The following is a 72,089-nucleotide window of genomic DNA, read 5'->3' as shown; positions in this document are numbered from 1 at the left end:
AGTGCAGATGAAATAACCTTTCATAACTAATTTTATTATGTAGTCTATTTATAACCCCTATATAATCTATACAAGGGCAAATGGTTAATAAAATAACATATTCACCGGATTTTAAGCCGTATTTACCGGTGAACGGCCATTGTGATGTCATAAACGACACGTTGTAAAGGTTATAAGCTAGCTGAATTGGGGCTGATTTTGTAACGTCAATATAGCGTCATTCAACTAAAGTTGACGTCCAAGGAATATACATTATATCTTTCATATCCTATTCAGCAAAGTTGACCTTTTTTACGAAACAGATTATTTTTCATTATCTTGTCTTCTTTTACTTTCTATTTTTTTTTCTTGTGACAGTGTGCAAGAAATCCATTTTTGACGTTATTTCATACGTTTTCTAAGAATCAAAACGTAAAAAAATGAATACGTGACAAATCGGACTAGACATACAATTTTTGCTCTATTTTCCTTTTTTAAAAAAAGGTTAAACTTTTTTATCTATTATTTTAGTTATAAAATTTTATTTATTTGCACATTTCAAAAATAAGAATTTTATCTGTAACGAGTCTTCCACTACAAAAAAAAAAAAAAAGAAAAAAAAAAAGAAAAGAAAAAGATCTCACAACTATGATATACGTCCCATTAAGTATATGTGTCATTGTAACAAAACAGGCAAGACATTAAAATCACTACCAATGTCTCTAAATACTTGCTTATAACTTCTTAAAGAAACTTTTGTCTATTTCTTGATTTTGACATTTCATGGAAAGCTTCAATTTTTTTTTTCAAAGAGTCGGAATCGGCCAGTATTGGAAATTTATAAATGAATTTTGTTCAACACCAGGGTTCTCCATCATTTGAAATTTTACTGTGTTGCAGACTTTACGTGAACCACTAATATTCGCGGTATTTTACGTGAACCACTAATATTCGCGGTATTTTCGCGATTAAATTTGTAACTGAACCACTATTCATTACAATTATATATATATATATATATATATATATATATATATATATATATATATATATATATATATATATATTAGGGATGGCAATCGATTACAGAATTGCTAATCGGTTAACCGCAAGACGTTCCGACCGATTAACCGGTTAATCGTATCAAAATGCATGTTTTCTTGACAATTGTTTTTCAAGTAGCTCTGTTCATATACACAAATAGACCCCCCCCCCCCCGAAAAAAAAAAACAATAGAAGTTAAAACATTCCATTAGTCTTGATTCTGGATTAGAAAACTACGGGTACATGCATATCTTTTATTTAAATTTTAGTAGACAAGAAAAACATGAAAACCATGAAAAAACGCCTAAGAAATCTGAGATAATTTTCCAGAGCAGATGGCGCAAAAGTTATTTCTGCATTTTCACTATGGTAATCAAAACTACATGTGAACTCTAGCCCTTAATTTACAATGTTTGTTTAATAATTAAATTGGATTGAAAACTGAAAACGACAAACACGCCAATTCACAGTGCTCAATGATTCAATTATTATCATTAAAGAATTACAGGACAGTCGGAGTAACGACATGAGTTTTCACAGTAATTAACACTACATAAACTGACCAATTACGCTACGGTCTCAATCTGGAGATTCATAATTACATGTACGTCCAAATTAGATCCGTTAAATCGTAAATGATCATTCTTTATGCAGAGATTTCTTTTTTTTTTTTTAAATATAATTTCTTTTTAAAAATGTGTTCAATTTAACAAATATTTTATTTTTTTCCGATTAACCGATTACAGATTTTCTAATCGATTGTCATCGTTGTCACCGAGTAATCGGTTAACCGGCTACAAATTGCCATCCCTAATATATATATATATATATATATATATATATATATATATATATATATATATATATATATATATATATATATATATATATATATATATATATATATATATATACACACAACTTTTTTGAATCACCAATTCGTTATACAAATGGTATGGTTGTACATATTTTAATAAAAATAAATAATGGAATGGAAATTGAAATTTTTCCATTTAATAATGTACATACAACGACTATAAGACAAACCAACTGTAACCCGGCCCCCTCTCCCAACACATAACTTAAAAAAATAAGTACGATATAAAAAAAAATCTTAAATAATATTCTTGTATCACTGTCTACAAGTTGTACGTGTATATCAACCCTTGATATTTTTGTATATACAATGTATATTTAACTTCATATTTTACACATGCTCTGAAGAGCAGAGGAAATTCTGGTCGATAAAATCGATCTACTTTCCCCACTTTAAAAGCAAATTTGCCGTGGTTTTTGTCAGTTGATCGAATTTACGAATTTCAAAAAAGAAACTTTAGAAAAGTAAAATGCTTTTAGGGGGTGCCTTTAAATTCTTCAACAATACATTTACATCACTGAAATATCGCCAAACCCCCTAACTCCGTCACTACCCTAACTGCGTCACTTTCGGGAAACTCCGCGCTGTTTGTAAACGAATGCGATTGTGACGTCATTTTTTACATGCCAAAAATCTACAATCAAATGCCGATAAATTTTTACAGTCAAGTTCAAGAATATGTCAAAAATAAATAACAATTACACGTGATCTATTGTAGCTATCATATTTTATGTGAAATCAGTAAGCACTTTTTCCTTTATGCGCTATTCCATCGATACCTCCGACAGGTGCGTCAATATGCTCATTTTTACATGTCAGTCATATTTATGAAGGTCTTTGCCAAAGGATTAATATGACATATCATACTGAATACGGCTAAAAATATTTTATTTTTCGTCTCAATTTGCCCTAATTTGCTACACGTTGGAGATAATGTAGCGTTACGTTATTACATATAAAATACGTTATATTAACGTTATTTTTTCTGTCATTGATACTTTTCCTAAAATACAATTGAATACCATTTTAAATCTTTAAAACTAATTTTCTATGTTTACAAGTTTAAGATGAAGGGAGAAAAAACTAAACTGGAAATAAAATTCTAATTAATACGTTGACATGTTGTAGAGGGCCCTGGTGACGGAGTTAGGGTTCGTTGGACGTAATGTACACGGATGTGATACGCGTTCTATTTATAGCAGTTTTGTATAAGTTCAATAACTGAACTTTTTAAAATAGTTCTGAAAACAATGTTTAAGTTCATTACTAAGTGTAGCAAACAAGAAAAAAAATCAAAAAATAATTCAGAGAGTAAACTGACGTGCTTTCCGCTTATGGTGACGGAGTTTGGGTAGTAGGGGATAAATGATTACGGAACGATGTTTGACTCACAGTGCCAGCTTAATTCTAGATTCGTGGTTCTGAAGTACTGAAAGGAAAAAGAAACGCAGGGTAACATAATATGCGAAAATGTTTTGACTGTATAATCGTAAATTATGAAAATTGGTCAGAGGGATATACTGTGCATTAAAATCAGTGTTCAGAACTAGTCAACCTTGAAATGTATGACGTCACATAAGGAAAGTGGTAAAAAGCCGAAAAAACGTGCATATCGATGACAACATGTTTTTCAACACATCTCGTAGTACCATTTGCTGCATTTAAGTTATACACATTGTTATTCGATATTTACAGTCGATTTGCATTTCTTGAAATCAAGGTACGGTTAACGGAAGTACCATGGAGTCTGGTTATTGCATTGCCTAAGTAAAGATAAAGGCAACGACAAGTTTCTGTGCAGTTTGTTGTGAATTTTTCCACAATAGAACGTCTTACCCGTCCTCAGAGAGGGCGTAGAAAGGTTTCCAACCAACCGTGACGATGACGTTGACGCGTAACAGCGCCACGTCAAGATCGGGCAATTCATCCTGCCACCTGTATAATCACCATCACATTACCCTAAAACTGCTAATAATACAGCAGGCTGTCATAATCGTTGCATTCACCCCAAAACTTAAGAAAATCGATAGCGCGATTTTGGTTTGTGAGCTCGTCAACTTTACATTAGTGTTCCTCTAACTCGCGCATGCGCGCGTCGTTTGCCTATCTTTTGGGCATGTTAACCCCCCTCCCAATGCTGGCAGTGCTTGTCAAGATTTCTCACAAATAATCACATTTATCCACTTGACTGGTCTCCGTCAAGTCCATCTTTTCGCATCAAACGTCTGTGGGACTACGTGGACGATAGGGTTTAAAATGTCCAAGCTGGTCTCAATCAATTAAGGGCTGCCTTCTCGGAATGGTTGAATAATATCCCTATTAGAAGGATAAACACACTGAAGAACTCCATGCCTAGGCGAATCAAGGCTGTGACAGATGCACGAGGAAGACATGTGAGATAATGAGAATTTTCATTTTTCATTTTTGGGGGTGTACCGTCATATGAGTTTCAATAACTCATGAATTATTCGGGAAAATCAAATGAGATTTTGGTTACATTTTAATTAAAGATGATTTTAAATGTTAGATAGGAAAACTGGAAAATACGTCTGAAATATATAATCTTATTTCACCTAAAAAGTTTACCCTGCGTTTCTTTTTCCTTTCAGTATATAAAGACATATATTTATAATAAATTTTTAATCTTTAAATAATATATAAAAATGCAACTAACAATTAAACAGTTATATGTAAGTGTAAAAACAAATTTTTTTTATCTTTGTTCCTTCATGCGTGAAGTCCAGCGAGGGTCTAGGAGATAATTGATTATGCAAGGGGAAGCAAGACAAAGTGTCCGAATTAAGACATAATTAAGTGATTTGCCTTAAACTTTGAAAGACGGTAGATTTGTTTGATTAAAGTTTCAGTTACAGAGAATTCGTGTTCTGATTTTCTGATTTTCACAGAACTTACTGTGTCGCAAAATTTTTACTGTGTCGCACGCATAAAATTTGAATTTTTACTGTGTCGGGAAAAATTTTACTGTGTCGGGACCGACACATTAAAACAGCTCATGGAGAACACTGCAACACCATCACAAGAGTTTTGGAAACTATATGCAAATTGGCGGGAAAATCCATGCAGCCGAAAAAGGATTAAAAACTACCAGCTCCCGTCGTTTAATGTTACAAGTCAGCAATTAAGAAACTTCCAATATTGTGTGCGACATCAGTTGCGTATCTGAGCAGGAAAACCTTTTTGCAAAACTGTTGCTGAATTATTTTCTAAAGATTTTGACGGGTAATGATGTCTTACACTATGAAAGGAAAATACGTACGTTATAACGTGTAATGTGGACATTTTTCATGCTCTACGTATGAACAATTTCTAAAACGAGACAAGCTATTGACAAACAAGTTGATGAAACAAGGATATCAACAGGCTCGTTTGAAGTCATCATTTCGCAAGTTTATGATCTATACAATGACCTTGTCAGCAAATACAACCTATTATAAAGTCAAATGCTGACTGACGTTTTTCATACTGATTGTTAGGACATTATTTACACATGCACTGAATTGTCTACGGATTTTCCCGTTTTTTCCGATCATGACAAGGAGCACACGGCGGGTGTGATCTGTCGGCAGGGGATGCTCACTCCTCCATGGCACCTGATCCCACCTCTGATGTTTTTGGAGGCCTGTGTTTGCTCTGCTCCCGATTTGTATTGTCTAAGTGGACTTTGAGCCTGAATACTGTTCGTTATCTCCATATTTCATCCCTACCTGGGTATATAATTAAAACAAATATGAACTCCTTAGGTGGTTTATATGGTTTTATATTCACCAGAAAAATACTCGTATCAATATTGACCTTGGCGTCCCCTTGGTCATTATTGATCTTTTTCTGGTGAATATCAAATTATATTAACCGTCTAAGGAGTCATCAATCTGGAAGTTCTCGGTCTATTTTTAGATCAATGTAGAAAAAAACCCACTCATGATCTCAATCTATTTTTAGACCGATGTAGAAAAAATAAGTACTTATATTTACCTGAAAGTCGCGCGCAGGTGAACATAAATTAGTGTGAGTTCTACAATTGTTAAAGAGAGCTTGCTATTATTCAAACATATAACAACAGTTATTTCACCAAGGCAGTGGTGCATACAAGCGGAATGCTGGCAGCTACCACTTGATATGAGAGAGAGAGAGAGAGAGAGAGAGAGAGAGAGAGATTGCCTTCGACATCCCGTTTAGCAATAGGATCTGAACGTCCCTTGAGAATTTCCTCTTTCCTCTATGCCCACGAAATATTCACTTTCTAATTGTAATTGAATTTTCTCTACCACATGCATTTGTTTCTCAGTTTGTTTGATCCCTTTTGAAAAAAAATACTAGATAAGACTTATTTTTGTTCACTAAAAGTATTTTAAAATTTCTTCAATTTATTTTACAGGGTGCAGTGGTTCCTGTTCGTACAGCTGTGGAACAATTTTATCCCCAAATTATCCCAATCACTATCCCCCAAATGTCACTGTAATGTGGAGTATTTCGACAACTCACAATAAAGTGATTTATCTTAGGTAAATTTGTCATTTTGCATTCTTAATCTTTCACATGAATTTTTGAATTTGAATTTTTATTTTATTTTCTTTTAAAAAAAATATGCTGTATTTGTAGAATCCCTTAAAGTTGCATAATGAGTCAAAACCATGTGTTTCTTTTAAGAAAATTGTATCACAAAACAAAAGATTTCTGTGAAATATGAATATAGCGACGTTTTGACAACTCAACTGCACTGTAAAGCAAGAAAAAAACTGCAAAATGTAAGTGCCGGAAAAACAAATGTTGTATCTATCGCTTTGTTTTTACCGTCAATGTCAAGGTCACGCGTCCTTTATTTTTAGCGTTAAACTTGTAAACAACATTGAATTGGGGCAAGCAGAAGTAAGGAATAAGTTTTGATCATCTTTTTTGAAGATTGTATCAAAATTCTCAGTCATCCGACATTTATATCTATGGAATTGAAACCATGGTAAATTCTTCAACTTTTCAGCGCATGCATACAATAAAGAGGAAGAAGTGAAGCAATATTTTTGTGATGGGTTATACAAAGATTTTTTTTAACTTTTATTTTTCTCCATTAAATTAGATTTTTTATGTTCTGAAACCTGTAATTTTCTGAAACCTAATATCTTCAAGAACTGAACAAAATTTGCATGTGTCATGCAAAAATTCTACTGTTGTCAATTTTCCCGTTTGTCCGTCACAGTGTCACTTTAACAAAACTTAAATTTTTGCTCTATTTAGATTTTTAGATTTAGAATTGGAGAGAAAATTTGACTACACCGAGGTATTTGATGGACATGCGATCTCCAGCAATAGAATTGTCCATACAGACACCAAACCAAGACATACAGTGAAGAGCAGTAGGAACCTCATGACGATACGGTTTCATTCAGATAACAGTGTTTCCAGTAGAGGGTTTAAAGCATTATACTGGAATTTGTGAAGCCGACATATAATAAAATACATAAAGAAAAGCTCGAGCGATATAAAGGAGGTAATTACGTATATGTAAGAGAGCTAAAACCATCTATCGAGACCAATAACCTATTATAGGATAATGAAAAAGCATCCATGCATTGTTTTTTTTTAAATTTATTTTTTGCAACATTGAGATTTCAAAAGAAATGTGAAGATAACGAAAAGTGATCATTTTCAAAAGTCCATTTAAACGATAAAAACATAGGCAGAGCCAACAGGGACCTCTGAAAACAGAGGTGGGGTCAGGGGCCTTGGAGGAGTTAGCATCCCCTGCCGATCGGACCTGCTATGTGCTCTTTGTTATGATCGGATAAACAGAAAATCTGTGCGACAATTCAGTATGAAAATGATGGCTAATAATTTACAATCACTTTATTAGTCCCCTACCGGTGAAACCGGAGGGGACTATAGTTTTCCTCTGAATCTCTCTGTCCCTCTGTCTGTCTTTCAGTCTGTCCCACTTGGTTTTCCGCACTTTTTTTTTTCTAAATGCTTGCAGATATTGAGCTGATTTTTGGTATGTGAGTGTATCTTGATGAGTAACAGATCAAGTTTGCATTTCTTTCCGCTTCAATGATTTTTTACGGAATTTAGTCCTTTTCATTTTTTCATGGTTTTCCGCAATTTTTTTCTAAACGCTTGCAGATATTGAGCTGATTTTTGTTATGTGACTTTTCCTTGATGAGGTAAAGATAAAGTTTGCATTTTGTTCCGCTTCATTGATTTTTGACGGAATCGTGGCATTTTCAATTTTTAACGGGAACCAGATTGCACTTGCCGGTAGGGGACTAGTATTGCTAATGCAATACTCTCAGAATGGTTGTTGAAGTCGCGAATTGTATGAGAAAGGTCAGTCAACGACAGATTGTATTTGCAAAGAAGGTCATTGTATCGACCGTAGAATTTGAGAAAAGTTGACTCTAAACAAGTTTGTTGATATTCTTGTATCAACAACTTATTTGTAAATAGCCTGTTGCGTTTTAGATGGTTCGCACGTTGAACTGCTCTTGCATATCGAATCAAGTGGGACACAAACTTCATATACATGTGCTAATGGTACATTGCTACATAAGTAAGGATAGTTGACGAAGAAAGGTTGAAGTCGTCAAGTTTCTTATGAAGTTTAGTTGTCAGTTTACCAATATCTTTCTCTCGTAATACATCCAAATAAGTACAGGAAAGAATTTAAAGTTACGCCAGAATTATTCCTGGCCATCACAATATGGTTTTGACAACATATTCTTGGATGAATTGATTTACAAGGAACAAGATATAACTGACGGTCCTTTAATTGTTTATTTACAAAACAAGATATGCATAATTATTTAAACTCGTAAATGTCACCGGGATCACAGGTGCGTGAAACTCAGTCAATATATCGGGTCTTAATAGCTCAGTGGTTAGAACGCTGGCACGGTACGCCAGAGGCCCTGGGTTCGAGTCCCGGTTGAGACTTGATTTTTCACCACCTGTGACATTTGTCTCATCTGCTTAGTCATCTACAAAATCACCTTTTTAAAGAATTTATTTAATTCCACACACAAGTACATTGAAGTTGATATTAAAGGGATGTCGGAGTTCTTCAATGACAAAATCTATGTAGTCTTTGGAGACCAGGTCTTCAAGCAATGGAAATCCCAATGGTTGTAACTGTGCCCCTTGTTAAAACTATTCAGAAACTTCTACATAAAAAATAGATATATCAGCGACTCATTAACAATTCACAATATTAATTTTAGTTTGTGCGTTGAATCAATATATCCTACTGATCTCAAATTAAGACACCAAAGCGAATCTGACACATGTTTCATATTTGGATGTTTTAGGGAGATGCATGATGGCAAACTAACAACTAAACTTCCAGGTAGAAATATACCAATATTAATAGCATAGGGCGTTTATTTCTCCCAGTTGATTCGGTAAACGCACATTCTACGTAAGACCAATTTCTAAACCAAGACAGGCTACCAAAAAGTAGGCATATGTTACAAGGATCAACAATTTTGTACCAAGGCAACACTTCGCAAATTCTATGATAGATGCAATGACTTGTTTGCAAAATCACTTCAAAGTGCCGAGCGGATGGCGAAGGAACAGTTGCTACCCATTTTTTTTATTGACTTAGGTCAGCCGATTCGAACTCACGACCTCCCGATCACGGAGCGAGCGCTCTACCGACTGAGCTACCATGAACGGTATCCGTGATCGGAAGATCGTGTGTTTTCGAATCACAGCCACGACTGACCTAAGTAGATAAAAAAAAATGGGTAGCAACTGTTCCTTCGCCAGGCGCTCGGCACTTTGAAGTGAAAGTTGCGGGTTTTTCGGATGAGACCTTAAAAACCGAGGCCAGTGTCACGGTAGGCGTTGGCACAATAAAGAACCCCCGCTGCTCAATGGCCCTGAGTGCCGAGTAAAGGTCAAAATTTTAAGCCCTTCACCGGTATATGATGACGTTTCTATATGAGTGAAAAATTCTTGAACGGGATGTTAAACAATATACAATCAATCAATCCATGTAAACAGGGCATTAGATTCAGCGAAAATAGGCTGTTCTACTGTATGCTTTAGGCTATAGGTATATTTATGACTCCCAAAAGATCTGGACATTTGAATTTGGAGACAAAAAAATCGTTCCATGTTTGAAGAATCTGTCCTGATTGAAGTATTTAATCTCGTATTCAACATCAGTAATGATCGATATACAATAAAATGATATTAAGTATACTTTGCTCCCCAGTTACAGCGTTACATCATCTTCTAATCAAATATGCATTGTTTTCCAAATGAATAAAACATACTTTATAGGATTTTATCTTTAAATATGCTCTTTGTATTAACGATGTGATGAGTATTTCACTTTCTTTCAGTATTGAAATATGGCATGTAAAACGTTGTATAATACATCGTTTTCATCGATGTTTTTTCCCATCTTTTTCAGTTTTTATTTTTTTTTTAAATTTTTTTTTTTTAATTTTCCATTTGTATATTATATTTTACAATTTGTTTTGTATATTGTTTATTTGTATTGTATCTGTATAATTTAGAAATAATGTATCTACAGTATTGTGCCATATATTTATGAACAAACGTAAAAATTGCGTCATGATTTTGAAAGAATCATAAAAAATACGGTTTCTCGCAATTACACAATCTTACCATGCAAGTGTCTTACCTCTGTAAATAGCTAAGAATTTCCACTATCGATCTATGACGTCATTTGTTAAATATGACGTCAGCTTAAACGAAAAGGTCTCGTGAATGTAAACATGGGGAAAGGCAAAGAATTTTCTACACCCGTGAAACAAATGATTGTTGAAAATATCTGTCAGGACAAAAATATGCAACTATTGGCCGTGAATTGAACATTCCTCGGAACAGTGTGTATTCAATTGTACAGCGCTATTTAGCTAGAGGTTCGGTGGAAAAGGCACCAAGAAGTGGCAGAAGTGGCAGAAATCGAAAAATGGACGACCGTGAAACTAGGAAACTTTTAAGAGTCGTAAAAACCAAACGTACTGTTCCGTTAGCTGGTATTACGGATGTTATCAATCAGTGTAGGCATTCTCCTGTTTCACAGAGAACAGTCAAGAGACGATTGTATGAAAATAATTTTCATAGGAGGATTGTAAGAAAGAAGATCGCGACGAGAACCGCAAAAAACGTGTGGCATGGGTAAGAGGAAAGAGATTGTGGAGAGTTGAAGGAGAATGGGATAGAGTGATATTTACAGATGAATGTAAGGTAGTAATAGGAGAAAGCAACCGTGTGTATGTCTGGAGACGACCGGGTGAAGATTGGATGCCTGAGTGTTTATGCCCTGGTCCGCCGGTCAGAGAAAGTTTGATGATCTGGGCATGCATAACATGGAATGGTGTGGGGACAATATGTGTCGTAGATGGTAATATCAATGCACAAAAATACATCTAGACATACTTGATTCAGAACTTTGGCCTGTTGTAGCTCGGCATTTTCCAACAAACAATGCGCCCGTTCATCGGGTCCGGATTGTTACTGAATTTAAGCAGAGAAATGCCATCAACTCGATGACATGGCCAGTACAATCCCCTGATTGTAATATTATAGAAAACTGTTGGTTATTATTAAAAAATAAATTGAAGCAACGAATTTTAAATATAAACAATCTTGCCGACCTCGAACGTGAAATCCGCCATATTTGGACAGCCACCCCAACAATATACATACAAAACTTGTATCGTTCAATTCCTAGACGCCTGCTTAAAGTAGTCAGTGCCAAGGGCAATATTACAAAATATTAAGGTAAGTTTTATTATTTATTGTCAAAATTTAGTGTATTATACATGGCTATAACATTCCCATATAACTCATCTTTTTACGTCCGTTTACGTGACGTCGCTTACGTTTGTTCATAAATATATGGCACAATACTGTATATAATTTATAAATTAGTGTATCTATAATTTTCATTGTATACTATAAGCAAGTCAGTTAAGGCTAAATATAGACGTTTCTATGCAAATGAACTAATTTAAACGCATGAAAGCTATACCTATAGAAAAAGTTAAAGCTTCTTTTGGTACCCACGACACGTGATAACCAGTGCACATTATGACGTCATATTATGGCGTCATCGTTCTTTGCTACACAAGTTTATAGGGAACATCAACAAAATAGCTTCGGCGCAAGGGCCTTATTTTGGTTTACAGAAACAAGGTCTCAGGATATTCCAAGGATTTATGAAATTGCTTCACAAATGTCGAGAGTGCAATTGTTTAGGTACTATTCGTAAAGTTTTGAGTTGAAACAGGGTAAAAATTCACAGTCCGGTAGGCCTATAAGTTTCCTCAAATTTTTATCAAATCAGAAAATGCATAGGATTTGTGCAGCAATTTTATCAATTTTAATTTTGCCCTTGCACCGACGCTGTTTTGTTGATGTGTTATATTACCTTGAATGGTAAAGAACAATGACGTCATGATATGACGTCATAATGTGTTCTAGCTTTAACATGTTTTGGGTACTTAGTATGTATAAGAAAATAAATTCATACTTTCTCTGTATAAAAGATACACATTTTATGCATTTTTATTAGCTCATTTGCATAGAAACGCATATACGTAGCCTTAACTCACTTGCGTTATTTCTATAATTTTAAACTCACCTGAGCTTAAAGCTAAAGTAAGCTTTTTGTGATGGAAGGATGTCCGACATCTGCTTGTCCTAACAACATTGTCTTTGCTTGTGAGGCTCATTATATTAAATGTATTTTAGAGAAACTTGGATTTAATTCTACAAGTGGTAATCCAACTTATACTCATAGTTCTCTTTCTAAGGAAGAAATTATTCAAAATCATATGTCAGTTTTGAATATTTTTAATATTCCAAACAACCAAAATGAATTCGAATTACCATATCTATATTGGATTCCGAAACTTCATAAAAAAAACCTTACAAACAAAGATACATAGCGGGTTCCAGTAAATGTTCAACCAAGCCTCTTTCCTTACTCCTCACTAAGATATTAACAGTAGTGAAGGAGAAACTTTTCAATTTTATACACAACCATTCCCCACGATAAATTAAAGTCAAGGCCTTTTGATATCATTGACAGCTGCTTTTTCAATAAAAATGGAACTTGTAAATTTACTTACCTTGTCATTGGTCATTTGCAAAATTATTTTGTTAAAAAACATTCAGATTGTACACACAGGTACTCAGAAGTTGACATTAAAAAGCTGCTTGAGTTTCTGGTTGACAAAATATATGTGGTTTTTGGAGACCAGGTCTTCCAACAATCTATTGGAATTCCCATGGGTATCAATTCCGCCCCGTTATTAGCAGACCTTTTTTTGTATTCATATGAAGCAGAATTTGTCCAAAATCTTGTACGTGAAAAGAAGAAAACACTTGCTGTGGCCTTCAACTCAACATTAAGATACATCGACGACGTATTGTCAATTAACAATGGCTATTTCCATACTTATGTCGACACGATATATCCCGCTGAGCTTGAGATAAAAGATACCCCATATTCTGACACATCTATTTCATTTTTTCGGATATTTTACTTGAAAAAGACGTTAATGGTAATCTAACAACCAAGCTTTATGATAAACGTGTTGACTTTTAACTTTTCAATCGTCAACTTCCCTTACTCATGCAGTAATGTACCTTCATCAACTGCATACGGGGTATATATCTCTCAGTTGATTCGATACGCAAGAGCATGCTCTACGTATGTACAATTTCTAAAACGAGGTAAGTTATTGACAAACAAGTTGATGAAACAAGAATATCAGCAGTCTCGTTTAAAGTCATCATTTCGTAAGTTCTATGGTCGATACAATGACCTTTTCAGCAAATACAATTTATCATTGAGTCAAATGCTGACTGACGTTTTTCATACTAATTGTTAGGCCATTATTTACACACTGAATTGTCGACGGATTTTTCCGTTATTTCCCGATCATGACAAGGAGCACACGGCGGGTGTGACCGGTAGGCAGGGGATGCTCACTCCTCCATGGCACCTGATCCCACCTCTGATGTTTGGAGGTCCGTGTTTGCTCTGCTCCTATTTTGTATTGTTTAATGGACTTTTGAGCTTGAATACTGTTCGTTATCTCCATATATTTCATGCTAGATGTATGTGAATCAAGCACTTTTCCTTGTTGGCTGTCACATATAAAAGAACTTGTTGATACTTTAGGCTTTGGTTATATATGGAAGTGTAAAAACTATTTGAATGAAAATCTTTTTTTTTTTTTTGCTTGAGGTGAAACAAAGTTTAGATGATATGTTCATACTAAAAGCACAATGCAATTTTGAAGCTTCCCCAAAGTGTATTTTGTATAAGTATTTAAGCGATAGATTTAATTTACAACTACGTGTATATTTAACAAAATCAATACCACAGATGTATGTACAACATGTCAGTCAATATCGTCTATCTTCTCATCAACTAGAGATAGAACGAGGAAGATTTTTTTTAATGTTCCTAGGAATGAAAGATGGTGCAAATTTTATTCATTGTAACAGGTTAAAAACGAGTATCATTTTATTCTGGTTTGTCTATATTCTTCCAATGTTAGAAAAAAGTAAATAAATAAATATTACCACAAAAAACCCCTCTACCATTAAACTTGTTTAATTGTTGTCGACAAAAAATGTAACAGACTCATGTAAACTAAGAAAATATCTTTATAAATGTACAAGATAAAAGCAGAAGTTTAATTCACATTGATTTATCAAATTTATATTATGGTGCTTTTGTCAGCTTTATGAAATAGGAATGAATAGTACATAGTCATAGTCTTTACTATGGTCCTGCTTTAACTAATGTAAACATGAAAATGAAATAATTATATATACTAGTATTTTGATTTGTATTTGTGATTTATGTATATATTTTAAACCTATGTATGGTTCTTGGTAATAAACAATACTATACCCGTCTAATCAGTTTTCTTAATTTTCGGCCATGCAGTCACATTTTTTCTCTCACATTATGTCACCCTGCGTTTCTTTTTCCTTTCAATATATTTATATCCAAAGATTTTGCCTGATCATTTTAATCAAAATCAAACAAAAATACAATAAATACATGTAGTATAAGAAAAAATTAACATTTTAATTCAGTTGAAAATACCAACATATTTGTTAATTTAAGATAAGGCGTACATTTTTCGTTGAAAAAAAAATAATTTGCTGTCTAATGATGACGTAATTGTGAACATAAATCATTATTATTCATATTCTAATTTTTTTCCAACAATCGTTGAGAGAAAAATGAACAATTTTATTTAAGCATTGCAATATAATTATCTACATAGTCTGAATCATACATTATTATAATAAAAAAATATTGAATAAACAAGCGTAGAGAATAAAATAATCAGAGGCTAAATAAATAAGGCTTCTATTCACTTGACGGTAATATGTCAAACTGAAGTAGTACGTCATCAGAATAAACATACATGTTAAATGTCATTTCTGTTAGAGGAATATGTTATCGACTTTTAAAACATGTATATGTTATATATATGTATATGTTATTTCTTAAGTTACAAAAAAGAGATGATTTTATATACATACATACATAAATATATATATATATATATATATATATATATATATATATATATATATATATATATATATATATATATATATATATATATATATATATATATATATATATATATATATATACGTCACAGTTGAAGTTCGTTATATCGAACACTGATATCTCGAATACCATGGATATGTCGAAGTGATTTACATGTCCCAACTACTTATTCTTTAAGTATTTTTACCCTCGAATCCTCGGATATCTTGAAGTTTTCTCTCGGTCCCTTCGAGTTCGAGATAACGAGGTTTGATATCCCATGGTTTATGGATGGCTAAGAATCATATCCAACCACACACGGCGGGAGATTCTTTTTATCACATATTTTTTTCAATAACAATCCGTTTAATATTTTTTTTTCCAATAAAAAGAGGTTACCTCGGGGAAAATAACATTATTAATGTGTAGATAATATTACGCTGTTAGAAATAGTTTGTACAGAAATAAAAGAAAGAATGTATTTTAGCAGTTTTTCTTTTTAAATCATGAATGAGCATTTGGTATGCAATAATCAGAAATTTGACAAATTAAGATATTCACGATTATAATTAACGATAGTCATACGAGTCTGTGCCATAGATGACACACGGCTTTTCCGAGGCGTTGTGTTTGAGCATTCTTGTATATTTACAATAATTTTCCCGCCATGAATTTTCGTCTCCATTCTAGAAGTTTTGAGTGCCTCCTATGACATCAACAATCGTCGAACTTCCAGTGTTTGATGTGTTTGTATCCATACAGCAGTATTTGTGATTGAATTGTAAATGCGGTGGATCCAGGGTTGATTAGGGGAGGTACTGAGTTCGAAAGGATACCAGAAATACTTTTGTTTCGATTATTATTGATTCTGCTCTAATTATTAATGGACTGGATGTTTTTATGGCCAGTTATTTGTATGATTCGGGGATATGTTGTTTTTGCTATGGCAAGTTATTTGTATGATTTGATTCATAGTCTGTGCTTAATTTTTGTACTAAATATTTTCGAGCGCTGTGGTTATTGATCGAATTTTTTGTCTCCACCAATACAAACTGCATTTGCCATTCTCTTCATTAATGATGATAATTTATTAACGCCAACGTTGGCTGTCTTTTAAACCATTAGTCAGGAACTGACATTGCGTGTTGCATTGTGAGTATGTGTGGCTAAATAAAATGGGTCATCAGGTTTTGAAAAATAATTGGGCCTCTTTTCTGAATATAATTTGTAAATAGCAACATCGATCCGGCGCATCAGTATTTGCCCACATTTTGGGTTTGACAACTCGAACACCTCTTGGATTATGTCTCCCTACGACATGGATCTATGTTCATTTGAATATCTCTGTCCGAAACAAAATTGAATAGCCAACATGAGTTTAATATATTCTGAGGACTTAATACACCTAACAGACCACATTCCCATAGTTTATTTATAAAGGGTCTGCCTTTTTTTGATTGATTTCCTTTACCTTTGCTTTTGAGACAACGCTGCTGTTTTGCCTGGAGAACTTCACGCACTTTAACAAATTCAATGCTTGAATCAATCTGACATCCATACTTCATTTTGCGTAAATGTCAATCATAGCTACCCGTGAATGATCAAATTGTATTTGGTTCATAAGAACCATCTAGCTTTCGGACACTCAAAAAAATTACATTATTCAAATTCAAATCTGAGGGAGGAATTGTTTCTATTGGTCGGTTCTCATTTTGAGTTTCAAGAAACGATTTCAGTTAATTCATATCAGCAGATGTTTTTTCCACGTGTTTTTGTTTTCTTGGTCGTTGAGGTATTAATCAATATCGGTTTCTTCTACTTATTCAAAACGCAATTCAGGCATCGGGTGCTGTGAGACAGGCTTCCCTTTACTTGGAAATGACAGAGTCAGATCTGTTATCTCAATCTCAACTTCATAAATCAATTCATCATTTGCGAATTTGGAAGATTACCATTTTATCAAACCTGTACCACATCCATCAATTTCTACAATTGAATTATTGGGAATACTTCTTTACCATCATGCACATGTATTTGTTAATTTACATTACTCCACGCGCCGTAGGGATATAAAGTGTGGATACGAAAATGATATCCTATGAGCTTTCCACTGTATAAGGGGGTGAATATCTGAAGCTGATGGTAAAAAGGAAGATATGGAATATATACAGTATATATATATATATATATATATATATATATATATATATATATATATATATATATATATATATATATATATATATATATATAAAATCTTAAACGTGTTCTGAAGCCGATAATATGGTAGAGAAAAGAGATGAACAGATCAAAACCTAGGACCACAAGGAAGATTCAATTTTACGATCCTATCGTTTTTGATAAAAAAAAAATGATGTTAAACAGTATCTCCAAGGCATAAACTTCAATAAAAGAGCTACCAAAATATTACACGCTCATCACACTGAGATACCATTATGTATCAAATACATGTATACCAGGTATCTTCTCCATACTCATAAGAATGGTTCTCAACCAGATGATAAGATACGATATTGTATGATATTCATAATTTTTTCTCACCCACTCCTTTATTCTTTGCCATCTTTTATTTTTAAATTTTCTTCTGCACGAGCACTTAGTTCAGGTAGTTCAGGTATTGTGACGTAATCAGTAGCGGCATTGTAGTCAAACTGGCTACTGGAAAAGTCGGACCCAGTATGAACAGGGTCAAAGTATGTGTCATCTGTTTGAGATCGTCCTTTTCGTATAACGAAGAAGACGATGATGGCGACGACAATGACGACGATAATAATGACCACTACGGATACAGTAGGAGCAACTATTTCCACCAATGAATTACTTTCCTTTGAGTCACACTCTGCATTGCAACATTTAGAACTGCAATCTAATAGAGAGTCTTTTTTGATAACATATTCGAAGCCAAATAAAATAAGTACAATGGCAAACAATATACAGTTTCTTTTCAATGTTCAACTCCATTGTACACCTGTGATAATTAAATTATCTGAATTTGTTAGGCTACATATAATTGTTTGTTGTTTCTAACTACCTTATCTTCCAAAATGAGTTTAAACTCTTAATGTTATTTTTGTGTTATTGTGACAAAGTTTAAACAGACATAAAAATGTCAAAACAATATTCTGTATGTTTTTACCTTTTTCGACGCACATTTGGTTAGGACAAGATTCCTTCAAATCGCAAAATCCTCCAATCAAATCAAACAATTTTCCCTCCTTCGTACTTGTACACCATGAACAGCCAGATGTACGAAAGCACTCACTATAAAATATATAAAATATATACAGGTGTATAGAATAAGATTACATATCACATAACATACTACTAGTATTCAAATGTGTCTGTTTTGTAATCAGCATTTTGATTGGCTTTTGCTTGTGACATAATGATAAAACGATTCAAAAACACAATGTTTCATGACGTATTTCATGTAACAAAACTCAATGACACAAGACGTAAAACTCAAACAAAATGTAAAAATTGCTATAGAATGGGAATAATTTCTCATTTGTTTTTTGTGACTGTAAAACTTCCAACTCCGCTATCGCTTAGCAGGTAAAACTCAAGTTTGCAATTGTTAAATCAGCAATATCTATTTCCCATATGTATTTTGCTAATAAAATGTGTAAAAAAAACTTCGGCATTCAATACACCATAATACAGATGGGGAAATCAAAAGTTAGGGGTTTTTTGACATAACAAACTCTGAACGCCGTGCAAGCCCTAATCAAAATTACGCTCACGTTGAAAAATTTAACGGTAGTAGCTATGGGAATGGTTCTTCCATTAATTGTAACTTACTCAAAGGATACTACAGGAATTTTGAAATGTAAATCATATTTGCAGATGAGGCAACGATTTAAAAAATGTAAATATAAGCACTGAATATTTTATTTTTTAAAGACGTAGTCTCATAACTTCAACGGTGTTTGTAAACAAATTTTCATAATGCACTACTCAATTTGTTTGCACACAGAACTGCAGTTTTGAGACTACATCTTTCAAAAAATAATAATTCAATATTTGATTAACGAACACATTCCATAATTTATTCCATAAATTTATTTTCCCGAAAGGAATTTACAAACTACAAACTAACATAAAGAATAATTAATTCTTTGAAAATATCATTAATTCAATTATTGTTCGCAATAATCGGATCGATGGGCGCATCAAATCAAATTGTTCTAATAAAATGAATGGATGCATGCATCAACTGAATTATCGCTCTCATCAATTCAATTACTCTGCTTAACAATATGACGCAGACATTGATGGATTTAATTTTCGCGCAATATAGACCTCGGTATGTATGATTTCTTCTTCTCTTTCATCTAATTGAAAATATCTTTACCTTTTTTACTAATACTTTGCTAGAGGAGGGAATTATTTTAAAGAGAGCAATAATTCAATTTAAGAGATGATTACATAAATTATTGATATGTTGAATTGAATATGTTAAATTGTTTCTCTCTTTAAAAAATTTTTACCTGCGCTCATTTATTGAACTAATGATATCATTAAATCAGTTGAATATAGAAATATTTTAATTTTTGTGCGCATTAACTCAATTGATGCGCGCATCAATTGAATTGATAAGAGCAGTACTTATTAAGTATTAAATCAATTATTGCTCACAAAAATTCAATTGAAGCGCACATCAAATCAAGTATTGCTCTCATGATTTCAATTGTTGCTGATATCACTTTAACAAATTAATGATACCAACAAATGAATAATGCGCGCAATGATACCAACAAATGAATAATGCGCGCAAGAAATAAGAACCGAATATATCATTAATTGTTAAAGTTTAAAGAGATCTTCAACTGAATATTTTCGCGCATCAAATGAATTGACGATATCTTTAAAAATTAAAGATAGCTTTAATTATTTGAGTTTATGTTAATTTGACCTTCGCTGTGTACTACTTTCAAATAACTTGCCTTTCTGTTTTTCGACAAGGACAGCTTGTTGGAAAGCAGGTATCTAGATATCTAGTTCTATCTTCCTCAGGTGGACTGACAGAACCAAGAATTGGTAATTTAGGATTACAAGGAACATTCTCATCCCTGAATCCAAAAAAAATAAAATAAAATAAAATAAATAAATAAAATAAAATAAAATAAAATAAAATATAAAACTTAAAAAATGTTCAAATAATTTCATTTAATGTCCGTGAAATTTCAGGGCAGTAAACAAGGGGTTGTTGTCATGACATAGTTCAGCTATTGTAGACAGGAAAGTTTACTTACAGGTTTGTATATTTATTTTCACAGTCGTTAAAATCCAGGCTCTTGAAGCAAAGGCAAGTACATTGTCCTGCTCCGCATTGCACTCTGCTGGGGGGTTCGGAACTCTAGAAAGTGATATCCTTTCTATTTATATAATTGATCAAATATTAATGTGTAATGCCCTCTATTCTAAATTTTATCTTACAAAATACAAAATTCCCAAAATTGATTTCCATCAACAACGATGCATTATTTTCAAATGGGAAAAGAAATGGAACATGATGCGAGCATTAATTTTTTTTATAGAAAAATCATTTTATGTTTCATCAGATATGGAGAAAATTTGACACAGTTATAACAAGGGAAAAAATTATATTCATAACATAAAGCAAAAATATGAGGTATATCTGAAAATAATATTTAGTGTAATACATAATAAATTTATTAGAAAAACATAACGAAGCGATGCTTTTTGAGACGTAATATCACGTTGTTATCTATACTTGTAAAATAAAGTGCGTCCATCAGCAAGAGTTTTCTATTTTTTCCCTTTTGCAGGGAAATAATATTCGATAATCATAAAAATGCTGCATATGATAGTTGATAAAGTTTGAATTTTATATGAAAAGACAGAAATATTCCAATTTTTAAGTGGTAAAAAAATGGGTGCAAAAAAGTAAAATATTAGCAAAAGGAAATACAATTTAATGTTTGCGCCATGTGATTTGTCTGTCTTACAACAAAGAAATATTTGACTAAATAAGGATCACCTAATGAAATAAAGTGTCGGATAGTTTTGAATTATATTTTAGGTGGAAATTATCTCTCTTTCCAGTCATTAGATCTTTTTTTCAGAAAACACAAAAAACTGGTTTGATCATATGGTAAATGATGTGTAGAGGAAATACCAATTCAGAACAGCATGGTGATTCCTCCTTAAGTCCCCTTTGTTTTAAAACAAGAAAGACGTTTGAACCACTAACTGGGCGCATTTCATACCCCTCTATGGAATCGACTATTCCATTCGGATGGCTCTGTGGCAATCTGACCTGTACAAAAGATGATGTACAATTTACATACTTCATTTTGAAATTTGTTCTCGCAATAAGGAGATCTTTTCTCGTTTCAGAAGAAACTATTCGACTTCCGGAAAAGGAGCTGGCGAGTTTCATTTGAAACAAGAAAAGATCTTATTGCAAGGACAAATTTTGAATTTAAGTCTTAAAAGTCTTAAAAGTCTAAAAATCAAAAATAAATAAAGAAAAACTAGAGGGGGAAACTACAGATTTTTTGGACAATCCTAATAGTGTGTTGCAGATCACTCATTATTTTACTATAAGCTTGAATATCAATGTTTGCAATCAATGTTGTACTACTGATTACAGGTATTCATGAATGAAGTGTACAAACTTTTAATGTAAATTGTTCCTTTTTTTGGAGTGTACGTACTCTGCATGTAAATTGTTCCTTTTTTGGAGTGTACTCTGTATGTAAATCGTTTCTTTTCTGGAGTGTACGTACTCTGCAAGTAAATTGTTCCTTTTTTGGAGTGTACCTATTCTGTATGTTCCTTTTTTGGAGAGTACGTACTCAGCATGTAAATTGTTCCTTTTTTGGAGTGTTTGTACGATGTATGTAAATTGTTAATTATTTTGAGAGTATGCATACTCTGTGTGTAAATAGTTCTTTTTTTGGAGTGTACGTACTCTCTATATAAATTGTTCCATTTTGGGAGTGTATATACTCTGTAAATTGTTCTTTTCTGGAATGTATGTACTCTTTATAAATCGTTCTTTTTTGGAGTGTACATGTACATGCTCTGTATGTAAATTGTTCCTTTTTTGGAATTTAGGTACTCTAGATCTGTATATAAATTGTTCTATTTTTGGAAATTATGTACTTCGTATATAAATTGTTTTTTTCCTAATGTATGGGAGTGTATGTACTCTGTAAATTGCTCTTTTCTGGAATGTATGTACTCTTTATAAATCGTTCTTTTTTGGAGTGTACATGTGCATACTCTGTATGTAAGTTGTTCCTTTTTTGGAATTTAGGTACTCTAGATCTCTATATAAATTGTTCCATTTTTGGAATTCATGTACTTTGTATATAAATTGTTTTTTTTTCTAATGTATGTACTCTGTGTATAAATGTTCCCTTTTTGAAGTGTATGTACTCTGTATGTAAATTGTTCCTTTATTGGAATGTATGTCCTCTGTATATAAATTGTTCCTTTTTTTTGGAGTGTGCGTACTCTATATGTAAATTGTTCCTTTTTCTTCTCTGTGTCTCTGCATGGCTCTCGGAACATTAAACCAGCTGCTATTAGCGACCGCGATATCTTACCCTCCTGTAAACAAAGCAAAATCACTGGAAATGTACTGTTAAGAATTCAAACTTAAAAATCATATATAACCTAATTCAATTTAAAAGTTTATAAACATGATTTGTTCTGTACATTGTGTTGTAAATGAGCTACCCTCTTCTGTTTTTAGTTAAATAAACTTGTTAATTTACATTTTAAATGAGAGGATTCTTTGTATAATATTGTGTTTGATTTAAGTGCAATATAGCATTCTAATATTACCATGTAGGTGATATGGATAGATTCTTTTATTGGAGACGTTGTTTCAATATAATACGGATGCATAACCAGGAATCCGCTGTTGTCTATCACAATACAGCTAAAACACAACATAATAAAAGAATACAGAAATGTCAAACATTAATTACATGACATAGCATCAAATTTTTTTAAAAATCGTGTTTAATCATAAACGAGTCAATAAACATAATTATTCTGAATTCACTCTAACATTATCTCTGACGTAATCTCCAAATGATATGAACTGCAAACAGAAATAAATGATTGATAGGCATCACACAAGGTGTAACATGTATCTGGGAAAGCTCAAAGAATTGAAAGAATTATTACCTGTAATAAGTGGTAAAGAATTATTACCTGTAATAAGTGGTAAAGAATTATTACCTGTAATAAATGGTAAAGAATTATTACCTGTAATAAGTGGTATTTGCACATACAGGATAAATATCTTTAAGCAGCTGGTTAAAGTAGAAAATGGAAAAGTCTGTCCCGATAACCGCCTCTATTTTGGCATGGTTTGTTTCGCTACAACAAAGTAGAATTGAATAAGAAAAGGTCTATAGGTCCGGACACCCTCCAGGATTATAGGCATATTCGTTACTCATTTTTGTATTTAGTATATTTTTTGTATATAGTGGATTTGTACATGTATTTCAATTTTAATTATCAAATTATTCGACAGGGGATGAAGGTGACGTAAGAAGAAAAGTGTTTGTCTCAGGAGAAATGGGAAAAATATTCAAGACACCTCAATCGAAGGGTTTGGAAAGTCAAATTTTTTTCTTATCCAAACCTCAGTAAATAATGTTCTCTTTCATGAACATAATACTTTTTCTATGTTTCTGTGTTCCTTTTTAAAGACCGTTTTTGACAATGTGATATTGAAAAACTTAAACACTACAGAACTATGCATGCGCATCAGTTTGAATTGATGTGTTAATGCCTTTTAAAAAGGATATTAAAAGTCACTGCTTTACATTTTTCAGCAAAATGTTTTGCCATGCAACACATTTGACCCTCTAATCGGCACCCAACCCGGGAAGGAGCCCTTACAAGTATTCGAACAAATATGAATCTACAACACAAACTGAAGCTTTCAACATATAATTTGTCAACTATGTGAACTTTATAACACCATTTTCTGTCACATGTAGTTACACCATATCATCTAGAGGGTACTTTTCTTTTGTTTTACTTTAAAGGACTTGTTTTGGAGATATGTACCGGTTCAAAATGGCCCTCGTTATTGAGATAACTTTTCCAGATCCCCAGGAATCTTCATAAGGAGCGGACACAACATTAAGCAATTTCTGAGACACAGTTCGGCGGTACCTAAAAATATGAAAGTCGTTTTATGAATTTCCTCTAATTTGAAAATAATTAATTTCTATTTTATGATTGGTTTAATTTAATTTCATACTCCAAAGTTTGAGTTTATGTTTGTATGCTAGATATATGTATCATTGTATGAACAATTCTTCAACAATACTTGGAAAGGTACTGTGAAGACTTTTTGAACTTATCTACATTACTTACCAAGGTCTAAGTTTATGATCATAATCATTGGTTAACCGTATTCCTGGGTAGATTCTATTGACACCATCTTCCGTCATTATATATCGCCAAACCAGGTAAGGAGCATCTCGACTAGAGTTTGTTTTCCAGAAGTCTTCAATGGGATGAGTAGCTCGAATAGAATTGATAGCCGACGTCTTAAATATTCAACATAAATTATCTTAAGGACTAATGACCCTCTGCTCTAAATTTCACATTTTTTTTAAACTTCCCAACATTAATTTTCATTAAGAGCTATAGCATCAGCTTCAAATGGAAAACAATATGAGGTATGAAGCGCTGCTTATTTTTTCAGAAATGATTTTTATGTCGGATCATGATATGAATAAATTTTAACACAGAGGATAGAAGGAGTAATGATTTAGTACCACACCATAAAATTAAAAGTATGAAGTGTATATGAAAATAATATTTAGTATAATACCTATTAAATTCATATTAGAAACATAATAAAGCGCTGCTTCCTAAGTCAGAATATCACAATGTTATATGTACTTGTAAGAAAAAAATACATATGTAAGCAAGAGTTATCTTTCTTATAAATATTTTTTTTCATTGAAAAAAAATTTCATACAAATAAATACTCTACATTTGGTACTTGAAATATTAAACCATTTTTAAAATTGTCCTTAAAAAGATAGAACTTATTCAATTTATAAGGCTTTTATTATGGAATTTAAATATTTTTTGTTAAATATAAAAAAAAAAAAACAATTTGAAAAGAAGAGGCAAAGAAGTAGAAGACAATGTTTCCATTATATGTCAGGTTTGATCGAATTGACTACTCCAAGGTCTCAATAATGAAACTCTTATAATGAAAACTGTGAGTAGTATTCGTATTTTTTACTTGGAAAGTTATCTCTCATATCAGAGGGTCGGTACCCCTTAAAGTGTAATATTTGTAACATCAACGAAAATGAAAACGTTATATTCCCAACTTTGCAAATCATTAAATCGATCCATTGTCTTATATACATACTGAGTGCAGGAGTGCAACTAGGGTTTGTGATGCCCTTTCCAGCAAAGCTGAACCTAGTTGTCCACACAACACTATATATCGTTTACTATTTCAATCTCATTAAAATGAGTCATACTAATGTCTTTAAGTAGCACATATGTTTACTCCATTATGCAATAGAGATTTTGATAGATAACTTTTTTTTCATTTTGGACAACCTGTATTTGAGCGCTTATTAGTGTATTTTTGGAATTTGTATTCCAACGCTTTGTAATTTTATGTTGGAATCTGTACTCAAACGCTTGGTAATTTGATGATGGAATTTATATTTAAACGCTTGATAATGTCAGGTTAATAAATAAATAGTTTTGCATTTTTAAAAACTTAAGATGAAGATAGAATTCCTAAAACTTTATTAAATAAAATCAATGAAGTATGAGATAATGTGCATTTTCTTTCATTTTAATATACATGTATATACTACATGTATGTTATATTATTTGCTTTATTTTAAACAATGGATTTTTTAGTATATATATGTGATACGTGCAGTGACATGTTTCATCTCAACTTCACGAAAGAGTTTAAAGAATGACCATTTTGGTAGTCTGTGTGCATGACATAAGTAAACAAATTATGAGAGAAGTAAAAATATATCGAATTACAGATTAATCATTTTTAAAACCTTTTTACAACAAATTAAAAATATAGTTAATAAAATAAATAAATATGTGGAAATAAGTGAAAACTAACTTATCCGACACTTGTGCCAAAAAGGTAGCCTAAAATGGTGAATCTTTCCTAAAACATACATTCATTCTTTGAATTGAAAAGCATTCAGCATATAAAACGAAAAATGATAAAGCTAAAGTAAAAAAAAAAGGGCAGGGGGCATTTTTTATTCATATATATATATATATATATATATATATATATATATATATATATATATATATATATATATATATATATATATATATATATATATATATAGACGAAAACTAAGATTGAGTTAATTTGGTGCTAGGCAGCAAACATATGGATACGAATCATGAAAATGATCAGTATGTATGGCCAGGAATCATTTATTATTTGTGTGAATCATAAAACTACACAATCTCTCTCTCCTCCATTTAAATTCATACTGTGGAATCAATCTTGAAATAATGTGCATTCCACTTCCATGCGATTTAAATATCTCCGCCCATTTGCGGGTACCTTAAATTCGAAAGTGGTCCAGTTCAAATTTCCGGAATTTAAGGCTTATACGTGTTCTTTTCAATGACGTTGTGTGGGATTACAGAAATGTGTTTAATAAAATATTCGAAGTATAAATATCAAAAGCATATGAACGCAAAATAATCATAGATATAGTCTAATGCAAGGCTTAAAATGGGTGGCCGAAAAGGTTCCAAATGACACTTTAAAGTGCTCTCATTCTTTTATATATTGATACCTCTATCGTTTTTTTTTTAAATTTTAACTTTAAAATTTCATTCAGACATACCGGGTATATGATACTTTTTAAAAAAAAAATTAAAAAACAGATTATGTTAGGTCTCGTCATTCGCCGCGCGGCAAGAATGTACCGACCTCGATATGACGTTTCTCTTCTGCACTCATTTTCATTTCATCTATAAATATATTAAAACTCTCATATATACGTTTTATTTCTCGTACACTCCCAACTTGTACTAGATCGACTAGTTTTAAGCTATTTCATAAAAGAATTATTTTAACTTTCCATATTACATTTGCATATTCATCCACTTTTTTCTTCGTAAGTTCTGTCCATCTACATTAGTATTTTATGCAACTTTTGTATTTTTATAATGGTAATTATTTCCTGTATTAGTGTATAAATACTGCATGTAGTTGAGTGTAACATTGAAAATTTTCATCCCAAGAAAACCATTGTCAACTGAGGCGCAGCCAAGGTTGACAATGGTTTTCGAGGGGTGAAAATTTTCAATGTTAAATCATGTTAAATCAGGTTATCAAACCATACAATATTTCAACTGAGGAATAAGAATGTAAGTGCACGATCAGTCAACCTTTATCGTCAGTAACTTACATAAGACCTACGCAAAAGGAATGGATTTAGAAATAACATTTGGACAAATATCAAATAATTTTAATAATACAACTCAGAACGCTTCACAGCAAAATGGAAGTGAGGTTTATTAAAAAGAACCATGTGAAAGTTTAAAAAGATTTGTGGATGAACTGAAAATGAGTGCCAAAAAGTAACGTCATAACGAAGTCGGTAATATTCTTGTTGTGCGGCGATAGACAAAACCTAACGTTATGTTTATCTTCATGTATAAAAAAAGTATTTTATATAAATCGCTGTGTTTATCTTCATGTATAAAAAAGTATTTTATATAAATGATAATTTTTTAGGCAAAAATCAAACTAGGTAGGGGTATTTGTATGTAAAATTTTGTTGATTACATTTGATTATTAAAGATTCTATAGCAAATTAAGAAGCAGAATATAATTTTTACTTTAAGTCCTGGATTTGTTGTAATTGTTCCAGCGAGATATTTCGCATACTGTTGCACTCTTTGTTCAGTTTCTTCAACCCCCTTGTATTCTAGCGGATCAGTGAACGCGTCTGGTGTAAATTTTACCGTCGTTCTGGCTTTAGAAAAATAAATAAATATGGTAAGAAATAATTCCACAAAATTAACTGTAGCTACAATATATTGTTTGTTTGTTTATTGTTGTTTAACGTCCCTCTCGAGAACTACAACATATTCATGTGTTGCTTAAAGAAGATGAAATGAAGATAGTGAACAGTAATTATGTTCAAAAGTCAAGTATGCAATACAGATTTAGAACAGAAGAAACATGGACCCTAAAGAAGTTATAGGAGGGATCAGGTGCCCTGGAAGAGTAAACATCCCCTTTCGAGTGGTGACATCTGCCTTAAGCCCTTTGTCTTATTAATTTTCATTTAATATGCAAATAATAATAACCTAACGATTGTTATAAAAAACAGTCAGTGAACATTCGATCAAATGACAGCTTGTATTGCAAACAATGCCACTGTATCGGCCGAAGAATTTACGATTTTTTGTCTTTAAACGATTATCTATCATCATCTTCTTCGTAAAAGTCTGCCAAGGGTAAGAAACTGTTTGTACATAGAACATGCTCCTGTGTATATCGAATCATTTTGGAGACGTATTACCAAATGCAGGTAATAATCATTTTCGTATATTGCGACCGGTCACGATGGCCTGGTGGTAGGGCGTTTGTTTCGTGACTGGGAGGCATGAGTTTCATTCTCGCTCGCCGCGTCAAACCTAAAACGTAACATAGGTATAGACTTTTCCTTCGCCAAGCACTAGCAGTGAAAGTTATAGTTCTTTCGGATGAGACCTTAAAAACCGAAGTCCAGTGTCACGGTAGGCGTTTGCACGATTAAGATCCTTAGTCTTCATTGCTCAATGGCCCTGACTGCCGATTAAATATCTAAATTTGAAGCCCTTCACAGGTATATGATGAGTATTTATATATGAGTGAAAACAATTTTGAATGAGACATAAAACAACACACAATCTATCAATCGTATATTGCTACATAAATAAAGATGACATCAGGAAAGTTCCCAAAATTATCATAAAAATTTGTGTTATCTAGTAAAACATCCAGATATCAATCAGATGCGTTAGACTCTGTGGAGATTTTATTTTGATCTCAATGGTATAAATCGAATCAATGTATAGATGAAAATGAATATCATTAATTGATAAACGCCTTGGATATAACTTAATGTCAAATTGAAGGCAAGAGACTTCTCCTTTTCATGTAGAAAATTTTAAATAATTTCTGCTTCATATGAATACAAAAAAGGTCTTCAATTAGAGTAATAGAATAAAAATGATTTACTGGTAACTAATTTGATTGCATTCTTTTTTTTTTTTTTGCACTTCTGCAGAAATTCTTAATTATGTAATCTTGAAGAAAAAGAAATCTTTGAAGGAAACACATTTTCTTTTATTTCTCTCCATCATTATCTTTCACGATTTTTAAAACTCTGTTAAATGAACTACAAAGTAAGTTTTTTAATTATTTGACTGTGAAATTGAATCAAATTAGGACCAAACCAGACCTTTTGTGGCATATCTGTTGAAATGTCTACAGTATGGTGGGGGCCATCTGGTTAAATCCCATCTATGGTATACAAAACCCCTGGTGTCTGTAGGCGAACGCGGAAGGTCATTAAGTGTAGTGATGTTGCTATTTTTCTTTAACACAAGGCACAGAGACAAATTGCTTCCAGATGCAACAATCTGTCAAAATAACGTAAGATTTTACTTGGAATAAACACACACACACACACACACACACACACACACACACACACACATACGGTTCCATGGGCTGGGAGAAATGTTTCAAGTTTTCAGACTGCTTCAAATAGTAGGATGAAATGAGCAAACTTGAAAAAAAACACGAAACCATTCTTTACGTATTTCGAATATTTCAAATTGTATCCTTATTGTCTTTGCATAAACTTTTTTGTTTCCTGGTCTTAGTGTATTTACAAATTATATTGCCCTCGGGGCCATAAAACTTAGACGAGCCCATTTTTGATCTAAATCTCACTTTTCTACTATCAATTCCTTTGGTAAAAGTGAGACTGAGATCAAAAGTGAGCTCATCTAAGTTTTATGGCCCCGGAGCATTTTAATAATAGCAGATATCTTTGCTTAAATACATTTATGTTAATTCCATTCGTCTCCATTGTGGGTCAAATTTTTAAAATTATTACCGAAGTTTATATTAAACGTTAACAAAATTAATTTATCCCTTTTGATAGAAAACTTTAAACAATTAATTTCTAAGGTACACATTCCAGCCCTTTGGACATTTGCTTGAAATAAATAGAAATAATAATGCTTTCATAATGATATTACAACAGTAATATTTTTCAGAGATTATGTTACATGTCTTTGGCACCTGATCCCACCTCTGAAGTTTTGGAAGTCCGTGTTTGCTCTGTACCTATTTTGTAATATTTAATGGACTTTTGAGCTTGAATACTGTTCGTTATCTCCATATATTTCATTTGCAGTGTTAAAACTTGATCTTCATTTTTTTCATGACGTGTTGGTTTTTGGAGTTGATTTTAGATGTTAATTCACACTGAGCTTTGTATATTTTGTAACTTAAGCCAATTTATGTTCAAGAAGAAAATAGTTTTATAAAGCACAGTGTCGTCAGGAATCATACAAGGTGCTAGTTTTGTGATTTTTCTGTATGAAACGCCTTTTCCTCGTTTAAAATTGATTCAGTGATTTTATATTAGGAAAGTGACATGAGAATTCAGATACAAATATCAGAGTACTTCATGGAGAACCGAGATGTCAACTTCAAATTAACACAATTTTTACACCAGAAAACTTGGATTATAATATAGCTAAGGAACAGGGTCAAAGTTGTTTCCCAACCTGGTTTTTGCTAAAAATGTTTCATTTTAAACACACTTAGATATGTTAATTAAAAGACTGATCGACCAAACTAACAAGCTTTTTTGATGTTATTCCCGAAATGTGCCGGTATTGTTGTTAAGTGATAAAACATGTTCACATTTTCATTCGTTCTGTAATTTCAACACTTTTCTTTTTCAGGGATATTCAACTTTAATTTTGCTGTATGATCTTAAAATAAATCTAACTTAAATAACTACCTACCGGAGTCCAGTAGTACACTGCATCAAGCTGTCTCTGAGAGTCTCCATCGTACAATCGGTCTCCTCTGGACTCTATCACAGTCGTCAGTAACATTCTCTGTCCCGTCTCACCCCTATCAAAGTACAATGTGGAATTTTACGTTTTTTCTTTGATATATAAGAGGGAATTAAAACTAACAGAGTAAAACTTTCTTATTCCAAATAAAAAAATAAACTTCTATCACAGAGAAGTAAACTGATATTTGAAATAGGAAGCTTTCATGTATTTATTTTGGGGGAAAAAATTAAAGAAGCATCTATGATTTTAATCTTTTTATAACTGTAAATTTATTATTAACTAAATTACATTTTTTTTTTTACATAAAGTCCAAAACAAAATAAAGTCTCTTATCACATATTTTTTTCCTGTATCCAATTGGAAAGGAAAAAGAAGAGAACTACTTTTGAAGTATTTTCTGTTCTATCAATGATTTTCATAAATTATATGGAATTTTGTCTGAATTCATGTTTGTATTTTTGATTATGTAAGATTACAAGGCGACGAAATACAAAGTGTGTGAAATGAACCATTTATCCAAATAGGCACAAACTTATTCATGCCATTCTTGGACGTAAATCAGGTGACGGGGTTGATTAAATCTACGTTGTTTAACGTCCAATCAATCAATAAATCAACCTTCCCTCTTTCGTCGCCTGTTTTACGTCGCAGAACAGGGGAAAGAAAGTAACAGTCATTATAAAATTAGGTAAAATGTGACTATAATCAGAATCTCCTATGATTTGTGATTGGATATCATTTTATTCACCTCCTGTATGTTTGCATCCCCTCGCCAAAGGCACTATTTGGATAAGAATTCTATAATATCCCAAGATTTTATATATATATATATATATATATATATATATATATATATATATATATATATATATATATATATATATATATATATATATGCAATAAATTTAGCTTTTCTATACTTTCTTTTTCATGGAATTTATAACTTCATGAACATCTCCTGAAGTTTCAAAGTTATAGATGTTGTTTACGTCATATTCCTCTGCAGTGACGTCACGTGGATCCGGAAGAAGCGGATGAATCAGTGTCCGTTCTTCACCATCGATTACGAAGGCGTAAGAAAATTCTCCCTCTTGGAGGTACATGATTTCCGATACCAGCTCACTTAACAAAATATCGGCACACACCACCCCAACAAAGGCTCCACGATGCTCAATAGGCAAACAACCCGTCATCACGAATTCTACATGATAAAATAAAATTAAGTATATCAATGAGTTTTACACCCTTAAAAAGTAAAGTTTTCTAAGGCAGGTTTTAAACTAATACTTATAAAAGTTTGACTCACTACGCCTCACCTCTACTGAACAAGTCTTTGTATGGTTGTGTATATGCGGGGGACTGTGATATAGGTAGACTGGAGTAGTTGTAGTAAGTACCCAGTACTTCCGACAGTGAAGTCGTCTGAACATCCGCTATGATGACAGATTTTCCAGACTGCAAATGACCAACTAATTTGTATTAGTTCTACTCCTTGAATTTAAAAATGTAAACATCTTTCAACTACTTGTAATAGTATCTACATAATCAGTGCTTTCTGAAAAAAAAAAACTGCGAGTAAAATTTGGAGAAATGTGCGAAATATTTGACTGATTTAAAAATGGATTTAAAAATGAATTCAAATGCAAGATGATATATCCAAGTTTTCTATGTTACACCAGGTATTTGTCTTTTCCTGTCAGTCGCTTAGTATCAAACAAGCTTTGAAATGAATGTAAAAAAAATTGGAAATGTGTTTTATTAATTTTGTTTTGTACGTTTACAACTAATAATGGATACATTCTTCAATGATTTTAAAATTTCATTTTTAAATTTTCAATTGTTTAAACATTTCAGCAAGATCCATTTGAAGAAGCTGGAAGTCGAACCTAGAGAAATTGACAAGGCTTTGACAAGCGATTTCTAAATGATTGCTTTTGAGAAATGTATTTGAAGGCAATATTTTGAATGAAGGATATAAAAATGACTAGTCTTAGAGGAAACTTTATAGTGCTAATTACACATCAGAGTTAAGATTCGTTTGAAGTAGTGATTGGATAGTCACAATTTTGTAATAAACAATTGAATACTGTTTTTCTAACGAATCCTTATTAATGATTCCATCGATCAATAATTATGAAATAATGAACATATGACCAAGAAATAAGGTATCATTTAAAACTTTTATCGCGATGTAAATACGGGTTGGTCATGTGATCAAATCCCATAAAGTCCGAAGGATTTTATGGTAGATTTGTTCACGTACCAACTGTATTTACATCCCGATAAAAGTTAAAAAAATGATACCTATTACTTATATTTACATTTGTGACTGATAAATAGCAAACATTTTCTAACTTTAGTTTTAAACCCTTGCAATGATTTTTTTTTAATCTCAGCTATATAGATTTAATGCGTAAAACACGTCGACCACTTACAAGTTTTGTTGTACATGTATATCACCGATCTTGCTGAATGAAAAACATTTATATGTATTAGCTTATATATCCAGAAAGTTAATTAACCTTAACACTTCTGAAGATATAATGTTCCATTTCAGATAATACTTTATATTTCTTAGACATGGTTGCAAGTATTTCAGATTTATCTTTTCCCATGAATAAGACTAAGTTCTTACCCTTACATGACCATATGAAATGCTATTAAGCTTTTGTTCAGTCATATTTTTCAACAACTCTTTGTCTTCGCTGCTCAGACCTAAAGAAATCAAAAGATAGATCAGTATGTAATCTGAATATCACTATTGTCTTTTACAAGTCTAGAATAAGAGGCCCATTGCAAATAGCATTTGTGCAGCTTCTTTTGTTAATAATTTACATCCACTGAAAATTATCTCCTTTATTTCTTAAGAAAACCATTGCAGTTTATCAGTCAGTAAACACCGCTTAGCATATTACCTCTACAGATTTTTTGAGCAGTGGCTCTTCCATCAACGAAACGTACAATGACGTACATATCAATAATACAATAATCCATCTACTCAATCCTACTTTAAATGATTATTTGTACAGATATAAATATAAACAATAAAATGTCTTTCTTTCTTTGTTAGTACCGGAATTAACGTTGCAGCTATTGCAAAAAAAAAAATATTACATAACCCGCTTACGCGGGCTATGCCTTTTTTCTGCAACAGCTGCAACATCAATTCCCAGACTAACAACCAAAAAAGCATTTTGTAGTTTAACACTACATTTGCATGAAATATCGATGCTATCGTTGTAATTGAATGAAATAGGTTCCTATCCAAATTGTGCAGATGACAAATTTCTCTGCCTGTTATACTCGTTTTTATAAAGTGGCTAATAATTCTTCTTTTGGTCCCTTTATGTATATTCGTCCGTGGTGTTAGAATTAACTGTGTATGTGTCACGTGTCTCCATACCGGACGTATACAGTATCTGTTTCTGACAATTCTATGTTTTTCCTTTCTGTGTAAGTGTTGGTGTTCTATCTGTATCACACTTACCTGCTCCTTTGTTTTCCCTCTCTGTGTAAGTGTTTGTGTGAGTTCTATCTGTACCACACTTAACTACTCCTTTGTTTTCCCTTTCTGTGTAAGTGTTGGTGTTCTATCTGTATCACACTTACCTGCTCCTTTGTTTTCCCTTTCTGTGTAAGTGTTGGTGTTCTATCTGTATCACACTTACCTGCTCCTTTGTTTTCCCTTTCTGTGTAAGTGTTGGTGTTCTATCTGTATCACACTTACCTGCTCCTTTGTTTTCCCTTTCTGTGTAAGTGTTGGTGTTCTATCTGTATCACACTTACCTGCTCCTTTGTTTTTCCTTTCTGTGTAAGTGTTGGTGTGAGTTCTATCTGTACCACACTTACCTGCTCCTTTGTTTTCCCTTCCTGTGTAAGTGTTGGTGTAAGTTCTATCTGTACCACACTTACCTGCTCCTTTGTTTTCCCTTTCTGTGTAAGTGTTGGTGTGAGATCTATCTGTACCACACTTATCTACTCCTTTGTTTTCCCTTTCTGTGTAAGTGTTGGTGTTAGTTCTATCTGTATCACACTTACCTGCTCCTTTGTTTTCCCTTTCTGTGTAAGTGTTGGTGTTAGTTCTATCTGTACCACACTTACCTGCTCCTTTGTTTTTCCTTTCTGTGTAAGTGTTGGTGTTAGTTCTATCTGTACCACACTTAACTACTCCTTTGTTTTCCCTTTCTGTGTAAGTGTTGGTGTTCTATCTGTACCACACTTACCTGCTCCTTTGTTTTCCCTTTCTGTGTAAGTGTTGGTGTGAGTTCTATCTGTACCACACTTACCTGCTCCTTTGTTTTCCCTCTCTGTGTAAGTGTTGGTGTTCTATCTGTACCACACTTTCCTACTCCTTTGTTTTTCCTTTCTGTGTAAGTGTTGGTGTGAGGTCTATCTGTACCACACTTACCTGCTCCTTTGTTTTCCCTTTCTGTGTAAGTGTTGGTGTGAGTTCTATCTGTACTACACTTAACTACTCCTTTGTTTTCCCTTTCTGTGTGAGTGTTGGTGTTCTATCTGTACCACACTTACCTGCTCCTTTGTTTTCCCTTTCTGTGTAAGTGTTGTTGTTAGTTCTATCTGTACCACACTAACCTGCTCCTTTGTTTTCCCTTTCTGTGTAAGTGTTGGTGTTCTATCTGTATCACACTTACCTGCTCCTTTGTTTTCCCTTTCTGTGTAAGTGTTGGTGTTCTATCTGTATCACACTTACCTGCTCCTTTGTTTTCCCTTTCTGTGTAAGTGTTGGTGTTCTATCTGTATCACACTTACCTGCTCCTTTGTTTTCCCTTTCTGTGTAAGTGTTGGTGTTCTATCTGTATCACACTTACCTGCTCCTTTGTTTTTCCTTTCTGTGTAAGTGTTGGTGTGAGTTCTATCTGTACCACACTTACCTGCTCCTTTGTTTTCCCTTTCTGTGTAAGTGTTGGTGTTCTATCTGTACCACACTTACCTGCTCCTTTGTTTTCCCTTTCTGTGTAAGTGTTGGTGTTCTATCTGTACCACACTTACCAGCTCCTTTGTTTTCCCTTTCTGTGTAAGTGTTGGTGTTCTATCTGTATCACACTTACCTGCTCCTTTGTTTTCCCTTTCTGTGTAAGTGTTGGTGTTCTATCTGTACCACACTTAACTACTCCTTTGTTTTCCCTTTCTGTGTAAGTGTTGGTGTTCTATCTGTACCACACTTAACTACTCCTTTGTTTTCCCTTTCTGTGTAAGTGTTGGTGTTCTATCTGTACCACACTTACCTGCTCCTTTGTTTTCCCTTTTTGTGTAAGTGTTGGTGTGAGTTCTATCTGTGACATACGTACCTGCTCCTATACCGTACGTATTAATGACAACTCTATTCTGAAGTTGTTGATTCTCATCCCTGATGATTTCTAGTGGATTGTCTCCTAAGTTTTCCCCGTCAGTCAAAAATAAGATGATCTGCTCTGCAAGAAATCCATATCGTGTAGGTATTACAATTTCTACATTTGAAGAAATGCTATCGTATTTCCTTAAAGTAGGCGATTTTGACTTATTGATGAAACCACTGTGTAAATAATACACCAGGTTTGACGTTTTTAACAAATGTAGTACCATAAATGATATCTGTAAAAATGACTATGAATTACATTAACTTAAAATATATCAGGAAAAAATGACAAAAGTAATTGACACTTTTAAAGTTATCTTTGCTTTGCTTGTGATTCTTAGTGCTATTATTTTAAATTCCGAAACGGAAAGCATCATATATTAATGTGTGTGTGTGTGTGTGTGAGGGTGTGTGTGTGTGTGTTTTGTCACTTCTTAAAAATCGTTTGCATGGAGATTAAAATCTTACCTCTCGACATTGTCCCTTTGCTTGAGTTTGTCTTTAGGTAACTGAATGCTTTGCGGAGACCCTTAGCATAGTCAGATCCGCCACTCGCCCCTTTCGCGTTAAGGAAACCTTCCAGATATTCCTGAGTTGTGTTTGTGACCGGGACTAACATATCACTGTAACAACCACTGGGGCTGTCCGCCTCATCATTAAATACAACAATAGCAATCTATTAAGAAATGGAATACATTGTAAACATCAAATACTTTTATTGTAATAATAAAGTGTGCGTTTTAAGAGTATTGTTTTTAATATTCACATGACGCATTTATCGTGTTTTCAATTAAGAAATCATTGTGCTATTCTCTTATATTTTGACTCCAACTAACAATGTAACGCTGTCATCCACTCGAAATATTTTAGCGGTTAAAAAAAATGCTCTGCAGAAATAGAACATTAAAATATACACTGCACCTTGTCCTTGGCACTTAGTGTTTTAATGACAGTGCTAAACGCATGCCTGGCTGCAGTCAACTTATACCCTCTCATGGAAGCGGATATATCTATGACGACCACTATGTCCCTGGGAGTAGTAGTAGTACTGGCCACAAAAAAAGGTCTAAAAAGGAAAATAATAGATGATTTCGACCTGAAGCTAAATATAAACATACGTGGTAAAACTATAAAGAGGAATCATTAAGAAATGATGAAAAACAACTGTTTTACAATGCCTTTTCTTCTTTTATTCATTTTGTTAATCTTTTTCTGCCGCATCTAGCGATTTTAGGTACAATAATTTTGAAACCAAATTTAGTTATAGTTATGAAATTTAATTACAATAGGGTAACATAAATTAATTTCTAGACGTGTTGGATTGACACATCCTTGCGCTTTCAGATATTTTAATTTTATTCTTAATACTTAAGAAAAGTGGCAATTTTGTTGTGTATTAATGAAAAATATTAAAACTATAACCCAGAAAATTCAGAGTAGAAATGTTCGAAAGCAAAACCCACTCACAGTATTGTAAGTCCGTGCTCAGTGGTGTGTGCAGACTTTAACAATTGAACACATCCGGTGAATCGTAAACATTAACAATAACAGAGCTCGTGCCCTGTTTACAAAAACAGTTAACGTTTCACGGGTGTGTTCAATTTGTTAAACTCTGTACATATCACAGAGCATGGACTGCCAATACTGGTGAGTTGGTTTTGCTCTCGAACATTTCTACTCTGAATTTTCTGGATTATAGTTGTAATATTGTTCATTAATACACACAAAATCGCTTCTTTTCTTAAATATTAAGGGTAAAGTTAAAATTTGTGTAAGTGCAAAAATATGTTAATCAAACGTCCCGGAATTCGTAGTTCCAATAATTTTCAGATAAAATAATTTGTTAATTATATTTTCGTGTGAAATGCTATTGCAATATATAAGTCGTGATATTATACAGAAAATATGAGAAAATATTAAGTTCAAATCCGTGTCTAAGCACCTTTAAGAACACGTACCCATGGAATTTCCAAATTGAAATTCACAATTACAAATTGTTGGAAGACCTGGAATCCAAATACAACGTATAAATTGTAAATAGGGAATTCAAGCATCTTTTTAATATCAACTTCAAAGTGTTTGTGTTTAGAATCAAATGATATTTAACGAAGTAAGTCTAATTTGTAGATGACCAATGACAAAATATGAATTTTCTCTTAGTTCCATTTTTATTGAGGAATCAGTTGTTTATGGTGTCAAATGCCTTTTTCCTTTGATTTGTTGTTGGGAATTGTTTTGTAAAAGAGTTTAAAGTCATGTTTTTGATGCTATTGATTTTGGCAAAAATACAGGATTTCAAATTTTTGGAAAGTTTTTGTCTCGTTTTTAAATATCCACATGTGACAAGCACACCTTCTTGAATATGCTGTTGCGTAGTACTGATGAAGTTTCTCCTTAACTACTACTTTTATGAGGAGTAAAGGAAGAGGCTTGGTGGAATATTTACTAGAAGCTGTAATATATCTTTTATGGAGTAAGAAGAAATCAGATTAACCTGAATACATGTATAAACTTTGCCTTATTTTTTTTTTTTATAAAATGTCTTACATTTTTCTAATTTGGATAGGGTTTAATCTTTCCTTTTGAGAAGTCTTTAGAGTAAATCACCCACGCTTTTCTGTGGGACATTATTTAATTACATTCACAATATCATAATTTTCTAATCTAATTATTGTAAAACAATTAAAGCGTGCCATACGTAAAAAAAAAAATCTTTCATTAATGTTGAAGTGCAAAATAAACGTTATAAATATTTATAACATTTTCACTCAAGTAACACGGCAGAAAAAATAAGTGTAATACGGGATTGCCATAAAGATCTCAGTTAAGTCGGCAAAGGTTTCTCTGGGTTCTATCTTAAATTAAATGTTTAAGATTGAATAAGATATTAATCCTACCTGAACCTCGGATCATATGTGTCACAGTCAGTTAATTTTGTTGCTGGATAATTAATAAAAAGTCCTGAATTCAGAGCAATGTATTGAAACTGGAGGTTTTTGTTGTTTTCGTGGTTTGTTTTCATGGTATCCAGTACATTCATCGTAGGATATCTAAGGTTTTCTTCTCTAACATAATTTGGCTTACTATAGCAAAACTCCTCTAATGATACCTAAAAAAAGAAATGGAGAAAAGGGATAGAATTTAAAAAAAAATGGTCATCACGGTGAAATATGTATAAAGTTTATATTGATGCTTAAATCTGCTTTAATGCAGAACGTTCTAAAATAATTTATTTATGATAAGCAGAAAAAAAAAATTAAGTTAGGAGTGATTAAAAAAATCAACAAATTAAAGCAAATTTAACATATGGAGCAAACATTGTTTTAAAAAAATGTTTATAAAGGAAACATAATGATTTTTCGATTTTGGAGTTATCTCTCTTGGCACTTTAGGGGTCTTTACCTTGGTTCTAAAATGCAGATTGTTCTCGTAATTACCGTCCACGCAGCAATCCTGGTATGTATTACTGGGAGCCATCTGCCCAAACGTATTCTCCATTGTTTGTTTAAGATAAGTCAAAGAAGTTTTCATATTCTCCATTCGTTGACTAATTTTCCGTGCAATCTTTAAAGGCAATGAAGAACATAAATAGTTGCATTCTAAATTACAACTCTCAAACATCCTTCAAATATTCCAATAATAAGTGCTGACAACAGGGTTATTTTATAAATTCTATGTCTCTTTAATAGTTTGAAAAGGTAAATATCAACAGTTAGTCTTTATCATAGCTTACACTTTAACGTCCATTTATCATATACAGTCCATCCTGGTCTTCCGTTATAATTTTCAAATACATGTATCTTTTTCATCAATTAGCTTTTATGTACATGTACAAAATGATATCAAATTATATTTTAGTAAAGATAATTACACACAGAAGGAAATTCATACTCTCTCAGAATAAAAAAATGATATCTTCACCCTTAATGGGCTTCTCTAAGTGGTTATCTAACTTAAGTTCCTATTTTAAGGAAGAAAATTCTTCAAAATCATATGTCAGTTTAAAATATTTACAATAACCCAAATAATCAAATATTTAAATATCATACCTATAATGAATTCCTAAACTACATATAAATCCTTACAAACAAAGATACATAACGGGTTCCAGTAAATGTTTTACCAAGCCTCTTTCTTAACCCATCACTAAAATATTAACAGCAGTGAAATGGAAACTTCAGGAGTGCTGTACAACTATATATATATATATATATATATATATATATATATATATATATATATATATATATATATATATATATATATATATATATATATATATATATATATATATATATATATATATATATATATTCGAGTGGTGTAAATCAGATATAGACACTTAAAAACTTCAAGGGAACTTCTAGAACATTTGAAATTAAAAAATTATCAAAATTAATACACCTATTAGTACATATTAGTACAACTTTTCAACACTTAATACAACAATTCAGCACGATAAATTAAGCTTTGGGTATTTTACTTCATAGACATCTGCTTTTTCAATAAAAATGGAACTCGTAAATTTACTGACCTTTCCATGTATCGGTCATTTACAAAATTATATTTAAAAAACATTCTAATTGAACACATAAGCACTCCGACGTTGATATTAAAAGTTGCTTGAGTTTCTGAATGACCATATATATGTTGTTTTTGGAGATAAATCTTCCAACAATCGTTCGGAATACCCATGGGTACTCACTGCGCCCTGCTATTAGCAAACTTATTTTTGTAATTGTATGAAGCAGAATATATCCAAAAACGTCTAAATGAAAAATAGAGATAACGAACAGTATTCAAGCTCAAAGTCTATTAAAACAATACGCATCGGGAGTAGAGCAAACAAGGACCTCCAGAAACATTAGAGGTGGGATCAGGTGCCATGGAGGAGTGAGCATCCTCTGCAAACTGGTCACAACCGCCGTGTGCTCCTTGTCATGATCAGGAAAAAACGGAAAAATCCGTAGACATTTCAGTGTGTAAATAATGGCCTAACAATCAGTATGAAAAATATCAGGCAGTATTTGACTTAATGATAGGTTGTATTTACTGACAAGGTCATTGTATCGACCATAAAATTTGAAAAATGATGACTTCAAACAAGACTGTTCATATCCCTGTTTCATCAACTTTTTTGTCAATAGCTTGCCTCGATTTAGAAATTGTTCATACGTAGCGTATCGAATCAACTGGGAGACAAAAACCCCATGTGCAGGTGATAAGGGTATATTGCTACATAAGTAAGGGAAGTTGACGGTTGAAAAATTGAAGTCATCATGTTTATCATAAAGCTTTGTTGTTAGGTTACCATTAATGTCTTTTTCTAGTAAAATATCCAAATATGGAACAGATGTGTCTGACTCTGTGGTATCTTTTATTTCAAGCTCACTGGGATATATCGAGTCGACATATGAATGGAAGTAACTAATGTTAAAGGAGTTGGGACACAGATTTGAAGTTAATATTTTCTCAATTTTTCTGTATAATATCATCGCTTATATGTTGCTGTAGCATTTCACACAGAAATATAATAAAAATGTGTTAGGAAACTTCTTTTATCTGGACTTTATTAAAACAACGAATTTCGGGATGCGTTTGATTGACATGTATACTAGCACTCTCACGATGTAAACTTTATCCTAAATACTTTAGAAACGTAGAAACTTTGTTGTCTATTAATGAAGATATTAAAACTATAATCTAGAAAACTAAGATTAGAAATGTGGCAAAGCAAAAACATTTTACCTGTGTTGTCAGTCCACGTTCAGTGATGTGTGAGTTTAACAAATCGAACAAACCCGGTGAGGCACTCTGTGGGTGAAGTATGAGCCAGATTGGGCCAAGGAGAGAGAATATATGCTCCGGACAAGGATTTAAATAAAGAGGCTTTTTGACCTTGACCCTTGACCTAAAAACTTCGTTCAAGGTCACTGCACATCCATTGACCAGTGGCACTCTGTGAGTGAAGTATTAGACCAAGAGGAGAGAAGATATGCTCCGGACAAGGATTTTTTATATAATTCTGCTATGACCTTGACCTTAGACCTAGAAACATGGTTCAAGGTCCCTGCACACCTTTTACCCAAAGGCACTCTGTGGGTTAAATATGAGCCAGATTGGGCCAAGGAGCGAGAAGATATGCTCCGGACAAGGATTTAAACAGAGAGGCTATTTTTGACCTTGACCCTTAACCTAAAAACTTTTTCAAGGTCACTGCACATTCATTGACCAGTGGCACTCTGTGAGTGAAGTATGAGTCACATTGGACCAAGAGGAGAGAAGATATACTCCGGACAAGGATTTTTCATATAATTCTGCTATGACCTTGACCTTAGGCCTAGAAACATGTTTCAAGGTCACTGCACACCCTTTACCCAAAGACACTCTGTGGGTGAAGTATGAGCCAGATTGGGCCAAGGAGAGAGAAGATATGCTCCGGACAAGAGATCTCGGACGGACAGACGGACGGACGGAGGGACAGACTGATCACTATAGGGCACCCGCAGAGCGGGGCCCTAATTGAATCTACACTACCTGAGGATGCTTTTTATATTATCATGACCAATCATGGCTTTGTTGTTCTTGTGAAAAATTATAAAGATTTCCCCTATGTATTGATACGTAAAACTCTTGTCGCCCATTGAGGCCCCACCCTACCCCCGGGGGTCATGATTTGAACAAACTTAAATCTACGCTACGGTATCTGAGGATGCTTCCACATAAGTTTCATATTTTCAAGCACAGTGGTTCTTGAGAAAATTTTTAAATGATGCCATTAATTTTTCACAAAATCATAATTATCTCCCCTTGGAAGAAGGCGTGGCCCTTCAACCAAACAAACTTAAATTCACTTTACCCAAGGATACTTTGTGGCAAGTTTGGTTGAAATTGGCCCAGTGGTTCTTGAGAAGTTGAAAATGTGCAAGTTTTTAACAACGACAACGTTGAGAGAAAGCGGACAAATTTCGATCAGAAAAGCTAACTTGAGCCTTCGCTCAGGTGAGATAAAAATCCTTAGCATGACAAACATCAACCCCCCCCCCCCCAACCCCTACGAAAAGGGTGATCATTGTTGATTTTGAGGTCATAAGGTCAAAAGTCAAGGGTCAATGAAAAATAACCCAGACAAGATTCTTTTACTTTTCAGCCAGTGATCTTGAACTTGCAGGAATGATCTTTATTCAGTATCTGGACACATCCTCGGATCATTAGCAAGCTCTTTATCAAGCTGAAATTCCAGTGATTCTCCATTACAAATTTGGAGTTCAGACAACGCAGGTATGTTAAGGCAGTACCCAGATCATATTTCGGCGAATTTAGACTTTTTTCGTAAAATGTAACATTGATAAATCGGAAAAACCAAAGAAAAACATTTTACTATTATTATCCATTGTATAGACGTCATTGAGTCTTAGACTAAAAGAAGCACTCCACTACGACGTCATCACGTGACATCTATAAATAGAAAAATTGCCTTAATGAAAAAGTGAAAAGTTCAACACTACCCCGGAGATAATTCATTTCTTTTAGTGAAAATAATTATGTAAAAACATCACTGGGCCATGAAAAGTGCTGCTAGAATCCTACTCTCCTGATACAGAAAAAAATATTCCAAAGTTTCGCATGAAACCTTACCAAAATTTTTACATTTTATACATACGATCAAGGAATTTTTATCAATTCATGTTAACCACACGATTCTAGCAGCACTTTCCAAGTACTATAGAATACAAGCTTTCGATACAAACAAAAATTATGTTTCAAAGTATGCGGCGTAGTGTTGAACTTTTGCATCTTTGTTGTTATAGAACGACAGAGGAACGGCTGATCGGGATTTCAAAGCACTGACTGTGTTCATTATAAGAAAACATGATAAGAATATATCAGCGTACCTGATTCTTAATCTTTAATTCCTTATGAATCACACTTAACATTCACGGTATATGCCTTAAAACTCCCATTTCATATATTTGTTTACATGAATTCTCGTCACCTTTAATTTCACTCGGCAAATATTTGATCAATAGTTATGACGTCATGGGTTTGGTATTTAACCCCCGTGCTAAATCATTAGCTATTTATACCACCCAAAAACGACAAGAATTAGTTTATATTAAGTTTTGAATGATACCCTTCTTTTCTTGGACCTGAAATTAAACTTTAAAGATAGATATTAAGAAATCATTATTTCTAAGTTCACGTCATACAGCTTACTATGACGTCATATTGTAAAGGCAAGTAGGATATCTCTGGGTGTAGCCTTAACATACCCGCGAAGCATTTAATATGTTTTCGTCAGTGACCTTGAACTTACCAAAACCAACATGGATCAAGGTCATGACAAACCCACGGGTCAAAAGCATTTTCTGTACAATGTATATGCCTCTAGTAATTCTCATTTCAAAGTTATATGCCAGACCAGAATTTTATACTTTTTGTAAGTGGCCTTGAACTTGCCAAAATATGTTTGGGTTAAGGTCGGCTTTACTCTCAGGTCAAAAGCAATCTTTGTACCAAGTATGAGCTTCCAGTAATTCTCCATTACATAGTTTTTCTGCCAGTGACTACATACTTGCCGGAATGACTTTGGGTCAAGGTCGACATACACTATTGGATCATCAGGAAATTTTATTCCATGTATGAGATTCCAAAGATTCGCCGTTACAAAATCACTTATCGCCCACACAAATTTTTTTTAAATTTTTCAGCCAGTGACCTTGAACTAACCAAAATGACCTTGAGTCAAGGTCTTAACACACGTTGGTCAACAAAGCTATCACTGTACCAAGTACGAGTATCCAATCATTCTCCGTCATAAAGTTACAAATTTTATACATTTTTTTGCCAGTGACCTTGAACATGCTGGCATGACCTTGCGTCAAGAGCATGGTACCCCCTTGGTCATAAGCAATCTCTGAACAAAGTATGTGCTTCCAGTGTTTTTCAATAACAAAGTTATAGGAAGGAGAAGATTGCATGGTCAGAAGGACACACAGTAAGGGATTTCTGTATAACACACTCCTCAAATCCCCTCCCCCCAACCCCCCTCCCAGAAACTTTTTATGTGGGATATTTAGATATTTGTTACAATTTCAATAACATAGGAAGATTCAACAAAAAGGTAGAGTAGCCAGTTAGGCTGCGCAAATTCAGTTTTACTGCTAAAATGTAATATAAATATTTTTAAAAACTTTCATGAATACATGTACGTGCTAAATACTACTTTCCTTGCCTAGTTGCCAAGGAAAATTTTCTGTTGCCATGGAGATGGAAATTTTTTAAAAAGTCATTAGTTTACACAGAAGAATATTGTATATTATATTCTTTTAAAATTTGTTTTTGGTACTCAATGATTACATTTTTTATTGGGCCTACTAGTGCCCATACAGACTTCGTCACGAACTGATTAACCTCAGCCTTCGGCCTCGGCCAACCAATAACTCATCAGGTCTGCATTGTCACAAGTAGACCTCATCAAAAGTTATTATTTTTTTATAATGAGATTACTGTATTTTTTAAACTTGTCAGAAATTAGACTATCCAGTTTTCGTTGCAAATATTGGTCATGATGCAAAATTTTCAGGAAATTGCAAGAAATTTTAAGACTCTCGAGTCTCAATAAGCCACTAGCATAAAAAAGTAGGTCATTAATTTACCATTTGAAAGTGGAAAAAATACCAGCAAGTCAAGTAAATGATTTTTCATTTCTATAAGTAGAATGTTTTTGCCTAGTTAACATCCTTAAAGACAGAGATTTTTTGTTGAGGAATTGCTACATACTGATTCGTTATAAAATGCACTTGTTGCTATGTGGACAAGTTCTGTTGCTATGGACGAATTACCTTAAAAATACTTTTAAAAAAAACAGTTTGACAATGTCGATTCTGGGCAATAGCAATTCAACTATAAGAATCAGATAATGTTTTAAAAACTTAGATGAATATGTGCTAAAAATAACTTTCAATGCTTCGTTGCTAAGGAAAATTTGCAGTTGCCATGGAGATAGCTTATTGTAAAATAGTCTTTAGTATACAAGGAAGAATATTTTATATTTTATTATTTTAAAATTTGTTTTTGGTACTCAATGATTACAATTTATCCGATTTTTCTTCCAATGCTTTACAATTTCCCCTTTTTAATTTTATCAAACCATCCATTTTTGTTGCTTAGCAACAGGTAGGAATTTCAAATTTGCAAAACTTTTTATTTCAAATTCTTAGAGAGGTTTTCCTGTGGTTTTACATGAAAAAGATGAAACAATTGTATTAAGATGGTGAAATGAATAATATCGACTTGATTTTTGCTAAAATCAAGCAAAATGCTGAATCAGCAAAAAAATGGGAAACATGTATCTTTTCCTGTGTCTATAACAAATATATTAGAGAATGTAACTTCTTGTAATTACGTTGACAGATGACTTTAAAAGTGTATCTTTCTCATTACACTAGATAAGAAAAAAAATTACTATATTTACATTTTGTATAAAGCCTTCAAAATGAGTGAATTTTCGTCAATCTACAAAGAAAAATTGGCCGGTTGCTAGGGAAATTTCTTTGTCCAGGTTTCCATAGTAACAATGACCCTAAATATTTTTCCTTCCACATACATGCTTATAGCCCAAGAAAAAACTGTGAGTGAAAAATCATTAATTTCTGAGAACCCCCATGTATCACCTTTTATATATAGGCTGCCTGATTGTTACGTGGACCTGTACTTAACAATAACAGAGCTCGTGCCCTGTTTACAAAATCAGATGTTTGACGTGATGTTAAAAAGAATGTCGCTGACATTTAATTCTTAAAATAGTCATGTAAGTTCAGTGTAAATTCAATTCATTCAACTGGTTTTATTTTTGAGAAAACAGAGAAATTTAAAAAGTAAATTTTGCAACAGTGTCCAGGCCCCTTTAACTGATAATACGTCGTCAATATTTCTAAATATCGAGTTGAAAGCCACAGCAAGTGTTGTCAGCAAATACAATCTATCATTAAGTCGAATGTTGAAGTTTTTCATACAAATTGTTAAGCCATTATTTTCAGACTGAATTGTCGTCTACGAACTTTCCCGTTTGCCTGATCATGTCAAAGAACACACGACAGGTAAGACCGGTCGACAGGGGATGCTTACTCCTCCATGGTACCTGATCCAACCTCTGATGTTTTTAGAGGTCCGTATTTTATCTGCTCTAAATTTGTACTGTTTCAGTGGACTGTCGAGCTTGATTACTGTTCATTATCTTCATATTTCATTGAGACTTTAAAATATGTCTAACATGTAAAATCTGTTAAACAATAAAGAAGAAAAGAAAAATGTTCAGGATTGAACTTAAGACATCTTAAGATATTCTAAAGACGCTTTCGTTCTACACCCTAAAACGTATCTTAAAATTTTCCTGAAAAATGTCTTAAGAAATATCGAAGTACACATCTTAAATGTAAATATGCCGAAAGGTTAGATAATACTTACTTCTCGTGAATGATCACCTCCGTTTCTTGCTGTATGTGTATATTTTAGTTTGTCATAGATATTCTGAAAAATAAAAAAGCAATGCATGTCTTTATTTATAGTTTGGAAATAATATTTTGCTAGAAGTTATATATAACATTAACTTCCCTTTAAAAAGCATTGTGTGCTACTCTTTCCTTTCATATTAAGCTTTGATGTACGGAGGCTCGACAATAACTTAATGATTAAAAATGGTCTCCCACTAATTAAATTTTCACAAAATTGCATTTATTGAATTTTAAAATAAAAATGAATACACCACCACCTCCTCACCAACTCCATTGATTTTGCATATAGATATTAAACTGATTTTCGGTTAGCATGTTGTATAATATATCCCATCACTTCAGTAAGTTCAATGTATAAGTCATCTCAACTTCTGATGTCAGTTTTTACATATTTAATGATTTTCGTTGTTCTGATTTGACATAATAAATGAATTTAATTTTTGTACACTTTGTACTTTAAATCATACAATGTCATCAACTTTTATAGACTTTGTGCAATCATTCTGTAAGATAAATTAAAGATCATGCTTTTTGACGTTACAGGCAATTGCTTTTTCAATAAAAATGGAGCTCGGAAAATTTCTTATCTTGTTATTTGTCATGCATAATTATTTTGCTTTATATCATTCTAATTCTACACACAAGTACTCTGAATTTTATATTAAAAGGATGCTGGAGTTCCTCATTGACAATATCTCTGTCTTTTGAAACAAGGTCTTCAGAGAATCTGCTGGAATTCCCACAGGCTCTGATTGTGCTCTTTCATTATCAGACTTAGTTTTATATTCTTCTTAAGTAGAATTCATTTAAAAAAAAAACTCCTTCATGAAAAGAAGAAAACGTTTGCTGTGGTTTCCATTCAACATTTTGATATAACTATGAAGTTTTCCCAATTAACAATAGTCATTTTCATTCAAATGTTTACTCGATATACCCCAGTGAACTCGAAATAAAGGAAACCATAGAGTGTCACATCAAGCCAAATATGACATACGTGTTTACCTCAGCTTTTTTCATCGTCAACTTTCCCCATGTCTTATATAATATTTCAATATCACTTGCATATATATAGTGTTCATATCGTCCAACTGATTCGATACTCAAGAGCATGTTCTGAGTACGACCAACTTTTAAATAGAGGCAGGATACTGATACATAAGTTAATGTTATTGGGTTTTCACATATCTCGTATAATCTCAGCATTTTGCGAATTCTGTGGTCGATATGAAGATGTTGTTTGCAAATAAAACCTATAGTTAGGTCATACATGTATTTTAATTGACGTTTCATATCAATAATTAGTAGTCTAAGACAATTGTTTTGACTACGGGATATTCCGTTTATATGATGAATACAGAGGGCTCAAGGCGATCGTGAACGGTCGACAGGGAAAGCTTATCCATGCTTAAGGAGGTTGGATCCTGTTATCAAAAGTATTAAGATTTTCATCAAGTATATTTTTGAAATCTGTACACATAGCTTAATTAAAAATCAAAACCAAAAATGAGGGTCAATGCGCTTCTTTTGGTGCTACGGAGCATTTAATATGACCTTTTTGCACTGTAATTACATGTACGTCTAACACATAAATAAATTTTTCAAAGTGTTTCCTCTAATATTTTTTATTGAAATAAATTATGGGAACAAACACAGTCTTTTTTTTCATCTTGAATAGTCTTTCTAAAATTTGTGACAACAAAAAAAGTTTCAAATTACTTCGCATAATCAATTATTTGACCTTTTTGTACTGATAAAATGTCATTTTTCTGGCATTAAAAATTTAACAAGCAAAAAAAATCATTTGAAAGTAATGACATTTTTCTGAATTTAAGTAGAATGGTTAAAATTATCTTGTATATTCAGAAAAGAAAATTAAAAGTGGGGGTCTGTGATGTTAATTTTTAGATATAACTAAAAAAGAGTTAATATTTAACCTAAAGTGGGCTATTTTTCCCCAGAACTTTCACAATATATTTGCTATATTTGTCCAATGTGTTGATAGAATTCATGACGGTTAATACAATATATTATTTAGGACCAGCGTAAAACATTTCACTGCACAAAATAACTTTGTGTGAAGGCTGCATGTAAAAATAGGAATCTAAACTTAACAATACTGTAAATATTTCGAAAGAAAAAAATTGATCATTTTCTTCTAAAAAAAAACCTTCCGCCAAAAAATATTATAGTTTCTCACTTAATGTTTTTGGTATGGAATTTAATCATGGGGTTTTGATTGAATATAGTTGAATTAGCATTGTAGAATCCAAATTAAATGTAAGAACTAAAACATTATGCAGAATTTTTTAAAAAGAGGTCAAGACAAAAATCTGCTCAAAAGCTCAGGAACGAACTTCGTTAACACTAGATTCATGGGGTTTATGAAATTGACCACGGTTATCTTCACCTTTTACATATTAGAGGATTATCTTCAGGAAGGTTACAGATTAATAAACTTGATAGTATCTTAAGTATATTTTAAAAGCATTGGATTTTCATTAACTTATCTCAGATGACAAGTTCATCTCTTTTTCTTCAACATTAGCATTTAAGTACCCAAGATTTACTTCATTGTCTGGATTAGACCAAGCAAAAAATCGTCATCTAATACTTCGTTTGAAACTTAGATACCTACTTGTATAAATGACCGCCCCACTGCATTAGCCACCCTGTTAAGCTCAGTGGCAAGTGTGGCTCCGTTTATTTTTTGACATTCCGCATGTTGCACTGTGTCAAGGTTCACAAAAAGGAAAATGAGACAGTATATTCTCGTGTTCATTGTTCACCCAGTTAATCATAAACCTGTAATATATATTTTAAAAAAGTCAGTATTCTAAAAATTTTGTAGTTTTTGGTATCTGGCCAATATATAACAACATAGTGGATAATTTACACGAGAGAAACATTACCTAAACAGATACATGTGTTAATAAATTAATAGCACCAGGTCGTGAAAAAGTCACAATTGGACCATCTTTTTTTCCATTGAAATGCATTATATAATGATGAAAATATGTTAGTTTAATTTCGTACGTTTTTAATGCATAATCAAATGTACACAATGTGTGCTAAATTCTGGATTTTGCGTGAGTATTGATTAAACAAAGAGTCGTTCGTGAAAAAATACTTTCGCAAATTTAAATTTTCAAAGCTGAAGGTTCTTACTGCCTCAAAATGGCTTTCTATCACACGTGGAATAATAACTTAAATATTTTTTGTTCAATGAGTATTTCTTTTCATTTCAAAGAACAAGTCAGGCGAAACCCTAAGAAAGTATTTTAACTTTGAACACTTTTTAATTCTTGTAAAACTTCATAAATTTAACGTTTCCGATGAACAGAATTGTACGAAAGTTATCGTTTACCAAATCTGCATTTATAATGATGCACTGGGATTTAAAATTCATTTTAAAATATCGACGAGCATCAAACTCGACACGTAAATAAAGGTAAGGCATAAAAAACTAACTAATGTAAATGTTATTGAGGGTTCACGAGAAAGAATTAAAAGAAATCACCAGTAAAGTATGACTTACCCTAATTAAAAGAGAGGATACTTCTGTAAACAGATAAATTACGATGTACATCCGATTCTTCTGAGAGCAAGAAGGAGACTAATGACATAAATATCTTTACTTAACCCAAATAATTGTCGGTAGATATACTTGATATGAAATTCTTTATAAAAAGGGAAACCCCATTCTTCATACCTGGATGATTTTACTAGCAAATATATATTAAAAGCACAACTGTGTCCTGCTTAATAGTTATGCAACTTATAACGATGGATATAGAACAAACATTTGACAAAACTTATAAAGATGGATACAGAATAAACATTTAAAAAACTGATAACGATGAATACAAAACAAACATTTGACAAAACTTATAAAGATCAATACGTAACAAAAAGTGTCATGAGTTGAAAACACGTTTAATACCCTGTCTCTCCAAATTCAAAAGACATAAGTTAAATCAAATTGTAGGGGTTATTCTTTGCAAAGTAGGTCAAAGGTTAGGGCCAAGTGGATTGTAACGCTGGTATATAATGGCTTTATGACAAACAGTGCACATGCTAAATAGCATAGACTAAAATCTTTTAAAAATGCCAAAATATTTTGTATATCAGCGTTATGAACTATTTTGAAAATTAGGTCAAAGGCCAAGGATAAGAGGGTCAGTAACTATGGTATTTTATAACAGCCATAGTGCCAAGCAATATATGCGCAATATATCAAATCCATGCCTCTTGCAGTTCTCGAGATATGACGTGTGACAGACGGACAGACAGACAGACGCTGGGTGAAGTGATCCTTTAGTGTCGCTTTTCTCTGCAGGCGACACAAAAACGAATCGTCAAAGTGTAATACAATAACTTATATACCATTTAAAGATTTAAAATATTTTATGTATCACAAACAGCATAAATGAGAGACAAGTATCTGTGCATACCTATATATGTCCAAAGTGCAACATTTAATGTTCTGCTCCTCAACTTGGAACTTTTTTTTATAGTATATACATTTTTGCTTTCTTTTTTTCTTTTGTTTGGAAAATAAAGACACGAGGAACATTTTTCTTTTACAAATAAATCTATCATTTACAGAATCTTTCTGTGTTTCAGGTCCATATTTCTAGTTTTCTATATCTATTTCAAGGGTTCAACACATTTTTATAAAAATCCCATTTTAATAAAGAAAAAACTTCTATTCATAATTTAAGTATTATTCGATCAATAAGCATCTATCTGAATAATTTTAGTATTAAATTATCGACAGATTTATCATTGAAATTTGTCCCTTTTTTTAATATTTTATTGTGTTTTTAAGCTAGTTTTTCAACATATTTATAGAGAATAATTTGAGATACAAAGCCAAGTCAAAATAATTTTATGCTTTTTAAACATGAAATAATTTCAGCTCTTTCAAATCTTTTTTATTTAAATACTTTGGATTTCCAACGTTTTGGCTTGAGCATCACTGAAGAGACATAATTTGTCGAAATGCGCATCTGGTGCATCAAAATTGGTACCGTATATGATTTACATGGAGATAACGAACAGTATTCAAGCTCAAAAGTCCATTAAACAAGTATTGAACTTTAAATAAGGCACAATTTTATAACAACTTGATGTTGCCAGAGCTTTATGAATGTGTGCGTTTTGTGGCTTTAATCTTAAATCTTACTGCAATTAGGAGTGCATCAAAACTGTTTTTTAATTATCAATAAATTTCTTTTCTACATCTCTTAATCACAAAATAAATTGGAGAAAGTGCTTGATGCTATTTGTAGTTAAAATCAACATATCATAGACATTTCTGGACATTTTAAGGGGCCTGGACACAGTTGCATTGTTTACGATTTTAAAGGTCTATTTTTATTCAAAAATTACTTTAGTTCAATAAATTGAACTTACGTAAAAATATCAACGACGAATTGCTTTAAAAATTTGGATGAGATAAAGTGTTTTAAAATCTTTAAGACGATTTTTAATAATAAAAAAAATATATTAGATGTCAGGAGTGTAACAAAATAAGGTAAAATAGGATCACTTTAAAATCTAGTTTTTTTTATTCGAAAACTTACTTTATCCAACTTCTTTTCATCCTCACAACCTCAGGGGTCCTGAGTCAACACGTTGCCGTTGGACCCCTGACAAATTTCATTCGATATCTTGACTGAAGCGACGTCTTTCGGGAAAATTACAAATCTTGATTGTTTTTCTTATTTCTCAACCAATTACATAAAGCCTTTCGGTGATAACCAAAGCGTAATACGTGCATTCAACTTTTCCAAGTCTTTTAAAAAATATTTTGGATTTCCAACGTTTCGGCATGATCATCAATAAAGAGACATAAATTGTCGAAATGCGCATTTGGTGCATCAAAATTGGCACCGTATATAATTTACATTCAATTTGTAGGTCAATCTCAATGAGAGAAGCAAGCCCGAAGATATCGAATGAAATTTGTCAGGGGTCCAATACTGCCAATAGGAACGTGTTGACTGAGGACCGCTGACGTTGTGAGGATGACTTCTTTTTATTGATTTTTTTTCATATTTTTTATTTGAAGAGTTAAATAAATTCACAAAAAAGTAAAATTTATTGCATCATTTATCTTTCTTATTAAAATTTTTCAAACCAGAATTTCCATTTCACCTGATCCCACCTCTGATGTTTTAGAGGTCTGTCTTTGCTCTGCTCCCGGTTTATATTATTTCAATGGACTTTGGAGCCTGATTACTGTTCATTATCTCCATATTTTATTATTTGTTTGAGAAATTCTGTTAGAATGAAGTAATAAGTTCTTCTGTTTTTAAATGAAGTTCTACTAATAAAAATTCTGAAACTTTTTAAACATTCGTCAATTTTATTGTCACTTCGGAAATTTTAACTAGAATGTATATATACTATGATGTAATAATGGAAAACATGTTATGGTAAGTTGATTTTTTTAAAGTTCAATTTGCAGGTCATTTTTTAATTCACCCTTGTCTGTCATGTGATTTTTTCTAGATATCAGAAAACTTGACATGAAAAAGGTAAATAAAAGTAAAACCAACATTATAGAATTTGGTAAAAGTTATATTGTAATCTTTCTTCTAGTTTTGATAGGACTCAAATCGACACAGTTGACCATTTTAAGAGTACGATTTTGCAAGAAGTGTACACTTAACCCAAACAGTACGGAATTTTATGAAAAATCTACTATATGAAATAATTGGTACATATAAATTGTACATTAGACTTGGACAAAATAAGTTTATACTCATTTGCATAACGTGTATGGAATAAAGTAGTTTCACAATTTTCAATTTTATCCCATTGTGTACAGTCCTTCTGTTTTGTTTTTTTATAAATGAGAAATTCATAAACATATATAACTTTTCATGCAAATAATGCTTTGTTAAATTTCAGTTTTATATTTATCGTTACAAATATTTTAAATGAATGTAGCATATGCCTGTACATGTGCATTCACCCATAATTTTTTTTTAGAAAAAAACACCCTGGTATGTAGACAGGGAATCCCCTATATATTTTACACATCTGTCAATCAGTAATCCTTTGTATGAAAAAACACCTTCATGTATGTTTAAATCTTTCTCAGTTGTATTATAAAGTAATTATTTGCTTAACAGAGTTGTCATTATTCTAAATAAGGAAACATCATTAAACTAAATGGAACTTCTTTTTTATTTGTCAGGAAGAGTCCATTAAGTATTGGTTTTGCACAGGTAAGTGTTAAAATCTGGTTTGCTTAGATCAAGCAATATCAATGTCTTCATGCACCAAATATCGTAATATTTTCCAGATTACAAAGAGTGGAGAAAATAAATCTCATTCATTCTACAAAACCCTCCCTCCTCCATTCCAGAACAAGAGCATTAGATTATCATACTCTCGCCTTGTATTTTTGTTAATATTTTTAGCATTATATCTTATGTTTTAATATTATTATTACAAAACTTTTATGCGCCCCATAAAAATTTTTGATTTGAAATAGATAGAATTATGTTCGATTTTAATTGTATACCACAAATACTAGTTCTAAATCATATTGATTTAATAGCATAACACAAGTAACAGATAACATGAATAACATATAACATAACACAAGTAACATATAACATAACACAAGTAACATATAACACAAGTTACATATAACATGAGTAACATTTAACATAACACAATGTATAAAAATGAATTTAAATGTGCATCTTCTAAGTCTTTTATACCTATCAATAGATGAAAACGGTCAGAAAATGTGCACAGTTGATGAAGTGACACAGATATGGTCATGGCGGTCATGTCTTTTGAGTGGGAGATCTGTTTACCTTATTCTGAGCTCATCAGCTGTAGGTGTACGATTTCTTAATTTCAACAAAGGTTAGATTTTTTGGAAAGAAAAAAAAATACAGTGCTTTTTGTAATTTGAATTATTTCTTTTGTCTTTTCTCTATATAATGGTTTGAACTCGCAATGGTTGAGGAGGATCCGCGCCTCTGAGTCCCAAAAACAAGCTTGGGCACCCGACACAATACTGCAAGTAGTAGAGAGTCAGCGGTTCGCCTTTAGTGGATTTTGACGTTAAATTTTAAATCCGTTTTAAGCATCTCGCCTGTAACAGTTTTACTAAAACAGAAACGTAACAAAAGCCAAATTATCACAAGATGTGCAAGACATAAAGACGGAACTGTGGGAGAAAGATGGCCTGAATGACGAAATTCATGTGGGGCCGGGACCCGGGAAGAAACCATGTCAGAAGGAGAACTATTAAAAACTGAAAATAAAAAAAGACATACAGAAAGCATGTTTACGCAAGAGAAAAGAAATACCACATGAACTGGAAAAACAGCCGTTCCTCTCTAATGGATCTTGACATTTAAATTCATTTCAACGACATTATTTTCCCCTGACCTGGAGTAGTTCACAGTAACGGACCCTACAAAACTAGCTTTTTCATAAGTTGTGGGAGACGTATAGGTAAATGCCAAAGTACCTCTCCTTTCCTTAAAGGCAATAGAGCCGAGGCCCCAAAGACCCAATGCTTTTAAGGAATTCAGAGGTACCGAGGATATTGACCTTCTAAAAATCCATAATTCTCTCTCTCTCTCTCTCTCTCTCTCTCTCTCTCTCTCTCTCTCTCTCTCTCTATATATATATATATATATATATATATATATATATATATAAGAGCGAACAGTATTCAAGCTCAAAAGTCCATTTAAACAATACAAATCAGGAGCAGAGTAAACACGGACCTCTAAAAGCATCAGTGGTGGGATCAGGTACCATGGAGGAATGAGCATCCCCTGCCGATCGGTCACACCTGCTGTGTGCTCCTTGACATGATTGGGTAATAACGGAAAAAATCCGTAGCCTATTCAGTGTGTAGATAATGGCCTAACAATTAGTATGAAAAACGTCAGTCAGCATTTGACTTAATGATGACAAGGGCATTGTATCGACTATAGAAATGAAGACCACATTTAACCAAAACTTTCTAAATGTAATGAAATGCAGTCATATCCGAATAAATTTATTCAAATGTTGTTTTTCTGGTTAAGTGTGGTCTTTGGCAACAATTTGTCATTGTTTAGGTGGATATCTCAATATTTACTATAGATTCCATACAAGCCGGTTGATTTTCATATTTATCATATACAGGAATTATCCAGACTTATATATCATTATTGTGTAATTTGAGTTCACGTATAAACTAAGATTGTATGACAAAATTTTGGTTTAAACATATATTTAAGAAATCACTGCTAGAGAAGGAGAAAATGCCTATCAAATACGTTATGGCTATTTCACATGGAAAGAAGGGGACTCTTGCTATGGCCTTCATTCGACATTTAGATATATCGATGACGAATTAACAATATTTATTTTCATTCATACGTTGATTCGATATATCCCATTGAACTCGAAATAAAAGACATCAAGGAGTGTGACACATTGCTAACTAAACGGAACATCGCCACTTTATTTGCAAGATTTGGTCCAGGTTTACACGCCAAGTAGATCCTTACGCTCAGAGAACTCGATGCTCCTTGTTCAGTCGCGTGCGCGGACTAAATTATATGGTCACAGGCGGTTCGACGTGGCTAGTGCAACACTGTGGAACAGTCTACCTCAAAATCTGAGATTTGAGAGAAATTTTAATCGTTTTAAAAAATTATTAAAAACTTATCTATTTACTTTAGCGTACCCAGATTATTCTTAAGAACTTACTTTTAAAGCTGCTCATTTGTTTTAAATTTTCTTTTAACGTGGGACAGAAGAGCATTTTACACGGAAATATTTCTAATCCTTTTTAAAGTATAATATATATGCATGTATATGTGTGTGTATATTCTTAAGGTGTTTGACTTGTAATTTTAAGTTCTTATATTTGTAAAGTTTTTTTATGTCTACATTTATGTACAGCGCTTTAGAGTAATTTATATTATATTTAGCGCTTTATAAATTGTGTATAATAATAATAATAATAATAATAATAATAATAATAATAATTTGGATTTATCGCTAGAGAAAGACATTGATGGCAAACTTAACAATTAAAGTTTATGTTAAACGTGATGACTTTAACGTTTCTATCGTCAATTTCCCTTATTTATTTAGCTATATACCATACACTCAGACTCTTAGTTGATTCGATATGCAAGCGAATGTTCTTCGTACACACAATTCCTAAAACGAAGCAGACTACTGACAAATAAGTTGAATAAACACTTCTTTTATTAAATAAATAAAAAACAATCTATCATTAAGTCGAATGTTGACCGATGTCTTTCATCCAAATTGTTAGGCCATTATTTTCATACTGAATTACTAATGATTTCTCCGTTTACCCGATTATGACAAGGAGCACACGGCAGGTGTGACCGGTCGGCAGGGGATGCTAACTCCTCCAAACACGTTATCCCACTTCTAATGTTTTCAGAGGTCTGTGTTTGTGCTGCTTACAATTTGCATTGTTTTACTGGACTGGACTTTTTGAGCGTTAACATCTATGTTCGTTACCTTCTCATTTCATTTTTATGTAAAACTACGTCCTATTGGGCCCCATTCTCACATCATTTTTATGTAAAACTACGTCCTATTGGGCCCCATTCTCACATCATTTTTATGTAAAACTACGTCCTATTGGGCCCCATTCTCACATCATTTTTATGTAAAACTACGTCCTATTGGGCCCCATTCTCACATCATTTTTATGTAAAACTACGTCCTATTGGGCCCCATTCTCACATCATTTGTACAAAGAGGGCGTTGCAGAATCTCGCAATTAATCCCAATACCAAGAAAGAAATTTATATACCCACGGCATGAAGAGTGGTCACTAAATATTGATACAGCTACGAAGAAAACTATTTATAAGGCGGCAGTTTTCAGAACGATGGGGATTCCATATTGAAAAAGTATAAAATCTGTCATGTTTTCCTATGTGACTAACTTACACTTCATTTATTGACAAGAAGTTCTTATAAAGTTTCCAACTATCATTCTACATTGTGTGGTACCTCATATACCGTTGTACATGTATCTAATTAAAATTTAACAATTTAATTTAGTTTTCTGTAACTTTAAATGGTGCGTACATGTATTATCTGCTACACTTTTAGGAAAAATAACAAAACAACTGCAATACCTAATCTTTGAATTTACACTAGGTGTATGGAAAGTGTTCCCTTGTTTTGCCTTTTTCTAAACAATGTTTGTGAGAAGAGGCCAATGTATTTTCGCTTTGTTGGTTGTACATCACATGTATATTTTCTTTGTGTTGGAGAGGACAATATAAGTTGGTAAAACTTGTGTCCAATCCTATTGATTAATTTTTATCTAAATGTGTTAAAATCAAATATTTTCGCTACTGTTAAATAAATTTTCGCAGGATACATGGTATTTTATTTTAACATGCCAAAATTTCCTTCACCTAAATATGCTTCGTAGAAAGTTTATTTGAAATGTATATATACATGTATATATATATATATATATATATATATATATATATATATATAGAAAGCACAAAGAAATTCACTTTTAGAAGGATACTCACTTCCGCCCCAGCCCGGGGTTGAACTCTTGACCTACGGAATCTGTCTCCTAGCAGTACAGAAACAGCGCGCTAGACCGCTCGGCCATCTAGGCAAGTCAAAAAACTTGCTTTCGATGCCGGTGGAATTCTCGCGGCGCTGCCCTACACTACACGGTCATTGAGAATGGAAGTGAGATACAGTTATTTGGACATAAGTTTCATAAGAGAATCGTTACCAATACACGTTGTGATGAAATTAATTTTTATTTATAAAGCACATTTTACAACAACTCTTAAACTAACATAACTGCCCTAATTGAAGAAATAATAGAAAGCAGAAAGAAATTCACTTTTAGAAGTGAATTTGTGAATTTCTTTGTGCTCTCTATATTAATATTTCTTCACTTAGGGCAGTTATGTTAGTTTAAGAGTTGTTCTAAAATGTGCTATATATATTATATATATATATATATATATATATATATATATATATATATATATATATATATATATATATATATACATATATACATATATATATATATATATATATATATATATATATATATATATATATATATATATATATATAAGTTCTGGAGAAATAAAGTAAGAAATGTATAAAGTTAACTGAGATGAACAACAGATAATCTTGATCAGAAATTCAGAGCAGGCTTACTCCTCCATGGCACATGATCCCATCTCTGATGTTTTTAGAGGTCCGTGTTTGCTCTGCTCCTGACTTGTATTTTTCCTATAAACTTTTGAGTTTAATTACTGTTCGTTATCTACATATTTGATCTGAACTTTTGGCTCATATGATCGAGATATAAATAATTCTTTTTATATACAAGTACATGTATATTGACGAGATTTCAAGGTTAATCTGTCAATGTCGCATGGTACAGTTCCATGTACCTCTCTTATTAAATTTATTTTAGACAGATTTAGTGTATTATAAATCTTTTGCTTGATGGTTCCCATCGCCGGGGTTTTGTGCGATTTGACTTTTTAAACAAGATTATCGCCTGAACAATCCATGTGAGAATGCAATGGTTCAAATCCAGTCCGCTGTACTTAAACGATCGTTTTTCTCTAAGATAATTGTAAATTATGAATATATTAAGGACGGAATATGAATAAAGTGATGGAAAAATAAAATACTTCTTTTTAATTGATTTTAGTGAACAAAATAGTTAGTAACTGGTCAGATTCCTCCATGGTTTGCGGTGAGAGGATAGAAGGATTATGTTCGGCGTATCTCAAGTTTTCATTTTCCCACGAAAAAAGGAATAAGAGCCTTTCATTAGTATTGAAAAAAACCAATGAGATTAGTAACTTTTAGGTCTAATCGTTTTGTGTATTAGAGATAATCCTCACTCCAAAGTGCTAAGCCAGTTATGTCGTCGATAGTAAAGCTATTTCGGCTGATCCCATGTCAGGGCCCTATGAGAGCGCAATATGCAATAGATCCACGTTTTTATCCTATAAAATATCCTTATGTGTTACTCCAGGACTAGTAACAAAATTTGGAGAGGCTCTTTAGCCGTGCAGGAATAATCATATTCCTAAGCCCGCGCTCTGCGTGACCCTGTAATCCCACAATGCCCTATAAACTACCCGCTGCTTTATAAATCACACGTTATAACTCTAATCTTATAATATATTTGTTAATCGTACTTGTGGAGAATTTTTAAATATATATCTGTCCATAATTAATTGTCCATTATTTGTTATCTCTATGGTGTCATTAAGGTCTCTACTTCAACGTTATATTCTGCTGATTCATTGATTTTGTGTAAATACATGTACAAGTATTTACTACATTATGTACAAGAAAATACTCCAAATAGGAAATGGTTCAACCATTTATTTCCTATGATGATTTGAATGTAATCACGGTTTCCATGGACTGAAGAGACTCTACAATCCGACATTATGATTCCATTTCCATAAAATACATTGTGTTTTTCTACAAGATTTTATCCTACGTGTAACATCTGCACTCTTTGCGTTTAGTTTTTATACAAGATGGGGTAGTCAGAACTTTAAAAGAGCTTAAGATAAAACTCATCTCGTACAAAACTTTATGAGGAATCAGGTTTAGAATTTCTAAATATACCGGTAATTTTTGAAATGCTGAACTTGATGTTATTTATAAAATATTTTAATATAAAGAACCACATTGTCTACAAGAATTGCTGCAATTTCCACAACTGCAATATAGGAAATAATAATAATAAATTCTATATACATGTACATTTTTAAAAGGGTTTCCTCATACATGAAAAGATTTCTTCTGTCAATTGTTGACTTTTGTTTAAGTCGTTCAAGGAATGCATGCGCGGATCTAAAGGGGGAGGTCGGGGTCAGGACCCCCCCCTCCCTGGTATTTGCAGAGTTATTAAAAGTATATACTGAAGCAAATAAAAAATGACTTTGGGACCCCCCCCCCCCCTAGAAAACGTGGACCCCACCATCACCACCATGAAATAGTTTTTTTCACGTTTTGGAAAAGGATTTTACGTTTTATAAATTATTTTTTTTTATTTATTTATTTTTTTTTTGATTCCTGGATCCGCGCCTGGAATGCTTGCTGATAGAAAATTATTTTACTAAAATTATATTAGTAAATGTGTATTTAAAGGGGCCTGGACACAGCTGCTTTGCCGTTTCGTTTACAATTTTAAATTTCTATTCTTATTCAAAACATAATCTCAGTTTAATGCATAGAACTTACATGAAAAATCTTTAAATTCAATGACAAAAACATTCTTCATAGCGTCACATTAAACACTTGTGTTTGTACATGTAAATATGGGAGGGAGCTCTGTTATTGTTAATGTTTACGTTTTACAGGGTGTGTTCAATTTGTTTACTCTGCACACATCACTGAGCACAGACTGACAGTACCGGTGTGTTGGTTTTGCTTTCTCAAATTTCTACTCTGAATTTTCTGGATCATAGTTTTAATATTTTTCATAAATACATAACAAATTTTCCACTTTTCTTAAAGATTAAGCATAAAATTTACTTTATGAAAGCTCCAGGATGTGTGTCAATTAAACACGCCCCCAAATTCGTAGTTTTAATAATGTCCAGATAGAATAAGTTTCTAGACATGCTTTTATAGTATTCTGGTGTGAAATGTTTTAGAACATATAAATCATATTATACTGAAAATTTTGAAAATATTAACTTCAAATCTGTGTCCAGACCCCCTTAAACCTCATGTTTAAAAAAAACCCAGAAAAATACTAGTTCAGTGTATCAAAATCAAGAAACATACATCTCATAGACAATATTTACAATCGTATACATTTTAGTACATATAATGATAAGATTAACATCCAACGTGTACAATATAATTATAACAAAATGATATTTTCAGTAATTCATAAATTGGTTAAAGTCATTGTTCTTTTTGCAGTCGCTAATTGCTAGAAGGTCCTTGTGGTTGCTAAAATTCCTAGATTACATATTTTTTTAACATTCTGTGTACTATGTGATTGTATCAATTTGAAGACACTTGGTCTTTGGGAGTAGTTGCTTTTTATGTATTTTTGTGTTAAATGTATTATGATGTGGACATTTTATAGCAAAATGGAATTCATCTTCCATGTCCCCTAATTCACAAAGAATACATGTTGCATTATTTCTCATAATTTTGTTATATCTTCCTGGTTCATAATACTAATAGTTGAGTAAAATCTTAATTCCAGGTAAATATTTTCAAGGAATAACATACATATCGTTATTTTTAATTGCCCATGATATTATTTTTTTTTTTTAAAAAAGTCTTTTGAAATGTTCAAAGTGTAATTGAAATATTGGTCCTAATATCAAGATTTCTGTGTACCATATTTTGCCCAAGTAATCCGATGTTTATTTGTCTCAACATGCTTTGCTCGACGTCTTTGTATTGATATACATATTTATCATAAATAGATTTAAAACAAAAATATATCGTATATTGAAAATTATCCATTGATATCACCTTCTTGTTGATTAGAAAATAAGGATAACTTTGAAAATTATGAGAAGAAATAGATTTTATAAATGTAAACATGTATATTCGTGAGATTTATTTGATGACAAAGGATATAATCAAAACAAGGACGACTGAATGAACGACTTTGAAATATCTATATATATTACGATTTTAGACATTACTTATTCATACCAATATTAATTTAATAACATTTTTTTTTTTTTTTTTTTTTTTTTTTTTTTTTGCAAAAATTCGTGATATTAGGGTCCGAGAAAAAAATTATCACTGGGATGGGAACCCGGTTATACACGGGTCTGAGACTGAACCCTTTTTTTCTTTTTCTTCAAAAACTGTGGGAAAAGCACATTTTTTTCAATTCTAATTTTTTCCAATTCAAATTTTCAAAAACCATGAATGTACAAAAACAAACCAGAACTTCTTGATTAATCTCCGAATTTACTTTTTCCTGTGAACTTATGATTGAAATAATTTTAAGTTTTAAGTAATAGTATTTGTATTTTTGATGAGATGATACAAGTTAGAAATATATTTTCTAAAAAAGGACTTTTAAAAAAAATTATATTTCTGACTCCTCTACATTGAGATATCACGAAATAATATTCTTAATGTTGCAATGATCCAATGATTGGTAAAGCTTGCTGGGTGACCATGCATATGTAGAAAATGAAACCTGCTTTTAATTCTATTGATTTTTTCATTCATCTTATCAATCTTTGTCACAGTTATATACAGAGATTTCTCAAAATTGCTACACACTATACAGCATGCACTATTCGTTAAAAAATGTTCATTATCAAAATATACTGTACTGTATGTAGTGTGAATTAAGTACCGTGAGATAGGGTGATTCCACGGAAAAAGGAAATAAAGTCGATCACCATAAATTTTTGCGAGCTCGACAACTAGCTACATGTAAGAGCCAAAACAAACGTGGACATGTTTAGAACATCATTTATGAAAATAAATTCCGTTGTGAATTGAACATAAGTGTTATTATGTGTTGTATTTAAGGAGATGAACTAGTAAGTTGATAGAACTTGTTTCCGATCCAATTGATTGGCATTTTGTAAGACGTATTTCTTGCGGGTTTTTTTCTTGATTTTTTCCAAGTTATATCCAGTAACCGATACCAAAGCTATCAGAAAATGGCGACATTCATTTCATTTACACATTTATGTTTTGTTTAATTTTGCTTTGCTTTATAAAAAAAAAATATTATTTAAATCCGGAAACATTAAAAATTTACACAAGATTTCACCCCTGAGCCGTGCGCACTATCTACGACCTTTACGGACGCCAATTTTTACAAAAGAAAATTAATTAATCAAAACCAGACTATTCTGAATAGGATTTTTATAACAAATATTTGGGTATACAATATGTATGTTTAATACCATTCACATTGAACGAAACGACATAGCACACGAACGTTCTTGACAACGCATGTATGTAAGCTTTATTTATTGAAACAGAAGTCAAGTTGCGAAATAAATCAAATAATTAAAGAAAAAACCACATATATCAAAAGTCTACAAAAAAAACTTAAAGAGTGTGCTAGTAATTCAATTGTTGGGATAAAATAATTGTAAATTGAATCTCTTTTTTTGTTTTGCAACATTGATATGTTCTGATCCCTTTCGCTCTTCTTTAAATTGAACTGAACATTCCCATCAGCAATGCCCTAGCTTATTGGCCAACGTTTTCAAAGCTGATTGGTTGATAGGCGGAGTCACATCAAACAAGCACAGTAATGATCACAAAAACAGATTTCAATTTGTACTATTTATTTAAAAATTAAGAAATTTCCTATCTACAGACATAACGGGCCTATATAGAAAAGAAACACATCAAAGAAATGCATAATAATAACCATATAATGTACCTGCCGGTATGCGACTACTTTATGTTATTACGGCCTTGGGTAAGACATATTTTACAATCCCCTCGCACGAAGTAGGAGGGGATATAGTATTTAGCGTTTGTGGGTGCGACAGTGGGTGAATGCGTGCCATTTCCTTCCTTGCTAAATTGAATATTTTGTTTTGAACATATTTTATTGACATAAGCAAATGGATCAGAAACAAGTTCTTACAACTTATTGGTTCCTCTCCTTATGAATAAGGATTGAATATTTGTTGCTATTTAACTTGTTTTTTCGTAATTTTGTATTGCAATCACAGAAATATAAATAAACATAAATCTTACGCAAAAACTTAAGATTTTTTGTGAAAAGGGCTACAGTATTTTAGGATTTTTTTTATTTCGTGAATATTGAGTTGTGTGCAATCGGATTCGGAATTGTCCTTTCCTTCACTCGCACTCGGTTGCTTGATGGAAGAGTCAACTGTAAATATTTCATATATTTAAAAGTTTTAGTGGTTACATGTATGTGACGTGTTTTGCTAAAGAGAAAGAATTGGGGGGGGGGGGATTGAATTGAAGTATTACAAATAAAACGTGTTTGTGGTTGCAATAATGATAATTAATTTTACACGTATATTCTTTTGCGAGGGGATGCTGCGCTTTGCGGTGCCTATAAGTTTGTTTTTGTTTTTAAAAAAAGATAATGACCGTGTAATAATATATATATAAAATATAAAATATTTATATTTTGCTAAAACAAAGCAGGAAAACTCTTTATTTCTTAGTTTTAAAACCTAGTAGTTGTGGTTGTATTACTGTTTTCGATGTAGATATCGATTTTAAAGCATTCGACAAATTCCAGATTCTATCAAGAACTCAAATTATTTACTATTTATATTTCACACCATCTATGTATATGTCGAAATTTAGATACTTATAATGATTCAAAGTTATGATTATACATAACTACTGATAACTTTTTTTTTATTATTTACATGTATATATGTTCACTTTATCATGAAAACTACATTAATACCTAGCTACAATTGATTTCGAAACAAATTGTTACCTGCATGTAAGGTTCTAATTATTATTTTTTTAAAGATTTCTTTTTTATAACTACATGTATGTAAAACTTTGATGGCCCATTGTGACCAGCCCTATACCTTGGGATCATGATTTGAACAAACTTGAATCTACACTATTTGAGAATGTTTCCATATAAATATGACTAATCATTTCTTTGCTGTTCTTGATAAGAAGATTTTTAAAAAAAATTTCAAATATATTCCTGTGTAAAACTTTGATTGTCAATTGTGGCCCCTCCTACACCGCACGGGGGGGGGGGGTGTCAAGATTTTAACAAACTTGAATCTACATGTGCAGTGCTTGAGGATTCTTCAATGTAAATACAATGAATCATGGCTTCGCTATCTTTGAGAAGATTTTAAAAGATTTTTCTAATATATTCCTTTGTAAAACTTTGATTACCCAGTGGCCCCATCTTACCCCGGGGATCATGATTTGAACAAACTTAAATCTACACTATATCGGAAGAAGATTTAAAAAAGCAGTAATTTCACTAATTCTTAATTACCTCCCCTTGGAAGAGGTCGTGTCCCTTTATTTTATGAAATTTGAATTCCCTTTACAATGGATCCAACTTTAATTGAAATTGGCCCAGTTGTTCTGGAGAAGATATAAATATGTGAAAAGTTTATGACAATGACGACAACGCGACCACAGAGACAGACAGCGGACAAAATTCAGCTCAGGGGACCCAAAAAGGAAAAATAATTTTAACTTTCATTTTGTTGCATACAATTTGCAATTCAGATGAAAATGAGTGCAATATATTTTTCCCCTATACCAAATTTAATTCTGCCTTCAAGATTTTAAAACGCCCGTCTTACTGAGATTTAATATCAGATATCAATGGTGAGAATATCCAAGTTCCCACTTACCCAAAGTTTACGGAACCAAATCGGACAGAAATCTACACGAGGATTTTGGTGATTCATTGTCCGAATTAACTGTTCTGCGGCTCCTTTGTGGGTATACTATAAACAGGGATCCCCATTGTCCATTATAGGGGTTACTACTGGCGGCTGACTTTTAACTCTTAATCTCTACACTCATTTACTTTTAAATCTTTTGTTTTTGTTTTTTTCCTGCGGGATAGGAAAATGACTTTAAATCATCAAATCACTTAAAACGATTACGGGGTGATATTAAAGAACGGTACTGAGGTATGGTATCCTCACTCTTTGTTGTAAGGTTTGACAGGACAGTTTGAGAGAGAAAAACCAACATGGAGCTATACAGAAGTTTGGCATTAGAGGTAAGGAAGGATCTATGAATGTACTATTTGAACACTATGATGCTCCCTCTTAGGGGAAAATCCAGAAAATTTCTAGATCTCTACCTTTTAGCAATTGCTTTCACATGGGCATGCAATCATTTATTTTTTTTAAAGAATTCATCTGACTAATTATTTCAAGCAGAGAAGCTGTAGGAGAAATTCAAAAAATTAGATACTGTAATTTATAACGATATTTTTATGCCTTCCACTGCAAAAATAAACCGTATACAGCGGGTTGATTTGGAAATATTGAGCGGTCTGTTCGCTCTGTAGATGCGCCTGAAATTGCTGTGGTGCTAAATGGTACTAAAACCCGACAGCAGTCATTTATGATCTCCCAAAGCCAAAGCTACCATCTCAAACACCTTCGTTAGGAGCCCGACGGGAATTGTTAGTCTTTATAAGGCAAAACACTGGCTTGTCAAAATCGCAAATTAGCAAATCCCTATCAATCCGGCAACAATGGATTACCAAGATACCCCGTTCTCACAACAAACGATAATTATTTATCTCTTTAGAAGATGATGGTGCCCAGGGATCGTTGTTTTTGATTGTTTACCTGGTCCGGCGTGACACCTTGGTCCGTGATTATGGTTTATTTAGCGTAAATGACCACGCATTGTACTCCGTCCATACGGACACTAATGCATTTTACAAACTGACGGTCTGTTCTCGACTAGGTGATAAAACCCGCAGGTTCTCGTTCGATCTCCGGCAGGCGAGGCGAGGGATCGATCGCGATTCAATCAGGACAAATTGATTTGTTGTGGTGGACGGCAGGTGATCCGCGCCTTGGTCATCTGCCACCACTGGATAGATCATACAATAGTACCCGCTGTTAAAGACCTCTATACAATTCTTAGTCTTCATTTATAGAAAATGCTTGTGTTCTAAAATTGTTTTTAACATTCAAAATAAATATTTTACAAAAAAAATTTATTGGGTTTTTTTCCCTTCAATTTTTGTTTTACCTGTTGTAACATAGGGAAAAAATGTTATAGTTCTAAAATCTAATTTAGAAATGATTCATAAAATATATAATATTTATTGAATATCTCTAGTTGTTTATAAATTCTGGGGGGAAAATAATTTATTTTTTGTAATTAAGATAAGAATTAAATGCCCAAACTCAAGACTTAGTGCATAAAAGAGTCATATGCATGCACCGTGAAAACGTAATGGGAGAAAATTTCTCACTTAAAACTGTCCCTGTAATTCATGTTTATCTTTGACACGGAGGAAATTAAAATTAAATTATTCATTTTCTTTATTTTGGAGGTGGAGCGGGAGGGAGAAGACATGAATCGTTTCATTTCATATGGAAAAATATAAATTTCAGTTATTTTTTTTTTAAAGAGAGAATTCTACACAAAAAGGAAATATATATGAGAAATGACAACGTTCTTTCTTTTTTTTTTTTTTTAAATCAAGCTGCCGAACTAAATTCGTTCGTGAATGATTATCTAATTTATGTACACATATATATAGGTTCATATCATTATCTACCGTTTCTAGGTTAATTCTGTAAAATTATGAAATTAACTTTGGTCCACCGTAAGAAAAGCTTACAACAGTTGGTCTCATTTTCCCTTGTTCTGTAATTACATTATTTGTCAACGAGTGTCATATGAAACATAACATAAGTACGGAAACATAAGGCCAGAATATGATAAATAAATGAAAAAGTGACAAACGCGTTATTTTCCATTAATTAGACAATAGAATTAGCCCCAAGAACATGATCAAACTTATTAATATATAATGACTGGGAAACTCCAAAATCTGTGACTTCAATAACGAGATTAATCAAATTTCGATTGTCAGATGGATAGGATTAATTTATTAAGCTACAGAACAATAATCCTGGCTAAGCTTTTACAAACGTATGGGTCGCGCATTGATATTTATTAGTGGGCGTCAAAATTCTCGAGTCTCGACCAATCAAATTGCTCGGTTGGCATATTCCTAAAGCGGAACATAATGTGATTACAAATATGTGGTAATAAAATATGTGAAACCTCTGAAATGGAATAAAAGACTAGGATACATGTCATAAATCGCAGAACATAGAAATTCTCTGAATTATATAAGAATCAGGATTAGTTTTTATGGAGTTTTGATAATCAAGTACAGTTCCTAGGCTATTACGGAAAGATTTACAAAACAAGTTTCATTTTTTAAGATTCTAAGAGAAGAAAAAGACATGTACAGACCGTATTTGACGGAGGGGAAAGTCGACCCCGTCAACTCACCCACCGCCAACTCGGGTAAGTCTAGTTCTAGTTTTTGTTTTTTAAAAAATGGCGTTATTTGTAAAGTTGAAAAGTATAAGGAATTAATTTCAGTATCTTTTTAAAAAATTAAATATTTTTCAGCGGCTTAAATTTCACATTATAAAAGATGAGGAGAACGGAAAAAATTAAACATGCATTTATTTTCTAATAATTAAAAAAAAAAAGACAAAATATTTTTTCTATGGTAAAAAAAAAAATGATACAGGTCTCTCACAGGCATTTTTGGGGTACCAGGTTGCATGAAAAAAAAAAATTACATTTTCGACTTAATTTGAATAGGGCATGTAAATATTTAAAGATGATTTCTGTTTGTAAATTCAGTAGTGATCCTGTTGAGGACGGTCACCATTATTATTACGTGGTCAAAGCATATGATGTTAAATTAAAATAAAATAAATAAAAATTATTCAAAACGTCCTTAACTTAGTTCATCAATTTGAATTATTATCTCAAGAATTTTGTTTTATAGTAGTTGATCCGTTATATGAATTTTTCTTTAACATATGAAGAATAATGTTAAAACTTAAAAAAGATTTAGCTAAACAAGAAAAAAAATGAAAGGAAATGTTTGTTTTGTTCTTCGATTCATTGTTTTTACGTATTATATTTTTTTTCTTCTTTTTTTTTTCTAATAAAATGCACATTCTTTATAAGCATGTTTGGTAACGATCTCCCAGAGAGTACTCAGATAGGTTTATCTTGATCTATCTAAATAAAATACACTTAATTTATTACATTTGCTTAAACAATTAATATAAGATATATTAGATATATTTTTCAATTATATCTGTATTTGAAATTTTTCGTAACCGATCGAGTATATCAATCAGAAGATATATTACAATAATTATTTCTTTAATCATTAAGAATGAGGAAAAACTAAAGGAATTCAAAATAATATTTCAACATAATTTTTAGTTCAAAAACAATTTTTGTTACGATTATATATTAATTATGTATATCTGTGAAAGAGAAAAATTATCGAGGAAAAATGAATATTCATGTATAATAGTATAAATAAACTTAGGTTGATGAAAAAAATATATTACCTCACAATATAGTTTTGTGAATTCCACTTTTCAATGAAAATAATTTGAAAAACATAGGTCCTAATAAATAATTTATAAAGATAACAATTTCATTTCTCAGATTCTGGAGTGGACGATCCGTCTATCAGTCCGTCCTGTAGTTCACCGGATTATAAGTCTGACGCCGACCAATCCGGATCTTTATCTCAGTCGGAATCATCAGCCTTCAGTAAAATTCGGAAACCCTCCGTAAACTTGGACCATCGATACCCCTTTCCATCAGCAGCCGTCCCGATGATGTACCCCAGTCCAGGGCTAGGTTATTTCCCATCATTTCCCGTGTCACCATGGATACCAGCCGACGCCCTAGCGAAAGGATTTCCACCAGTTCCTTCATCGACTTCCCGAGCGGAAATCACTCCCCGTGAAGCTCCATCAGATGACGTGTTTTACCGCGTGGATCCCAGAGTTCCCTT

At 32.5% G+C, this 72,089-nt stretch overlaps 2 protein-coding genes across 2 annotated transcripts in view; one reads left to right on the top strand and one right to left on the bottom strand.

Annotated features, from left to right (window-relative positions):
* Window positions 1-17,832: 17,832 nt before the first annotated feature.
* LOC133187288 (VWFA and cache domain-containing protein 1-like) lies at window positions 17,833-51,291 on the bottom strand. The gene is made up of 23 exons (XM_061322650.1): window positions 51,139-51,291; window positions 48,457-48,519; window positions 40,390-40,551; window positions 39,885-40,096; window positions 37,909-38,053; window positions 37,456-37,663; window positions 36,941-37,063; window positions 34,267-34,346; window positions 32,948-33,086; window positions 32,552-32,832; window positions 31,575-31,679; window positions 29,990-30,170; window positions 28,377-28,513; window positions 24,873-25,048; window positions 24,561-24,668; window positions 23,748-23,861; window positions 23,319-23,415; window positions 22,986-23,081; window positions 21,640-21,780; window positions 20,753-20,856; window positions 20,440-20,569; window positions 18,634-18,754; window positions 17,833-18,363 (listed from the first exon to the last, which is right to left on the bottom strand). The coding sequence occupies exons 1-23, from the start codon at window positions 51,280-51,282 to the stop codon at window positions 18,047-18,049; spliced, it is 3,384 nt and encodes a 1,127-aa protein (XP_061178634.1). The 5' UTR covers window positions 51,283-51,291; the 3' UTR covers window positions 17,833-18,046.
* Window positions 51,292-68,240: 16,949 nt separating this feature from the next.
* Window positions 68,241-72,089, top strand: part of LOC133186544 (zinc finger protein 768-like) — a 6,845-nt gene continuing 2,996 nt past the window's right edge. The window contains exons 1-3 of the mRNA XM_061321774.1: window positions 68,241-68,270; window positions 70,474-70,558; window positions 71,735-72,089. The exon at window positions 71,735-72,089 is cut by the window's right edge and continues 532 nt beyond it. Of these exons, the coding sequence (XP_061177758.1) occupies window positions 68,241-68,270; window positions 70,474-70,558; window positions 71,735-72,089 (470 nt within the window). The remainder of the gene's footprint in view (window positions 68,271-70,473; window positions 70,559-71,734) is intronic.

Source organism: Saccostrea echinata, unplaced genomic scaffold (assembly GCF_033153115.1).
Source record: "Saccostrea echinata isolate AGI-Se365-2 ecotype Australia unplaced genomic scaffold, CSIRO_AGI_Sech_v1 ptg000014l, whole genome shotgun sequence".
In the NCBI taxonomy this organism is placed as follows: Eukaryota; Metazoa; Mollusca; class Bivalvia; order Ostreida; family Ostreidae; genus Saccostrea; species Saccostrea echinata.
The sequence above is the reverse complement of the archived record's forward strand: the minus strand, read 5'-3'. Positions and strand labels throughout refer to the sequence as shown.

What these genes read in the sequence shown, in the direction of transcription:
- LOC133187288 (XM_061322650.1), bottom strand. Translation starts at nt 51,282, where the DNA reads ATGAACACGAGAATATACTGTCTCATTTTCCTTTTTGTGAACCTTGAC. An exon ending in GAGGTGATCATTCACGAGAA is followed by an intron (nt 40,552 to 48,456) that starts GTAAGTATTATC and finishes TTGCCTTTAAAG; the next exon opens with ATTGCACGGAAAATTAGTCA. An exon ending in CAAAGACTTGTTCAGTAGAG is followed by an intron (nt 32,833 to 32,947) that starts GTGAGGCGTAGT and finishes TTTATCATGTAG; the next exon opens with AATTCGTGATGACGGGTTGT.